We start from the raw sequence: 64025 nt of genomic DNA, 5'->3' as shown, positions 1-64025 counted from the left end.
TGCTCTCGATCGACCACTAATGGTGCTTCTTCCACTCACAAACCCTTTTCCCCCTTATAGGCCTTAATTTTATGTTTTTCAAAGTGATAAGAAAAACAATCTTTGATTCTTTCATTTTTGACGCGAGACTTTACATCCTTCAACAGAAACTCACCACCAATCGTTAATCGATCGTGGAAAAACAACTATACAATTTGCTTATGTGCATCATGGTACTATAGGAATAGGAAACAACTTGGTGGCAACTTGATAACAACTTGCAGTGTTATCTCAGGTGGTTTTATAGGGTTGGACTAAAATTAGAGTTGGTTACGAAGGTAAGGAAAACAACCCATGTGTCGTGAGCTTCACTTTGAATTAAGCTTCATACGCCTTCACACGTTTATTTTACAAATATCTTTATATATAAAAAATAAAAAAAAGCTTAAATGTCAAAATGGCTTTTGTGCTATAGTCATATGGCCAATTTTGTCCCGTGTTTCGATTTGGCTAATTGTGTTTGTCTCTGTTAGCCAATGAAAGGCATTTCATTCAATCCCTTTTAAAAATTTCTTAAGAAAAATTATATGAGATATAATTACCTTTTCTCTTTACGGAAAAAGTGAAATCAATGAGAAAAACACATATAAGAGATGAAACTTTCAATCTGGAAAATGATTAAGGTTGTGACATAGAAAAGAGAGGGGGTAATGTTAGGGACGACATCACGGAGTTGGGAGGAGAATAATTTATCTTTTAATTTTTAATTTTATTTCATTTTTAAATATTTTAAATCAAATAAATAATTTTATAAATAAGTTTATGATAATTTATAATTTTTTTTACAGAAGTTAGATGGAAATGTCCTTGATTGGCTAACGGAGATAAACACAAAGACCAAATTCGTCAAATTGAAAATACAGGGACTAAATTGACCCAATGACTAAAACACATAGACCATTTTAACATTTAATCCAAAAAAAAAATATTCATTCCTAAATCTAGTCTAATGTGTGATGGATGTAGACATGATTATAAAATTTTCTTATTTTACTAATTTATTAAGGAAATTGTTATTGTCGTTCCAAAAATTTCATTTTACACTCCAAAATTTTCTATAAGTAAAATGAAAAATACACTAGTGGAGAGTGCAAAATGAAATTTTTTAAGTGCTAATAACAGTTTACTTTATTAAAAAGTATATTAAAATACTAAATTAGGAAGAACGCATTTGCATTTTTGTTTTTGTCTTAAGGCTGCATTAATCAATGTTTTAGTTGGTGGATGAATACCCTGGGCCCCATGGGATAAGATTAACTTGACTTGATGACAGTAGTGAAGATGATAAGCATGCTATATAACTATTTGGTTGTGTAATTATTGTTTGTTTCTTTTTTCCTTTATGCGTTGAAATGTTAATTAAGAAGTGAGCATGATATATAACAAATGTCAGGAAACAACGAAATAAATGTGATTAATAATCTTAACAATATGCGAGATTTTTTTCATTCTATTGAGAATACTTTGTAACATCAAGTATCATAACATAAGTGGCTCGATATTTAAAAAATAAAATTTATCACTTGTATTATAATAGTTGATATCGGATCATGTTTTCGGTAACTAATTTATCATAATATGGATAGATTTAGAAAACTTTGAGAGAAAGAAATGGAGTTGGAGGGCTCACCTTTCGTAGACGACAAGCAAAACAAATTGAGCAACGGTGTGACACCTGAAAGTCTGAAACGCATTCTTCTTCTACAGACCGGCGGGGGCCACTTCAGATTTTGGTGTCCACCAGCTTGCTTTACACGTAACAAACAGTAGGCTCTTGGTGGTTGCTGCTATTCTAGCTTCTTGTCGACAAACTTATGCTTGGATTGATGCTGAGGTGATTCTGAAAAAAAGATGGTATAAAAAAAAGCTGGGAGCTATTTTTGTGTTTGATAAACATTTAGCTTCAGCTTTTTTTCACAGTTTTAGATAAAAAAAGCCAAAAAACAAGAAGGTGCAAAACCTAGCTTTGAAAAACTGGCTTTTTTTCACATCTGTTTTACATAAAAGTTTACTAAATATTATAATACTGCTTTTATTTTTCAAAAGCACTTTTACAAAAAAGTTTACCAAACACTCTGCTGCTTTATTTCACAGCTGTTTATTCTCACAGCACAGCAGAAGCAGCTTTTTTTCAAAGCACAGCAATACCAAACCAGCCCTTAGTACTAGTTTGGCATTGAGATACTTTTATAAAAAATGGATATAAAAAAAAAGTTGAACTCAAAAAGATATTTGATAAACACTTAAAAATAACTTATTTTCACAGTTTTGGGTGAAAAAAAAGCTGAAAATGTGAAGTAGCAAAAATGAGTTTATTCTCACAGCACAACAGAAACAGTTTTTTTTTCAAAGCACAACAATACCAAACCAGCCCTAAATTAATAGTGTAACGATTGCATCGTCACATACGTGCTGTAATGTGTATTGCTTACCATTTATACAATTTTTTTACACTTTAAGGTCTTTCACAATCGTTTAATTGATTTTGATTGTTGTGTATAAAAATCACACACTTTGAGTTTAATTTAGGAAATTGTCATTAGCATTCCAAAAATCTCATTCTACATTCCAAACTTTCTATATTATGAAAGAATATAATATAACTATTAAAATTATAATTAAACTTAATTTTCCGATCCACTGTGAAAGATCTAAGACTCTTAATGTCGTTGTTGTTAGATAATGAACGCTCATGCGTACATGGACATGGAGGTGGAGACTCCACCATCAAATTTAATGGGTTGAAAATCGAGGATTTTCACATTGGAATTATGCATGATATTCGTTTGCATGCCAACGAAAAATTTAAAGAGATGGTTGGATATCACGACATTATATTTCCTTTCCATTTATTTTCTTTGGTAGCTAGCAAAGTCACGTGATACTTGGTTTTTTCAAAGACATGACATGATCCTATGTAAACATCATGTGATGATTATCTTTCTTTTTTCCTTTTAATATTTTTTGACAAGAAAAAAAAATTAGGCTATTTCAATTCATATTTTACATGGCACAATCTTAATAGGTTATGAACATCTAAAATACGAGTTGAGATAAGGAAGGAGCTTTAATCGACTCCTATTCTAATCGGTATTAGTACCTGACACAATTTTAATAATAGGTTATCAACCATTAAAATATGAGTTGAGATAAATATAAAACCCTAATCGACGCACATTTCAATCGATCTATTACAAAATTGTCAGCATCTAAATCAGTTATCAAGCACTTATAATTCTTCTATTTTTTTACTATGAATAAGTGAATAATATCTTTTCACAACGAACTTACATACACTATTATTAGCTATATAATTTTTTTTGTTCAAGGAAAAAGAAGAGTCCAGATAACTTCTTTTGGATATCTCACCCAATTTTAGAGTCACTTTCTCAGCCAGTAATCAACGAAGAAAACAAAGAAAAAAAATGGGAAGTGTCACATCGGTGACAAGTGGAAGTGTGGAACATAAATAATTTTGCAGTCATGTCGATTTGGAAATGTTTTCCAACCTGGATTTACCCAAAAGAAAATGTTTTCAAATCCGTTTTAAAAGTTTCCGAGAAATCCTTTCACCAAATCAGAAACTTTCCGAGAAAAATCCTTGACCTGTTCTCGGGAAAATCAGGACCTCAGTATTTCTCCGATTTGTCGTCAGTTCGCCCTTTATATACGTCTTCTTGTTCAAGTGGAGAGAGAGAGAGAGAGAGAGAGAGAGAGAGAGAGAGAGAGAGAAACCGTTACACAGCCCTACACGCAAACATCACCAGATAAAAACTTTCAGAAGAGAAGTTTGGTTTTTTCGGCCTTCCAGTCGCAGCCCATCTCTGATTATCCGGTAAATTTAATTAAGGTCGAAGGATTTGGGTTAAATATTGATGAAAAATGAAGTTCTGCAAGACATACCAGGAGTACATGCAAGGCCAGAAGAAGAAGCTGCCCGGAGTCGGATTCAAGAAGCTTAAGAAGATCTTGAAGAAATGCCGCAGAGAAGATTTCCATGACGTCCGTACCTGCCCTGATCACTGCCCAGGTGTTTTTTTTTTTTTTTTTTTTTTTAAATCTGGTTCTGATGATTTTTATGATTAAGGTTTTAACTTTGGTTAATTTTCTGGCTGTTTCAATTCCATATATATTATGTATGCATGTATGTATTCTTGTTAATTTAATTGGAAATCATTGAGATGAAAAGCAAACATCTTGCATGGTTTCATGCAATTGTTTGAAAGCCAAAAATTGAAGGTGGAGTACAAGCCAAGTCCTCTATTAGGCCAGCTGGTGGCTAGGGCAGCGTTCCCATCCCAATCAAAGTTCCAGCTATCATTAAGTTTAGAGTAGTTTAGAATATCGTCTTTAAAAAAATAAAAAATAAAAAATTGCCGGATTTTAAAGATGTTCAAGCCTGAAGGCATATGGAATCTGTTTTAACTTGCAAATTTGAGAGTCAATGAATCCAGAATGATATTTGATTTTTTGTTTTTCAATTGTTTTATGCTAATTAGTTGAACTTTTGCAGTGTGTGACGGGAGCTTTTTCCCGGCCCTTCTCAATGAGATGTCTGCAGTGGTGGGTTTCTTCAATAAGCGCGCACAGAAATTGCTTGAACTCCATCTGTCTTCCGGCTTTCGTAAGTACATGTATTGGTTCAAAGGCAAAGGTCGAGGGGGCCATGGTGCCTTGATCGAAGAAGGCAAGGACCTCGTGACTTATGCTCTGATCAACGCCGTTGCCATTCGGAAAATACTAAAGAAATATGATAAGGTAAGTGAATCCAACTGCCTCAGACTTGATAGTTCGTTTATCCAAGTTTCGGTAATCCACTTAAATATGTATTTATAATTTTCGTTTGTGTTATGGGAACAGATTCATTACTCGACGCAAGGACAGGCCTTCAAGTCGCAAGCTCAAAGCATGCACATTGGACTCCTTCAGAGCCCGTGGCTTTTTGAGCTCATGGCTTTTCACATCAATTTAAGGGAAACCAAGACTAAGTCGAGTAAGACACCGGCTCTGTTTGAGGGATGCTCCCTCAAGATTAATGATGGGAAACCATCTCTGGCCTGTGAGCTCTTTGATTCCGTTAAGCTTGATATCGATTTGACTTGTTCTATATGCTTGGTAAGTATCAAGGTTTTCATATATTGGATTATTGACTGCTTATTTGTGTTGTTGATATATTGGTTTTCTTATCCTGCCTGTGAATTCAAGTCTTTCGAAAATTGATATGAAATGTTCTAGCACTCTCAAAATATCGCTCTCGCTCCTCAATAGTTCAGTTGTCTATTTTAAGCCTCATAGTTATGATATAGGAGTACATATGACTAGTTCGTAAAGCTTGACATTCCTTCCCGCAAACTGCAAACACTGATACGAGTTTGATTTGCTCAACTGAAACATAAACCTTCAGTAGCTGTAGCGCCGGAATACCAAGACATCAGTAGGAGTTGTAGGAAGAAAGCATGTTGCTGTTGTTGTGCTTCATTTAAGGTTATGTGACATATTTTTGTCTTTAACGTTACAGGACACGGTTTTTGATCCAGTTGCTCTCGCATGTGGTCACATATTCTGCTACATGTGTGCTTGCTCGGCCGCATCAGTGACTATTGTCGATGGATTGAAGTCCGCAGAGCCTAAAGAAAAATGCCCTCTATGCCGAGAGGTGAGGAAACATCTTCTTTCCAATTGGAGTTGTAAAATTGAAATCTTTTAGGACCTGCATCGCTACAATTCAAATTAAAATCGCTTACCGTTTTGTGATTGTTCATGTTGATTTCAGGCAAGAGTTTTCCAAGGCGCTGTACATTTAGAAGAGCTCAGCATGTTACTTAGCAGAAAGTACGTTTTTGTCCAGCATATACCGCTCACTTAGAATCCATATACGAGTGGATGATCATCCTATATATGCAAAATTTCTCATTGTTATCTGTTCATGTTTTGACAGCTGCCGTGAATACTGGGAGCAGAGACTCCAGACTGAGAGGGTAGAGAGGGTTCGGCAAGCAAAACAGCACTGGGAATTCCAGTGCCGGGCATTCGTTGGCGTTTAGTCGCTGCCCCACGGTTGGGGCTCTGTAAACCGCCAACGATTTTGTAGTTTGGAAAGCCATTAACGTTCTTGTTTCTGGATGTTTAGTTTCTTGTATGTAACTTTTGATTAACTCTGTACATATGGTCATGAATAAGGGAGGGTTCGCTGTTTTTTTCACCAAATTGGTTCAAGTACATTTGCATTTTGGATTATGGTCAAATGCATCCTGGCTCCTTGAACCTTGCTACAAAGTATCCGAGGATACGATTATATTTTGTAATGCTATTTGTACCATATTTATTGATTACTAAGATTAAAGGCGGATGAGGAGGAGGAGGGTTGGTTTGGGTTGCTGTTCTTGTTGTCACTGTCGTCGCCCGCACGGCCGCGGAAGTTTCTGGCTTTGCTCATAGTTGCCGATTGGTGGTTGGAGTTTGGTTCAACTCTTGATAGATAGCGTGGGTATTGGAGGTGGTATTCTGATATTTCCACTATAGGCTCTCACATAGGGGTGATTTTCGGATGGATCGGATCGGAAACAAAATTTCCAATTTCCATTCTAAAATTTGGATCTGATTGGATCGCAAGAAGTTCGGAACACTTTGAAGAATTTAGAATGGAAATTTGAAATTCTCGGAATCTCTAACTGCATTTCAATTTCCAATTCAATTTTTCGATCGGATTCCAAACATTTTAGGTTCGAATTCAGAAATATTAATGTCGGAAGTGGAAACTTCGTTCCATTTTGCATAATTAATCATTCATCAGCCAAGGTTTCTATTATAAGTCATCAATAACATACAACATATTGGAAAAGGAAAAGAGATGACATGAGTGCTGGAAGGATGCTGATGAGGTCGCCCGCCATGTAAGATCGAGCATATTCCTCAACGGGTCGATATCAAGGGATTTCGATCTTTATGCACACGATATCGTTTGCATAATTTCTCCAAAGTTGCAACGGAATGCTGCATTGCATTTAGTTTTGTGTCCATGAACATTCTCTGCAGAACGCAACAAGAACCCACGTTTAGGAGAAGGAAGCAACATTACAAACTTCTATTTCTAATATGACATGAGCTTGTAGCCCACCTGATAGTCATCGCCATACTTCTCAATGAGCCGACCAATATGAAGACGCTGCATGGCTGTTAATGGTTGTAGTGGTGCAGATTTTCCGTCCCTCCGTTTCTTCCCTAGACTAGTTTTCAAATCTGTATAGCCAAGGAAAGTCTCGTGACTAAAAAGGAAAAAAAGAAATGAACACCAGAAATGATCAACTACATCTCAATTTCCCAACTTGAAGAGAGAAAAACATGAAAGAACCAAGAAACTCCACAACAAATGCTATATGCAATCTACAAGTACTGGTTTTCTCAAACTAGCTGTCTATTTCTTAGAGCGGACAACAGAAAGTTTCTGTCGTCACTATCCACTTAAGCCTCTACATCATTGCATTCTATAGGTCTTTATATGCCACTCAAAGAAAGAAACTGAAGTACGTAAACGATGAAAACAACTCCATATGGTGATTTCCATCCCATCAAATATAACCATCTGATTAAGTAACAAGATTTTCAAGATCCAGCTTTCTCAAATACCGATAGCAAGATTTTTTTTGAAAACACAGCATAAACAGAAAATAGGCATGAGATTACAGGTTCATCTGAATCTTTTACCTTTGTTGTTAGTGTGTAATTCTAAAGTTCATTACAACCTCTTTTCTGGAATTTTTGGATTCTAATAACCCAGTAGTAAGTGGTTTAGATTATTTCCCAATTCCAAATTCGAAAGCTCAAATACTCATTGACATCAAGTAAAAAACTTTACCCTAAAAAACTAAACCTTCCAGTAAACCCAATTTGTACTTCAGTTTCAATCATTAATCCATCCAACGAGAAGAACCCTAATCCTCAAATTACTCATTTCAGCAAAAAATAAAAAAATACCAATTCCTAGTACGAAAATAGGCATGAGATTACAAGTTCCATGTGAATCTTTTACCTCTGTTGAGAGCCTGCAGTTCTAAAGTTTATTACAACCATTTTCTAGGAACTTTTGGATTCTAATAGCCCAGTAAAAGGTCTGGTAATTTCTCAATTTCTAATTCGGAAACTTGAATGCTGCTCGAAATATTTGTCCAAAAAATTCACTCTTTCAAATAAAAACATTTGCAATTCAATTTCAATCACAATTGGAAGAACCCTAATCCTCAAATTACTCATTTCAGCGAAAAATCATAAATTCCCAATTTCTAATTCAGAAAAACAGAGAGGGTAGAGAGAGAGAAAGAGAGAGCTGACCGTCCTCTTCAAGGTCGCTACCGTCGCCAAAATCGAGCTCGGCGGCGGCGTCGGGGTCATCGGAGGGAGGTGGGGGGACCTGGAGAGAATCGCTCTCGACCACGTGAGAGTTGCGAGCTCGGAGGCTGAGCAAGTTAGGGTTGGAGACGAAGCCGAAGGACTTGTAGTTTTGAATGACGGATCCCTCGGCGTCCCATTGGGGGGCGGAGGCCGGGCCTTGCTGCTCCAGCAAGGCGCGAAGCTTTGGAGGGAGGCAGAAGGCGGGCTTGAAGACGTTGGGCTTCTTCTTCGGCAGCCCCACGCGCACCTTCGTCCGCGACTGCTTGTACTTTCTTCGTGACCTTCCCATCTCTCTCTCTCTTTCTCTCCGCCGCTCTGCGACTCTGTGTTTTACGGCGGAATGAAGGGTTTATGTTTCCCGGGGTTTTAGAGCTTGCAAAGCTTACTCTGACCTAAAGCAAACAATACAATACCACGTTAAACGCTGCGTTTTGTATTTGACCTTTTGCTTAAATTTTAAATTTGGCTAAATTGTAACAAAAGTCCTTAAATTTACCAAAAGTTTAGTTTTGGTCCGTAAACTCTAGTAATAGTTACTCTCGTTCTCGAATTATGCCCCGTGTTGTTCCTTTGGTCTAGATAAGAGAATTTTGTTACACATTAGTCTTTTATAAAGAGTTAATTAATTAATTTCAAAAATGCATTTTGTGAGTGAAAAGTTTGCACTCAAATTACTTGTGATGTTTTTCCTAATGATTTCTTAAAAAAGTTATGAGTTATCACTCACGATTTTTAGTTAGTTTAAAAAATTCCTCCAAGACCCATCATAAAACCTAGTTACATATCATTCTTTGACCAAAAACAAAAAAAATTCTTTAGCTCTCGAAAGGCATTTCCGATACATGCTGGTATTTTTCTCTCTCTTGATTTTTTTTTTTCCAACTTAAAAAATCTTTAAAACTGCTTATAAGATTAAACATTTTCCTTCATTCGCGTGGTATGCAATAAATTATCAGCTATATTTTTTGCAAAACCGTAAACTTATGTTAACTCACAATTTTTAATCAAATTTTGTGAATTTTTACCAAACCCATTATAAAATCTATTTTCGTGTCATTTTCACTTTACGAAGACTCTTGCATAACTTGAATGGTCATGTTAATGTAGACTCATCCTAAGTAGAAATTGGAAACTGATGAGATTGCATCCATAAATTTTGAGTTTCTGAAATTTCCAGGAATAATATAACTGAATGTTTCAAGAAGCATCTTCATATTTCTTGTGCAGCAAGAAAGCTTAAATATGAGTTTTCTAATCTAAGTGCATTATACATTAGCTACTTCCTGCAGTGGCAGGCAAGACTTGTTCTCGGAAAAATGATTAGAGTCGACCCCCTTTACTCCGGCTTCGAGGACGGATGCCAGTGATTCTCGGAAAATTCGCAAGCGTAAATGGAGTCGCCACTCGAAGCAACGATGAGGAAACGAGAGATGCAGAATGCCGTTGTTGGTTATAGTCCTGATGATCGGTTGGCGTACTCCTGAACCAAGGCACCAAACAGTGACGGTCTTTCAAGCAAGCGGGATGGTGCCTCAAATTCCTTAGCTAGTCCTGTTAAAGACACAAACCGATGAGTGTCAGCTACAAATTTCAGGTGGTAAACGAATGCCGATTGTGACAAGATATTAAGTTAGAGGGAGCACTCACCTGCATCTACTACTAAAACTCGATTGCAGTCCATCACCGTTGGTATTCTGTGCGCAATGCTGATAATTGTACAGGCAGCGAAATCCTCTCGGATGATCCTTTGTATTACAGCATCGGTCTGTGAATCCACTGATGCAGTGGCCTCGTCCATGAACAAGAGTCGGCTGTGCTTTAACATAACTCGTCCCAAACAGAGGAGCTGTCTTTGTCCCACGCTCCAATTGTCTCCGTTATCAGCCACTGTCAAGTTAAAATTTCATGAGAGAAGTTCAGTACATAATCCTAGTGCTAAAATGTCGGTTTCAAGATGCAGAGAGTAAACAATGGGGAGATCCACATACCTAAAGAGTCAAGTTTTTCGGGTTTTGCAGCAACCACGTCTTTAAGTTGGCAGCGTTCGAGGCTCTACAAGAAAATTAAGATCATTGCAAATAAGCATACAGCATTGTTTCAACTAAGCGAAAGATGACATACAGACATTATGTATAATTCAATCTTATTACTTTCGACGTAGCTTTGTGTTTACCTTCCAAATCTCTTCATCTGAATACATTCCAACTGGGTCAATGTTGCTTCTCACAGTTCCTTCAAAAAGGACAGGTTCTTGAGGAATGATCCCAAAGCTAGACCTGAGATCGTGAAGCCCTATTGTGGTTATATCGATCCCATCGATGATAATTCTGCCTCCTGAAGGTTCTACCAGCCTAAAGAACACTTGGATTAAAGTGGATTTCCCACTTCCTGTTCGACCAACAACACCAATCTTCTCACCCCCGAAAATGTTTAGACTAATGCCTTTCAAAACCAAAGGTGTATTTGGGCGATATCTGACCTGCTCACCACGAAGTTTAAAATATCAACAGAAGGAACTGAGGCCTTTTAGCTTGAGACAATGTAATGGTGATGACAAACTAATGAAAACGTGCATTCAAACCGTGGAAGTTACAAATAGAATTGAAAACAAACTGACCTGCAAGTCTCTGAGCTCAACGTTGCCACGAGAAGGCCAATTTGGAGGAGGAACACGGTCTATAATCTTCCATGCTGCTTCTGATGGAATGTTTGTGAACTGTTTTATCCTCTCAACTGACACCATCCTATTTTCAACGAAGCAGCTCATATATATGGCCCAAAACAGCACACCATTAAGGGACAATCCGTAGGAGAGAGTTAAACCAACATTCTCTGCACCATAAAGGAAAAACCGGTTTAGTCAAATCCCAGCAACAGACACTCGTCTACTGTCACTCCCACACCTCAAATCTTGCTTATAACCAAGAATCAATCGGACATTGTAATTATTATGAACAAAAACAAGAGGGATCGGGAGTGTTTAAATACCGGGCTTTATAATACTGCTCGGTAACAAGATCATGAATATAGCGGAAACACAGAGAAGTAAACTCCCAAGCATCTCCAAACGGAAACCCAACCACTCATTGGACCCATTGTTGTGGAAATCCATACGTAAGTTGGCATTAACTCGTCTAACGTTTTCCTTGGAGAACAAGCTTTGCATTCTGAAAGAGCGGATCGTCATCACCCCAGATATGCTTTCTGAGAAATGATGGATTACAGGAGCTTTTGTGATTGAATCAAGTCGAGTTAACTCTCGAGATGATGCAAGATAGTAACCCTAAAAATATAAAAACAATCTTCAGTATATAATTAAGGCGGCGCCATTGCTGACAGTCTTAAAATGTTGGTTAAAATTAACACTGTAATGAAACGAACAAACATACCCGGTACCAGACATTAAGCCAAACAAGCGGAATCAGCAAGAATACAGTCGGCCATGAATATTGGCATACGATGATGAAGATACCAAGCACAGTAAAGTACATGGCAATGGTAATACCCATTATGAAGGGAAGAAATAGATCGATGTTCGTCTGATCAGTTGATGCCTGGTGAACAGAAAAACTCTCATCAGTTAACAAATCGGGCAAAACATACATAAGTTAGTAGAGTAAACAGATTATAGATATGTCATCATGTATGACCAAAACGTACCCTACTCAGAATTCTTCCAGAAGGTGTAGTATCGAAAAACGACATGGGGGCATGCAGGATGCTATGAAGAATTTGCTTGAAAAATGTCTGAGCTGTTTTAAGCCCCACAAACATCACGACAAGTGCTCTTATCAATACCACGATGAATGAGACACCAGCAATAATTGCATAGACGATAATAAACTCCGATGGTTTGAATGACGCTGCACGCTTTGCTGCAGTTTCATACGACAGCCAGTAATCACCCGACATTTGAGATGCTTGCCACATCAGAGTCAAGGACAACACTACCACCACACCACCCCATCCGTAAGCCTCCGTGCAGTAAACTTTGTAAATGTGCAAGCTTACTTTGCCGGTTTCTTTCTCCTCTTCTTTGATGAGCTTAGAACTCGCTTTATCAGACTTTGGCTGGTCCAAAGAGCTGTTTTCACCATTTGCTTCCCCACGTTTTGAAGAGAGTTGCCGAGATATTTGAGGTCCGGGGGAACTTTTGCTGGGATCAGCAGTACTCATTTCTACAAGTTCCATGGAGCTTTCATGGGCAGCAACAAGCTCTTTGAAATCCAGGCCGGAATTTAGCAAATCGTTATACTTTCCTGCTTGTACTATCATCCCGTCTCTCATGACCTGATATTTATAAACAGAAGGGATACATAAGCACATTGCATTTTTAAATTCTTCGAGAATCAACAAACAATTCTTAATTACTTACCAAAATAAGATCAACATTATGCAAGAAGTCCACTTGATGAGTTACGAGTAAAACTGTCTTGTTTTTAAGCGCTCCCCTCACACATTCCTGCAGAAAGCCAGACATTACAATCATAAGCGCCATTTTAGATTACAAAGATCTAAATAAGACCGTTGTTTTTCCGCTTTTCTTTCAATACTTTTAGATTACGAAGATCAAAAATACATCATCTAAGCACCAGTGAAGTATGAGCTAGACTATTCAATCACAGTGAAATCGAATGTAGAAGAAAATCTAAAGTTTTGTCACCTTAAATATTTCGGACCCTGTATGAGCATCAACAGCACTGAAGACGTCATCGAAAAGATATATGTCACAGTTTTGATACACAGCACGAGCAAGTTGTATCCTCTGTTTCTGGCCACCACTTAGGTTGATGCCACGCTCTCCTATCTCAGTTTGATCTCCAAACTCCATCATTTCCATGTCCTTTTCCAAGCAACAAACCCTGACAACTTCCCGGTATCTCTCTCTGTCCATTGGCATACCAAATAGGATGTTTTCTTCAATGGTTCCGTTTTGAATCCATGACGTTTGAGCCACGTAGGCAGTTTTCCCGCATACTCGTACCTGTTTTCAAAGATTTTGTTAATTTAACAAGTGATTGAGTTGAAGCTTCAGTGAAAGGATTTAACATCGTAAGAGACATCTGCTAAATGATCTAATGGTATCAAATCATACCGTTCCCGATAACTTGTGCATCTCACCAAGAATTGAGGCGAGAAGGGAAGACTTTCCGGATCCCACTGTCCCTACAATCGCCGTTAGCTCACCCTTATTAACATTTATATTTATGTTTTTCAAAGCCTCTTCATTGCTTTCATCGTCCCAGCTAAACGCGCCATCTTTAACTTCAACAGCAATCCTACTATTGCAGTCTTCTACCCTCTCCACCGAATCCGCCACCAATTCCCTACTCTTCATATATTGATCCAACCTCCCAAGCGATATAATAGCTTGAGAAATTGATATCATAGATTGCGGGAATGCCCTGATTGGCTCCTGAAGAATTTTGAAGATGGTTGTGGTTGTGAACACTGTCCCAGCATCGAGTTGTACACCCAACAAAAGTGCAGTCCCGAATGTGAGAGTTGATATAAGTACTGGGGTGCACCACATAACCACGACATTGGCATTGATTGAGTAAAAGAACTTGGTCAGCCAGCTAAACTCTGAGTCGCGGAAAGCTTGGATTCTTTTGCTAAAGTGATCCTCCCAAGCTTGGAACTTGATCACGCGCATATAATTAAGCATCTCGTTTGTTGCCTTCATCCTTGAATCCCGATTCTTCATCACATTAAAATTGAACCTGTTGTTTCGCCTTGCTCCCAGCACAACAAACACAAGAATACACAGGACTCCGATTACAGCTGTGATCACTGCTGCACCAAGGGTGTTATATAGAAGGGCCAACGCGATGGTGAGTTGCAGTGGCATCATCCATATAGCGTGCAGCTGCAGCATCATGTCTGAGAGCTGTTGGGCATCAACTGCCATGTAATTCACAATCTGTCCAACTCCATGAGCCTGCCGAGCTGAGCATGACAACCTCAACCCCTTCTTGTACAAAGAAGTAATAAGCGTGGAACGAATGAGCATCCCAAGCTTCTGGGAGTTGAAGTTAAATTGGTGAGTGGTTAAAACTTCAACAAATTTCGCGCATAGAAGGATCAATACGAGGTAGTATCCTTCAAATGGCGAGGTTCTTATTCCCGCGGTGTAATCTACAAAACTTTGGATAAGCACAGGCCCAACATACAGGACACAAAGCCTGATCACAGCAAGTAAAGCTGTGAAAGCAATTTCTTTCCAGAAGCACCGGAGTAATGTTGTTCGAACTGGGTGGTCTGATTTTTCTTGCGGTTTTGGCCACTTCGATTCAAAGAGAACTGACATTACTTCAGCTCTATGTTCCGGGGAAAGGGATGGGACTTCGTCAACCTTCAGCGGACTTTTGTACCCTTTACTTAGCAGAGGATTCATCCAAATCCAAAAGGTTTTAGAAATTATAGAAGCCGAAGCAAAGCCAGTCACATTGGATTTGCTCGAAAGGGGTTCGTATAATACTGCGTCTCCATTTGTAACTCCCTCAAATTCTCTGTTCACAGAAATCCCAGTTGATCCTCTAATGGCGATAACAAGAAGAACAATCGCTAAAGGGAAAGAAGCCATTGAAACTATATCATCCAATCTCAAACTAGGCTCCTGAATTCCTTGACCGTAAATCAAACGAAGTATCCCCGATGCTGTGAACAAGGAAATAACAACAGAGTTTGAAACCCAATAAATCCGAAGAGAAAGCGGGTGCTTAACCGCTTCAAATCTCTTCCCGTGCGCCACCAGAATTGTGATCACTGCATGAGTTACGGACTGAACCAACCAGAAAAACCCGTCCACGAGCTTCCATGGCAACTCAATGCTTCTAGTGAATGCAAGAATGCAAACAACTGCATAACATATTGTTAACAGAGTGCTCACCATCAGAGAAACCTTGAAGAGGAGAGTAGTTCTGAGATGAGCTCTGTTGCTCCTAATAAGGGGCTTGTTGAGGTCGGAGTTGCGGCCGCCATCCGCGGAGATGAAGCGGGAATAAAGCTTGTGTATCGAAAATGCCAAGAGCGAGAGCAAGAAGAGGAGGTCGACAGTGGACAGCAGAGCTCTCTGAGGACAGGGAGAGAGGAAAATGAATCTCAGCCATTGAAAGATTGGTGTCACGGCGGTGTCCTCCGAGGACTGAACCACGGATGGCGAACACGAAAGTGATGTGATCCAAGTCCCGGAAGACATGGCTACAAAAAACTTCGTAGCAGAGCTAAAATTGCAGACTTTTATGCTGAAATCAAATCAGCATCCTTCTTCCTTTTCCCTGAAAAAAATTAACAGAAAATTATACCACGCGTAAACGTAACCAAATTGTCTACAACAAAAATGTTATATATAAATTAATTTAAAGTAGAATATCGCTAAATTATTGCAATAAAAACAAGGAAAGAAGAAAAAACATGTTTTGAAACCACCTCTTTGTAGAAGTCACACAAACCTTAAAAAAAAATGGAAAATTGATTCTATCAATGTAGAAATAATTTAATGATAACCAACATCAAATATCATCAGCTAAACAACATAATTATTCATAATTTTCATATGATTTAGTGTAGGGTTCCCAAAAAAAGGTATAAAATATTTGAAATCCTTAAGGAAGTATGAGGAAAATCTTGAGGCGAAGACTTGGGCCGTATTTGGCTGAATCGTTGTATTGACTACTGGGAAGTTTCTTTGGTATTTTCTCGGAGAAAGCTAAGAAGACTTTACGTAGATTTTTCATCACCTCATGTTGGCACGTAAATTAATGTCAAACTATGAAGTGGCAGATAATTCATAAAAAGTCATATTTTAAAGATGTCTTCCAAGCATTTTTCCTTTCACAGATAGAGCACATGAACACAACCAACGTAGATTGTGCTTTGACTACAGTCCCACAAAACAATAATGCTCATACACTCTGATGCGGTTTTGATCCTCACCAATTCCCTAGTTACGTAACATTTAAAGATTTAGCACGCTAAGGCTATCATTTAATAAGGGAAGTGTTATTGTCACTTCAAAAATCTCATTTTACACTTCTCATAAATGTATTTTTTTTCCTAATATAGAAAGTTTGGAGTGTAGAATGAGATTTTTGAAGTGCTAATAACAATTCCCTTTAATAAAATAATTTTAAATTTTAAATTAATTAAACTAAATAAACCATTCTTGTCAAAGACGAAACCGATAGAAAACAAATGAACAAAATTACAAGAACGTTTGAATTAAATAACCAGTACAGTTGAAGAGGACAAGTCGGAGATCAATTGGTAGCAAATATTACGGGAATAATTAAGCTAAAGATAAACAGAATTATATTATAATAATCACAGTATTACAGTAGTTGGAGAATAATTAGAGCTATTCAATCAATTAAACCAAAATTCTAACATTAACCACAGAAACAATATATATCACAATTCAAAATTAATAAAATTTAAGGCAAAAAAGAAAAAGTTAAGAACAGTATCAAAAAATTGTTAGCTTCACCTATGCAGCAAGAAAAGGAAGAAGGTGAGAAAATTCGAACTCATTTTTCTCCATTTTCTCCCTTCCGTACATTTCTGGCCTTTCTCTAAATGTATTTTATGCCTTTGATTGAGTAAATTAAATAAAAACCAATTGGTAGCAAATGAGAAGTCAGATGAACGTGATGAATCAGAAAATGAGAAAATTCTTGCACAAAAATATTTTGAGCAAAATGCAAAAATGAAGGCTAAAGTTCGAAAAATACTTTCATGGAACATGTTGACTGGTAGGCATCCTCGGGAATTAATGCAAAGGGTATGTGTAGAGATCCTTACACATGACCTTAAATTAGTTTGAAATGCCACGGTAACTATGAACCTGTTTTGTGTAAATCTTTTCTCTTATAGCTGATGCATGCAAAAGCCAAACACCCCAATTGACAAAGCAGGAGAGAGAGAGAGACGTGCATGATTACCTGGGTTTTTTGGAAGCTATTTGAAGGTTGAGTTTGAAGAGGAAAAAGAGCGAGGGATCTTGAGAGAGAGAGAGAGAGAGACTCAGACAATTGAATATGGGTTCAGCTAACTAATTCAGAATCAAACTTGGAAGAATTGAAAGCTGCTGGACAATCCCAAGTCATAAAACACGGTTCCTAGAAACGTGTCCCTTATCAGCTCTCGACCTCTCAGACCTTCATACCCAATATATTGGCCTTGCATACATAACTAATGCACAGAGTAAGGGAGACAGCTTTAGAGAGAGAGAGAGAGAGAGAGAGAGTTGCTTTTCTGTGACTCAAGGGTCTGTCTGTGTCCGTCTATGTATGATTAGCTTCACGGTCTACAGAAAATTATTTATGGCTTGAGTGCAATTTGGAAGGACGTGGAGAAATGGGGTTCTGCAGGTGAGAGAGATACATTTTATTTATTTTATTTTATTTTTCTATTTTCTGGGGTTAGAGGCTAGGGATGGGACAGAAAACATACACACAGAGTTTGTTTCTAGGACTGGATTGTCTGCCCTCTCTATCCTATGAACATGGATCATCTTCCTTCCTCATCCTATATCTTTTTCATTCTCTTTTATATTATGTGATCACGGTTAAGTCATATTAATATTTTATATTAATTTTTTTATAAAAATAATAAAATAAAAAACAATAGAAATATAAAATGTTGACGTGGTTTAACTGTGACCATATAAATAGAAGGGACAATCCAGGTCCTTGTTTCTGACCTCTTAACCTAATTCGTTCTTTTTTGTTTTCTCATTTACATACTTGAGTGATATTTTTTAGTGTGATCATCACACGAAGTGGTACATCACGTGTCCTTATATAAATGGTGGGATGTATGTGTTAAAAGATTAACAACTTAAAAATTAAAAAATTTTACCACTTACACATAAAAATACGTAATGTACCATCTACCTATCACAACTAAACCAGGAGAAACCTCTATGCACGCTCCATGTAAGAGCGTGGGCGGCAACTTCAATTACACAAATTGTCCATTCTAATTAATTTATCATAATTTCAGTAGGTATCAAGTTAAAGGCCCGTTATGTGTAATTCTAAAAAAAATCATATTAGAACTTTATACAAAAATATATTCTCCCAATTCTTAGTAAAGTAATTATTGAAACAATGACTCATATTTATTTAGTTCACGTTTCTGGAAAAATCGGAATCTTAGTTAGAAAACAATTTCCATGAATTTGGGTCCTCTATATCAGTATATCTCTAGTTTTAGTAATAATAAAACTCTTATGTTCCTTAACATTTATATAAAATATTGATTTGGAAATTAAGAAAAGAAAATGGATAAAAGTAAAGCAGTTAATCAAAACTTAGAGCGCTTTAATAAAAACTAAAAACCAACTAATATGCGCTTCAATAAAAATTACAAACCAACTAATGTAAAGTACCTATTAACATAACTCTTTTGTCAGTCAAATTTCCATGATTAAAACACTCACCAAAACTGAACAACAATAAAAAAGAAATACACAACTTGTAATTACATGACAACATGAATTTTGCTGTTTTCATCTACCTCACAACCATCTAAACATAGCATTGCACAATTTAAAAATTAAATAAAAAATTGAGAAGGTTTTTTTAACCCCACGTCTCCCGCTTCAACCCTCTCCCCTTCTGCCACGCCCAATTTTTTCTAACTTTTTTTTTTAAGTTTTCTTTTAGAAAAATGAATATTTTTAATCAAAAATAAACAATTTAATTACATACGCATAGTATGTAAGCATATGACTAATGTTTAATTAATAAAATGTGAAGTTTGAGCGGTTTAATGTAATTATTGTTTTACAATTTCATGTTTGTTTCTTATACAATCAAAAGCAGAAATCCTCTCCTTTATTAACTTATATGCGATTCTTCAACACATTTCTATTTAATATCTCTCCAAAGTAGGTAAAATCATATCATGGGCATTGAAAACAAATAAATACATGATTCTTTGTAGCAATGCTATCCACACGACTACTTTTCACACTCTTTTTAATTTTCGATCGTCAAATTAACTAAATTAAAAAAAAATAATGAAATAATTTTTTTTTTTTTAAAAAGTGTGTAAAAGATAAAATGAATGTGTGAATCCAAGATAGTACTATCTTTTGTCCATACCAAGATTTTTCTTTTTGGATGGACTGGGGTATTAGGTCATAACTAATACTTTTCTCCACTAATGCACACGTAAGGTCATCTCTAATCGAATGGTCCAAAGTGCCAGATGGCCGAAAATAGACCGAAAACCGTCTCCAACCGAAGGTTAGGCCAAATAGCGTATGGGCCCCACTAGACAAAAAAGGGTCAAATGGCTAACCAGCTGGCCTAACCAAGCCAGCCAACCAGCCCCAGGCTAGGCCACAAATTTGAATGCAACATCAGCGTGACGTTAGATAGCCGTTATATTTGATTTTTTTTTTTTTTTTTACAAAATTCAAAAAAAAAAAATTAAAAATTCTATTTTTTTTTTTTGTAACATTCCACATCGCCCAGGGGAGTGATCCTTATATGTATATTCTCATTCCTACCTAGCACAAGGCCTTTTGGGAGCTCACTGGTATCGGAACTCAGAAGCCAGTGAGCTCCCAAAAGGCCTCGTGCTAGGTAGGAATGAGAATATACATATAAGGATCACTCCCCTGGGCGATGTGGGATGTTACAATCCATCCCCCTTAGGGGCCTGACGTCCTCGTCGGCACACCACGGCTAGGGTTAGGCTCTGATACCAAATTGTCACATCTCGGCCCGAGCGGATCACTTCCCGGGCCCGCTCCACCACCGTAGCACGATATTGTCTGCTTTGGGCCCCGACCACGCCCTCACGGTTTTGTTTTTGGGAACTCACGAGCAACTTCCCAATGTGTCACCTATCATGGGATTGCTCTAGCCCTCTTCTCACTTAACTTCGGAGTTCCTACGGAACCCGAAACCAGTGAGCTCCCAAAAGGCCTTGTGCTAGGTAGGAATGGGAATATACATATAAGGATCACTCCCCTGGGCGATGTGGGATGTTACATTTTTCCTATAACTTCCTAAGCCATTAAATAACATTAAGTAACAAGAAACATATTAAAAATTTCTCATTTTTTTTCCGTTGGATTTGAATTATTTTTTTCGGCCAATTTTTTTTTTTTTAATTCTCATTTTTTTTCTATAAATTTAAGTTGTTGTAGTTTTTAAATTTAAATAATAAATTATGTTTGGCCCTCGGTTGGAGATGGTAAGAAATATGGATATGCATTGTTCATTAAAATATTAGGCCATCTCCAACCGAACGAAGGCCAGAGGGCTCGTTTTAGCCCTCTGGCCCTCCAAGATATTAATATTTTAATGAACTGTACAGGGTCATATTTGCCTTTATCTCCAATCTATGGCCAAAGGGCCACATGGCTCATTTTAGCATTGTCACAAAAAATCGTCTCCAACCGAGTGTCAAAGGGTCATAGGGCCAAACATACTTTTTAATGTTATTTAATGTTGTATAATTTTTAATGAACATAATTTTTATGTTTGTTAATGTTATTTAATGTTGTTTCATATTGTTTAATGTTGTTTCATGTTACTTAATTTAATTTAATGTTGTATAATGGCTTAGGATGTTATAGGAAAAAAATAAACTTTAAAAAATATATGAAACAAATTTTGTAAAATAGAAGTTATAGGAAAAAAAATAGAATTTAGATATATAAAACAAATTTTGTAAAATAGAAGTTATAGGAAGTTATAGAAAAAATAGAAGTTATAGGAAAAAAAAATTTAAATAAAACTGTAAAAAAAAAAATCCAAAAATAATGGCTAGCTGACTTCAGCTAGCCGATGCATTTGAAATTTGGCCTAGAATTCTTGTCGGATATAACCGACATGAATATATTTAATATCCGATAAAAATGCTAAATTTTATGGCCCAGCCCGGGGCTGGCTGGTTGGCTCATTTGGGCCAGCCGATTGGCCCTTTGGCCATTTTAGATTCCATGGGGCCCACAAGCCCTTTGGCCTAACTCTTGATTGGAGACGGTTTTCGGGTTATTTTCGACTTTTTGACCCTCTGGACCCTTCCATCTCCAACCTAATGAGGGCCAGAGGGCTCGTTTTAGCCCTCTGGACCTCCAATAAATTAATATTTTAATGAACAGTACATGACCATATTTCTTACCATCTCCAACAGAGGGTCAAATGGCTATATGGCTCGTTTTAGCACTATCATGAAAAACCATCTCCAATCGAGGGCCAAAGGGTCATAGGGCCAAACATAATTGATTATTTAAATTTAAAAACTACAATCAAAATAAAATATAAAAAAAAACTACAACTTATATTTAAAAAATACAACAACTCAAATTTACAATCCATAATCAACATCATCTTCATCATTCGCCATTGTAGGAGTATGGTCGGAGGTAAACAACTGCTGGCGGGCCATAATTTCCCTATTTTTTTTTTATCAAAATAGGCCTTACTCATTAGACTGTAATTTGAAGTGTTCCTTTGCATATTCCTATCATCCATCTCTTCTTGTATTTGTTTGGCCCGTTCTCCATGCCTATGGTTCATTTCTTGCACGGCAAAGTCATTTTGCTCTGCCATTAATCGCGATGAGGCCGCCACTTCCAATTGAGCGGCGTAATCATCATTTACCTTGCCCTTTTCCTTCAACCTTCGGGCCTGGTTTCATCCCATAGCCCTAGGTGTAGAACATTCACCTGAAGACGCATTTTCTACCATTGTTTCTTGAATGATAGGAGATCCATCTTCATCCACATTTACAGCTGAGGATGCAGATCCGAACACCGGCGTAGGAACAACTCTATGTTGAGGTGGATCTTCAAATAACACACACCCTTTACAAATTTCCCAACAACCATGAAATTGAAAGGGTTTTGAGCTGCCATCCATATACAATTCCTCCGCTTGGCATACCTAGAAAATATAATTACAAAAATTAAAGGAAATTAATTTATGAAATTAAATGTAATATAATTAAATATTTAAAATAAATTGTGAAAACACTTATTTTGTCGTAGTAATTGGTGTCGGTTTCATGTCTACTTCTGGTTGCTAACAGTGCTTTATGCCATTTATTCAAACTTGGATGAAGATGTTTCTTCCATCTTGAAGAACAACTCTCGTGGTTTCGGGTATTCGGTGGAGTGGTGCCTTCTTAGAACTCATAGTATTTTTTGGACACACGAGTCCAAACACCTTCACTTGTTTGAGAACTCCCCCTCACACTATCTTCCGAGACCCATATATAAGCCCTGCAAAGAGTTTCATCTTCTTTTCAGGTCCAAGCCCTACCTTTCATTGCAGATGAGGCCAGTTGAAAATTATTGAAAAAAAATGAAGGAAAGATTATTGGAAGAGAAAAATATGAGAATTGAAATGGTGTAGGAAGACTTGGGTATTTATAGGAAAAAAAATGAGAATTTAAAAAAAAATTTAAAAAAAAATTTGGCCAAAAAAAAAATTTCACATCCAATTGTAACTAACAGCTAGCTGTTGGGATTCAAAATGTGGCCCAGCACTTTCTTGGTTTTAGCCCTCTGGCCCTCATTCGGTTAGAGATGGCCTAAGACACTAAACACGATGTCTGGGTGAAACTCATTGGTCTGCTTCACCTAACACTCATAGAAAAGTTGACACGTCTAATTACTTGTGATGGAAATAGGACTTGTTTGATAGGTATTTTTAAATGACTGAAAGTGCTAAATAACATGTTTCTGGGTTTCAAAAACATTTGAAGTGTTTTCTACAAGAAGCATTAGTTATGTGTTTGTTGCACGAAGCACTTCAAATGTTTTTCCATAATTAGCTTACATTTTCACTAGAAATTGATTTCAAAAATAATTTTTTTTCTAAAAACGCTTTCAGTTGTTTAAAATTATTTTTCAAATGAACCCATATACTTGAGGAGCAAGTGTGAGTCTAGACGTGTTAGAAATTGCGTGGACCTGAACCCAAACTTTTTATTTTTCTCTTGCTTTTTCGATTTCAGATTTGTTTTGTTGTACATGATATATTTACTCACCGCAACGCAAAAAGGCGTTCATCCAAAAAAAAAAAAAAAATTGTATATAAGGAAAGATTTGAGCGGCCAAACTAATTCCAAATCTAAACGACAATGAGTTCCATTGTCTATTAATTTTGGCTTATTTTTCCACTTGAGACGTTTTTGTTTGCGACTTTGCAACTTGCAACTTGCAACTTGCAACGATGCCAATCTATATGTTTTAATTTGGAAATTAATTTAATTTTCTCAAATTAATTAAAAAGTTGGAAATTTGTAATTATTAAAGAGCCCTACCTAATGGCACTTTTGCTGCAAATGGCCAAAAACGGATGAGGATCCCATCCGGATTCAAATGGTGGGGATCCTAAGAATCCTCAGTTCATTGTATATCGTGCAGTTAATTTTCATCAAATATTATTTGTGTTTAATTTTAAATAAAAAAAAATTCAAATGATTTCTGACCGCACGATATACGATGAACGGCTAGGATGTGAGGATCTCTAAGATCCCCACCATTTGGATCTAGATGGGATCCAAATCCGCCAAAAACAATGATGCATCTACTACTTATGTTTACCTGCATGTACCTTAAATTACGTGTTGGGTTGTCATCAGGTAACCCGTTAAAACTTCGTTAACGTGTCGGGTCAGTATCGGATCATTCATTAAGAACGTGATATGACATCGTTCGCCAGATCTAGATATGGCAATTTCTTGCATGATCTGTTAAATTCGACACGAAACGACACAACCTATTAACGAATTAAGTTGTTATTGGGTCACTTGTTAAGAGTCCATTATCTTAACAGGTTTGACATGACACGACCCGTTATGATAACTGGTATAACACAAAAATGACATAAACACGACAAACATGACCTGTTTGACAGGCCTACTATACACCATGATAGGGTTCGACTCTCACCGTTCTCTTCTCCTTTTAACTAACAATTTAGCCTACTAACGTCATTCTTTGTCAAAAGAAAAACTTCCAAATTAGAGCATATTTAGCACAGCTCGGTACATATAAAAAAGGAATGTACTATCCAAATATCTATTTTTACTTCTCCCACACTCTTTGTTAATTTCTATCATTTGATCTTCTTCAATTCATCCGATCTGACGACCGAAAATTAAAAAAGTATGAGAGAAGTAAAAAAAAGATGTATAAATATCACGCTCCTATAAAAAAAAAATATCTACAATAGCCGAAATACCCACCTAACAGTCAACAATTCATCCATTTTGGTAGGTAAGACCCATTAATTATATTTGATAATTAGGTTTGCAATATTTCATTATCTTATAGCCTCCATCGACCTCGTGACAACACGTGATACCTACCCTCGTATGCTTAATCATAGCAATACTCCTAGTCAAGTTATTATATATATGAGTCTACTTTGGTTCAGAATAATGATATATTTGTTCATTTATTTATTTTTAGTTAATTTCTTGACTCGGATATGTTATTTATTTGTTTATTTACTCGATAAGGATCGAGGGTCTTCATTGTAGCTCGCAGACAATTGTTGTGGGTAACTTGGTATGGATACAATACTTGTACCTTGTTGCAGGGAATTTATATATATATATATATATATATATGTATATGTATGTGTTGATAAATATTAAAGAGACTCTTTTGTAAGTGAGACTTTTCATAAATTCTTTATTATCTTATGTTTCGACATAATATTTTATAATGTTGATATGAAAATTAACGTTAAATTGTGAGGTGACATTTGTGAAGAATCTCATTTTAAGATAATCTCTTTAGTATTTCTCATGTTATATACATGAACGTATAAACAAAAGAGTAATGTTATTCTTATCACGTTTTTTATTAGACATTTATATTACTTTTCTAATATAAATAAAACTCATTTTATGAAAAAGGTGATACAAATATAGTATGAAAAATATAAAAAGTATCGTTTTCGTTTTATGTAAAATGTCGTTTTATGCCGTTCTCTGATTGGACATTTTGCCAGGGTTTAGCAAGAAAAAAACAGCTCGATCGATCATTGTCAATAATTAGCCACCTTTCATTTGCATTTCACTGTCATCGCATGCAAAATTGGCAAATAGTACAAGTCGACTTTCCCGAGAGCATCCTCGATTTTCTTTTAGAGTACAGATCCGCTCCGGAACTAAAAAGAGCTCAAGAATCAAATGAACTGAATCGTTAAAATTTGATTTAACGATTACAAATAAAAAACTCATTTTAAAGTAAAGATGTGCTGCAGAGGGCATGAATTAATTATGAATATCTATATAAAATATACATGTGCCACAGAAAGTAAAGCTGCACACGACATAAATTATGAATATGAGAAATGTTAAGAAGATTCTCTTAAAGTGTGTCTATGAATTATCTATTATTTTATAATTTATCATTAATTTTGTATCAACATTACAAATATTCTACTAAAAACATAAGTAGCTGAGGCCTGAGAGCCTATGAACTCTCACTTTTGACAGAGCTTCCTTAGCATTTCTCATATTCATAAGAAAAATGCTAGGAAGACTCTTTCAAAGTGAGATTCCTTGTAGACTCTCTATCACCTCACAATTTAATGTTAATTTCTTTGCTAGCATTATAAAAAGAGTGTTATTTCTCGTCATCTTATTTTTCTACCCACATCATAATTTCACCCACTATAAAAAATTAAAAAATATAAAATCTTATTTCCCAACCACTATTATTCCTAAAATAACCTTTAAATCACAACACCACACCTCCATTGTCCTGTTTCAACCACCAGTCCCTCCTGATCTTCCTTTAGCTGCAAAATGCGTTAATTGGTATTTTCAGCTTTAATTCTCCCTCGCTTTCACATCAACCAAACACAACTTAGATTGAACTTTTCTATTCAGTAGATGTTATTCACTGTAAATTGATGGTACTCACATCATCATAATTACTAATGCAGATTCAAGCTCTGTTCCACCATTGATTTATGCCATGATGGGGAGCTCAAGAGATTTGGCTCTGGGGACCGTGCCTGTGGCCTCACTTCTCACAGCTCCAATGCTGGGGGCTAACCTTCATCCATATGACATTTCTACCTTTTAACACAAGCTAAAATTTCTTCATATTCGTTATATATAGCATGTAATTTTGTCTGTATAAATTTATTTACGCTGTTAATCTTTAACCCAAATTAAAGGAAAAAAGAAAAGTGTGTCAAATATCGATAGCCGATATTTTATTCTTCGCGTCAAATTACCAATAATTAGTTAGATAGCATGTTCCCCAGCCAACAGAAGGATTTGGTGCAATAATTCAAGTATTCAACACGACACGTTCATTGTAATCGCTTAGCAACTTCGCATGTGAACTTTTCTTTCTCTCATATTTGAAATATTTATCTTGTGACCATATGCATGAATATTTATGTATAAATTATATGGTCTTATATATTTAGGTGGTGCTATTCACGCATTCTTTTTTACCTCTTAAATACCTCAGGTAAATTGTTGATCTTTGATCTTCTCTAATTTATTCAATTCAATGATCACAAATTAAGAAAGATGTGTGAAAAATAAAAAATTATATGTGATAGCACAACATGTAATTTACTCTAACAACATTTTTATCTAGGAATATGGTCCAGATTTCAGGTTCGCAGGTATCCTCCGTTCATTATTACAAATATTAATTACGTCACAGCTGACATTATCTGATGGAGAGAGTTGAGGAAACCCTAATATGGGCATATAGATAGACACCCTAGTTGAAAAGATGAACAATATTTTAATTTGTTAACATTTGATTGAAGCATCCAAGAAACTAAACAAGCAAAACGACGTACACGTAAATTTCTGTTGTGTTTTCTCTCAAGGACTGATGGAATAGTGGACTAATCTAGTCCCATCAGGGCCTCACTGTCTATTGTCCCTGCCTTTGACAGTCCTGCGTGTGGTTGGAGTTGAATGGATTGTTGCACAGACACAGTTCAGATGAATTTTCAAGCTAAACATGCAAATTACAAACATATAATAATAGAAGTCATACCGTAATCAAAGCCCCACATGTTGTATTATTGTCTTGAGTGTCTTTACGTTGGATTCACACATTGAGTTTTCCTTTTCTTTCAATTATCTCACACTGTTCTCATGCTAGTAAGTCAAGTAGGTATCCTTTGGTTTCGTTAAAATGAATAGTATCAGAATTGACTTTTAGTGTAAAAATATGATTTTTCGTTAAAGTGAACAGTACCGTGAACTTTTCATAAAAACTTTCTAGATTCAATGTATCTTGAATGAGCAGATGTTAACCTCTAGTTTGTGTCCTTGTCAAAAGTAGAAGATGGATTATGCATGACGAACACGTCTCCATTTTAGATGATCATCGCCCTCAAAATGGCATGATCGCAAAGAAGAAATTTTCTTCAAGGTTAATCCATTTTTAATTTACTTAACTAGGATATAAAATCGAAATTAAAATTCACTTCTCATTCAAGATATACATTGGATCTAAGAAGTCATTTAATCCATTCTAATCGTAGGCAACAAATGAGATCACATAGTCCTAATTCTCTAGATAGAAATTTATAAGTTTTAGTATGCTGACCAATTGTCCAATTTCACTCAGAATCTTGCATTTATAAGTTCATCAAAATTAAATAAAATACCGTCACAATAATTGGACCAATTTCACTCTAGATAAAAAGTTGTCATCGATCATGTGGTAGCATTCATTGTTGGACCAAAATTAAATGCATTGTTAGACCAAAATTAATGGCTTTGGTGAAAGCTACTTTTTAAGAACAAAAAATCAAAAGAGGTAGAGAAAACGGTACGATGATCTGCAGTCTGTACTTCTTCTTGATTGCAACTACCGTGCGATTTCATATTTTTCTTCGTAAATACTTGCATGTTAGCAGATTCTTTATTTTCTAAACAAGGAATAGGAACCCTAATATCCTACGTCCACGTGCTTTATCAGGGAATGGTCCTTACAATGACGTGGCCGAAGTTAAGCCGTCCAGTTTACTAAATACTTAAAAGGAGCTGACATATCTACCGTGCCTGGATTCTCTCCGCTATGATTTCATGCTGCCTTAAATTTCAAGAATATGGTATTATTCGGATTTTTTTGTGAGAATTTCGAAAATTATTTTAGAAAAAATTAGTATCCGGATTTTGGTTTGGTTGCCAGAATCATGAGTATTAATGAATTCTTATTAATAGTGGCATTCTTTGTGATTGTGTAAAGATTTGTGTTGAAGTCGTACTGGGACGACGTTGATTCTATTTGTGAGTTGAGGTACAATGTGGTCGAACTTGAGTTAACTCAATCTGATTATAGCTGAAATGTGAATGTGTTTGTGCATCACTATTTTCTTGAATTGTTGCATTCGTGGATAGTGATTTGATACAGGAAATTTCGAGAATGAAATTTTTTTTTAGGGGGAAAGAATGTGGAATCCCGTTTCTAGATTTCACTGTTATAATCTACGTAATTGTATTATTGAGATTTTATATTATTTTTCGAGAATTTATATTAATTTATTTGAAATTAGATTTCAATTAAACTAGTTATGAAGAGTGAAGTTTGAAAAATTATTATTTACTCGTTGACCTTTTGAGGTCACAAGTAACGTTTTCAAATAGGTCTCGAAGCCATGAGCGCATAGGCGAAAACTGTTTGTGAGTTCGAATTATAATGGTATAGTTACAGACATTTGAAGTTGTTATTCTAAACTATAATTTTTAAATTAGTTTAACCCCCACATGTGGGAATTTGGGCCGAGTAAAGATGAAGAAAAGAAAAAGAGGGATTTTCCCCCCTTCCATTTCATCAACCCGTGCACCCACAAACCCGACTTCAACCTGGCCGAATTCCGGCCAATCTCCACCATTTTTCAGGCCATTCTCACCTCTCCTCCACCTGCAACTTACTCCACAACCTTCATCTACCATATTTGCTCAAATTCAAGGGTTTTTAAGGCCAATTTCGAATAGAACCATACCGGCGTGGTTTCGGTGAGTTTCACCACCCACCACCACCTTTAATCAACTTCCCTTGGATCCAGGAATAAGACCCAATCATTTGTAGGGGCGTTGGAACATCGAGGAAGTCGAATTGAAGAACACCCATCTTAGGGTTCCGGCGGTTCATGGTCAGTTTGGGGTGTTTTCCGGTCAAATTGGCCTTGGCCGCAGGTATAAAGTTTACTCTACTTGTTGAGATCTTCATTCTTGTGAAATTTGAGAATTTTTGGAAAAAGTCGAATTTTCGATATGTAACATTTGATTTATGAAATACTGTTGGTTGAGTATATTTTCGATAAGGTCCGTCACTTGAATATTCTAATAATTGATGATCTTACCATTGAATTAACACCAAATTTTAGTATGCTATTGTAGATATGGTTTACGGACCTTAGGGTATTACCAGTGAAAATCTAGTGGGCCTATATTGGTTGGTAGTGACTTGAATATATGAAATATGACTATTATCTTAATTTCTTATATTAGTATCATTTATGAATATGAATTGGCCTTATAATTATGATTTCTATTGAAATGTGAATTTTATATATTTAGCCATAGACCTATGCTAATTAACTATGATTTGGCTTGTGTATTGATGATGTTTGTGATATATGTGTTTGATTAACTTTTTAATAATGTGAATAATAATTATGATGAATGTTATGACAATTATGGGAGCTAATTATTGTTTAATAATTATTTGGATATGCTTGCCAATTGGATACCTATTTGAACTTGGCACTATTACCTAGCATGAGATGGAGATGGAAGTTAGGAGACGAGTTAGGTATTTTATTAGATTTTTAGTAGAAATAGTAATTAAGGGAATTCCTTGTATTGTGCTCCATCTGACTTGATGCTGGTTGATATGTGGAATCGATAACATGTATGCGTATAATTATGTGTAATGTGTGATGATGAGATTGCACCACGTAGTTGTGGTACATGTATGGTCCTGCTTAGTATATCCGTGATGGGGGGGGCCATATGTATTCAGAGGTGATCATGCTATACCCGCGATGGGTGATCACTACCTGCATGATGAGTTTATGCCTATGGTCCTACTTGAAATATCCGCAATGAGGGACCATACGCATTCTAAAGGTGATGCGGATTAGTTGTACATGGTACATTTTTGGGCGATCATATTAGTTTGGTTCCGTTGAGTGGTCCGAGCCCGAGGTTGTTGAATTTCGTAGAGTGGCCTAAAGAAGTAGGCTTGATCTAACTGTGTCACTCTAGCCTTAGTTATATATATATTTGTGTCAATGGTTTCGAGAGTCTTGTGAATTGAGTTAGAAAAGATGTTGGACGTCTGAGTGACTCCTTCGGGATTTTCTATGATTCGATTATGATTTCATAATGTATGAATTTAGAAGATATGAGAATGATTGTTATTACTTTGAGCAAATTAATTAAATAATGCGGCTAGAGAATGATTTTGTGTTTCGTCGGTTCTTAAATATGATGTATGTTGTGAATTGCGACATCATGATGAGACATAATGATTTATATGTTGGATGGGAGAGAAATCATTTTTTCATGGGGGTTGGTTATGTAGCCTGAGTCCAGGAATTATATGTCAGGTTATAATAAATGATTAAGGAATGCTATGCTTTTCTGCTTGAACTTAGTGGAATAAACGTCTGATTTTGTGATAATGAACTACGAATGGCTTGATCCCTATTTAGGGTACGTAGGCAGTCTAACGAGGATGTTAGATGCAACCATAAAGTCTACGAAGAATTATTGCGTAGTTGGAACTTAGGTTATGTTTTGTTTTTTTTTTTTTCTTTTTCCGGAGGCGGGGTATGTTTAAGACGAGTATTTGGTGACGTCACATGTCGATCCTAGACGTATGTCGGGATTGGGGCGTGACAATGGGAATGCTCTCGCCCGAACTCGCTTAACTTCGGAGTTCCGATGAAACCCAAAGCCAGTGAGTTCCGAAAATGCCTCGTGCTATATGGAGATGGACATGTACATATAAGGCACATCACCCATCTCCGTTGATCGATGTGAGATTTTACACACGATAAAGTGATATCTGGGATCCTCAACCTAAATTTCATATACCTACCTCATTGCAAGAGAGCATTCTTAATTCCAATGAACAATGTGTGTATTTACGGTTATTTGTGCGAATTTTGTCTATTAGTATTTTGTTAATCTGAGCTCGTTTTTCTTTCTCTATTGACGTTAGTGCTTTTGTTGTCCCATACATGTTTTTGCTATGTTGTTGAAATTAATCTAATAAATTTGTTATTTTGAGAAAATTTATCTAAAGAGTTCAGATCTCACCGACCTAAACTGACGGACCGAGAAATCTAGACCGTCCAAAAAAGGGGTAGAGAGAGATTCGGTTTCTTGGTTTGCGTGAGCTGGGCTAGTGAAATAGATTAATGGGAGCCATATGATTCAAAATAAATGATCCAGATTTCTCGATCCGTCAGCACCAAACTGTGAGATCCACAAAGATTATCGATTCCTAAAAGTGTTCGTGAATACCATTTCGTCATTCAAAAGTCATTTTGACTCTCATCAGCCATGCCTACAAAATTTTCCATTCAAAATGCTATGTGATGGTGATATTTCTTTTCTTATGTCGATGCCATGCAGCCATTACGAGCGCAAAGAAAACTTAGCCCATGCATATACCCTCGTGTTATACACATACATACATACATATATATATATATATATATATTATTTATATAAGAATAGGATCAAGGGATAAATATTTTTACAAATACTTTTACACTCTTTTTAAGCATTTTGATTACATGACATCCAATAATTCTTATTTATTCATTAAATGACATGGATGCTTATGTGGATTTTAACTAATATTAAAGATAAAATAAAACTGAAAAAAAACATAAAATCTGAAAAATTAAAACTAAAATTAAAAAAAAATGAAACCCTAGTTGTACGCAGTCCTCCGTAACTAATATTTAGTGTAGAGGTTCTTAATTGAACGTAAACTATGCAGGTGCAGTCCTTGGGTTCATTTTCACTTGTACTAATATATACTTGTCGGTCTCCGTCGTGCACGTATATACTTATTGACCGAATAGAAAATGAGCGGCAAACCATGATCGAAGAATTTTTGGAAAACTACAGAGCTCTCAGGCCAACGAGGTACTCATATGCTGATATCAAGCGGATTACAAATAAATCTAGAGACAAGTTGGGACAAGGAACATTTGGAACAGTGTTCAAGGGAAAGCTCTCGAGTGAGATATTTGTTGCTGTAAAGATGCTCAACAATTCCAAAGGACATGGAGAAGAGTTTATCAAGGAAGTGTCAACATTAGGTCGGATCCACCATTTAACGTGGTTCGCTTGGTTGGCTATTGCGCTGATGATTTAGACGAGCCTTAGTTTATGAATTTGCACCAAATGGTTCACTGCAAAACTCATATCGTCAGCAAACAGCAAGAACCATTTTCTTGGTTGGGAGAAACTGCAACATTTTACTCTCAAAATAGCCAAAGGAATTGAGTAAGTTCACCACGGATGTGACCAACGAATCCTTCATTTCGATATCAAACCTCACAATGTACTATTAGATGACAATTTCAACCCAAAAATCTCAGATTTCGGTATTGCCAAGTTGTGCTCCAGGGAACAAAGTGCCGTTTCCATGACAACTACCGTTTCCAAGACATGAGTTGCAAAACCACATCTGCAAAGGGGGAGATGGAGGACTGCGTACAACTAGGGTCTCTTCCTTTTTTAATTTTAGTTTTAATTTTCTAGATTTTATGTTTTTTTTTCTGTTTTATTTTATCTTTAATATTAGTTAAAATCTACACAAGCATCCATGTCATTTAATGAATAAATAAGAACCATTGGATGTCATGTAATCAAAAGGCTTAAAAAGAGTGTATAAGTATTTGTAAAAATATTTGTCTCTTGATCCTATCTCATATATATTTATATTATGCATGTTTTAACAAATTTTGGGAGGGAGAGTTGCTTTGAATTCCTTCGTGTCGATGCCACGTAGGCGTCACATGTGCATAGAAATTTCATAACTTAGTACATATAGTACTGGTTTGGTATTGAGGTGCTTTTATAAAAAAGTGGGTATAAAAAAAAAAAGCTGATCTCAAAAAGGTGTTTGGTAAAAACTTAAAAAACAACTTATTTTCATAATTTTAGGTGAAAAAAACCTGAAAACGTGAAACAGCAAAAATAAGTTTATTCTCACAGCACAATAGAAGCTGTTTTTTTTTTCAAAGCATAACAATACCAAACCAGCTCTATACACCCTCATGTTATGATGCATGTTTTAGCAAATTTTAGGAGGCATCAGATGTGCAGAAAAATGTCGTAACTTGAGCTATAAGCCCCTCCCAACATGAGGGTATATGTGCAAAGCAAAAATTAAAGTGATGCCTACGTGCCGTTCCGCTGGGGGTTATTAAAACATACTTGATAACATGAAATATTTATTTACTTATGCACTCGAGATCCTATGTTCAACTCACTCGTTTCTCTAAACATCGTTTTGTATTAAAAAAAAAACACACATAATGGGCCTCGGCAAAATGAGTTAATGGGCCACTTCATTTTACTGTGTGATTTCACGGAGTTTGGGCCTTGTACGAAAGCCCAGAAAGCCTATAAGTCTAGAAGCATCGCGTAATCTCTATTACTCTCTTGTTATTGCGTAAGCTTCCCGCAAGGCCGTACAACTCAAGCTCTGCTTTCTCTGCTTTCTTTCCAGCTTCTAGGGTTTTACACACACACACACTCACACACACTCTATCTATCTCTCTCTCTCTCTCTCTCTCTCTCTCTCTCCCCCTCTCCCCCCCCTTACCTGCAAAAACATGAGGTAAAAATCTCTTCTTTCTCTTCAATGTTATTCAATTCTTCTGCTTTCGCCCTCTGATTTCTTCGTCTTTACATTCCTGCCATTGTTTTCTTTGGTATGCAATTTTTGTATGTTTTTTCTGATACCGATTGCTTTCTGTAGACTTGTAAACTCTGTAATTTATAGTTAAATACAATTTTATTCATGTTTCTCTGTTTAATATGGTTCGAGAAATTGAATTAATATATGGGAATCTTTATGCTTTATTGGGTATTTTTTATCTGTTGGATTGAACCCTGTGATTAATCCCTGTTATAATGATTCAAGTATAATTATTTGTCCTTAATTCGCTGTTGATATTTGGTTTCGAAATTTATAGAAAACAGATAGAAATCACTGAGAGAATTTGAGTTTAGTTTTTTTATGGGTGATATTCACTTGATTTTGATGCATATTTGGGGCTTGTTTTTGGCTAAACGTGCTGCGAATTTTGCAGTCGTCATCCGGAGGTGAAGTGGGCTCAAAGGGTGGATAAGGTTTTCATTACTGTGCTTTTGCCTGATGCAAAGGACGCCAAGGTTAAGCTTGAACCCGAGGGAGTGTTCAGCTTCTCGGCTAGTGCTGGTGCGGAGAATCACCAATATGAACTCAAACTGGATCTTTTTGATAAGGTTAATGTGGAGGTGAGGATTTGTATATGCAATCACAAATGCTCTTGCGTTATTATGAGATGTTATTATTTATGCTGGTTCTTATTTTGTTGTATGACATTTATGTTGCGTTGTGTTATAGGAAAGCAAAATTAATGTTGGCGTGAGGAGTATCTTTTGTATTGTGGAGAAGGCGGAGCCAGCATGGTGGAATAAGCTATTGCGTGGAGATGGAAAGATGCCGCATTATGTCAAAGTAGATTGGGACAAATGGGTAGATGAGGATGATGACACTGCTGGTATGCAGCTCCCATATTCTGTTGCATTTCCTCAGACTGTTTAATTTGATGAAAACAGCGTGTTTGTTGTACTTTGTGATTAAACTGCCACTTCTTGTTTTCAGCAGGATCAGGTCCTGGTGACATGGATTTGGGAGGAATGGATTTCTCGGTTAGTAAATATTAAGTTATGGTGTTTTCCCTTGCCTGGATTGTTTTGATGTTTCTATATTTTGTTCTGACTCTAATTTTACCATGCAGAAATTTGGTGGCATGGGAGGTGATGATATGGGAGGAATGGGTGACTTTGATGACAGTGACGAAGGTAAGAAGACTATTAGCTTAATCTTTAGTGGCATGCCGAGTAAGGATAAACATCTTATTAGGAAGTGTAGGTCTAGAATTCAAAACACCACGATATAGGCTTAAACGTTCCACAATATTAAAAGTTATTTTCACATTTTTAAATGTACGAATGGTGCTGGGACATAACTCTACCTAGACAGTCTCAGTCCTGAGGTTTCGGGTGCCTAGGAGTTTACGGTGTGGTTTTTGATGTGGACCATTGCATTGGGAGAATGCTCCAGCTTCCTAATCTTAGAGTTAAATTCTCTGTCTTAAATATTTCTACCTCGAATAAGCTCTTGCTTTGGATTTTTGGCCTGCTTATCGCTGCATGTAAAATTACTTTAATCTGTTCATTTGTTGGATGATAAGTAATATAAAGATTGCTAAAGCAATCGTTGCATGTTCTGTCTTGGTTACCAATAATGTTTGCTTTTTAATGTAGACCTAGAACTGTCAAAGCCAGAAGATGAGGCCACCGACAAGAAGGAAGCCGAAGAGCAGGACGCTGGTAAGGCCGGAGCTGGTACTTCGGAAGAGAAAAAGGAAGCTACTACGAACGCATAATTTTGTGTTACTGACCCTTGCCGATAGGGTCAGCCAAGCTCTTGCATGGCCATGGAGTGTTTTCTTCTCTTTTTTTTCACCTTAGTTACTAAGAGTGTGTTTTTATCTAACCGTGCGAATCAATCCTTATCCGTCATTCATGTTAGCTGAATGATGAGTTCTTCTGGGTTTAGAGAAGTTGCGGTACGCAGCGTGTTGTACTTTTACTTATTTGTTTCATGGATCTGGATTTTAAGGATTTTAATCCTCCTAGTAGTGTCCTTTTTTAGGCACCCAGGCCCTCTGAGTGATGGATATTTGATTTGTTTGCCTGCTTATGAGTAAACCCTCTTACACTATGAGTTACATTGCGTTTGTTATAGACATAATTAAAAATTGATAAAAATAAAAATTGTGGGTTCAAAGCCTGGACAGAATGTTGTTTTTGATGAATTTTTAGTTATGTAAGTTGTTTATTCAATATTTAAGCCAAAAAATATAAAAATTCAATAGTACCACTACATATGCTCAAGTTCTAAAAGGCGCTAGTTGGACGGACTGTAGGAGTCTAGTGTATGGCGTTCGGGCTAGGCGGGGCTAAGGTGACTTTTTATTTGAATGAAATTTATTTATATTATACTAACATTTGCCCACATATTTTATGTATATGAAGATATTTTTTAAGAAAATGAGAGAGAGAGAGAGAACCACCTGGGGAGGGGGGTAGGTGTTTTTTTTTTTTTTTTTCCCTTTAATATTAGAGGTATTTTAATATCACATGTAGGTGAAATTTTGAAAAAAAAAGAAAAAAAAAATTTGGTTATGTGAAATTACATTTCTACCCTATATTTATTATTCATGTTTTGTTTTAATTAGAGGGTTAAAATAGTATTTTCATGAAATTTTGGTTGACAATAAGTGTTTTATTAGTTAGTAGAGATAAACAAGTGTTTATTAAAACTTTAAAACTATAGAATTATTGTGACATCCCGTCCCGGGATTATTAGATCGTACGTGTGAAATTACAATTTTACCCCTAATTGGTTTTCGTGATGTTTTGGTAGTCTTGTGTGGTGTTGGCAAGTGTAGGGCCACACACACACACTGACTCACTCTCCCTCTCCCTCTGTCCCTGTCCCGTGTCTCTCTCTCTCCCTTCTCTCTTCTTCTTCCTTCTGTAAGTGTACGGACACACACCAAGGACCCTCAAACCCTTGCAGATCGAGGAAACCAAGGACACATTTGAGCTCGTGAGGTCGAGGCAAGCTCAGCCATACCCTTTTCAGGTGAGAAATCCTTCGTTTTCACGTCGTTTCGACGATGGCTGATTCGAGTACTGTTCATGCAAAAGTTATACATTGAGTTTTTGGGATTTCTGAGATTGTAGTTGTCTTTGTGAGGTTCCCAGGAGCTTGGGAGTAGCTCGTTGGGTGAATTTGGACGTCAGGATCGTTGGATGTGGAGTTGGCCGAGTTTTGGAGATTTGGACAGGTATAATCTCTTAATTTTAGGCCTTAAAACTTGTTGGGACATGTTCTACTAGCTCTAGGGTTGATTTTGGTGCAAGAAACGTGAAAAAAAGGTGGAAAAACGAGCGAGAAATAGTGATTTGCAGGTTTTCCGGCGACGGTGCCGGCGACGGCGACGGCGCCGACGTCGGGGACTGATCGGAGAAGAAGCAGGAATATTCCGTTAAGTTTAACGGAATATTCCTAACGGCAGGGGTTAAGTTTAACGGAATATTCCGTCAGTTTAACGGAATATTCCTGACGGCGTCTGTTGACACCGTCAGTGTGCCTGGCACGTGGCCGCGCGTGGGTCCGTGCCTGTGCTGGCGCGTGGGGGCGCGTGTGAGGTCCAAAAATTATTTTAAAAATATGGTTGTGATCCTGAGGTTGTGTAGAGCACGTTGGTATATTCATTTGTCCATTTTGAGCAACGTATGAGAAGTTATTACGAGAAATGGGTTATGTGCTTTAAAGTTAACGTTTTTATAGTTGTTTCGCATTTAGGTGACACGTACCCCGAGGACGAGCGTGCACACGCGAGACAGGGGGGCTACGACCCTTCTACATACCAGTGAGTGGGCTTTTGTTTTCCGTATATACCTATATACATTTATATTCCCAGAAATTGATTAAAAAGGGTTATTTGTCTTATGCCATGCATGTTATTATTATCGTTTATGCATCATTGCACACATTAGTAGTGGCATACATACATATGCATATTGGGTGCTGTAGACGCACAGGTAAGTGCCAGGTAAGTGATATTCATATTTACATTCAGCAGTAGTTTGAGATGCTTAGAGAGCTCATAACCTGCACCCCCGGTGTTAGTGCTCCCGCCAGAGTAGGGCACAGTCCTTCACGTGATGTTCACCTCCCGCACCACACGCTCAGCTTGGATCTAAGTTAGGTGCATAGGCCTGTCGTACAGACCACATTAGGTGGTTCCAACTCGTAGGTGACCCGCGATTATTCGCACAGCCTTCACGTGATCGTAGCACTAGAGCGTATATATATGTTACACACAGGCCTGTCGTACAGGCCACTTTAGGTGGTTCCGACTCGTGGGCAGGTTCAGTTATTGAGTTTGAGATTTGAGCTCTATATGCAGCCGTACATGTCACGTTAGGTGACTCCGGCTGCCAGATGTTATGTTATTGATGTGATTCATACCTGAGCACTTGCATTCATTATGAGGTTTTGACATGGCATATTCTTGAGCATGATTGGCATACCCTTGAGCATGTTTGGCATGTTATACATACGTATATATGTTTATTTTTCTGGGAAGTATACAGGTTTTACGGCGAGGGGTTAGAACGTATTTTGTTAAATGGTTTTCAAAGAGCTTTGTTTTTGCCCACTCACGCTTTTGTTTTGCGCCCCTCCAGGTTCTAGTTGCTTAGCCGTTACGGTGGTTTCCCTTGAGGGCTTTCCGGTGTTCTGACAGACACTCACCATTGTAGGGTCGCCTTCGGGCGTACTACTGTTGTTGTTTTATTTGGGCTGCTATGAACCTGCTCTGAAATTGTATCTCACTTTCTAGCACTTATTCTAGTACTTTGTATGCTAGTTTTTAATTATTCGTACTTTTATATTACTACTTTATTAGCTTCCGCACGTGCACATGGCTACGTCACCTTTGTGTGACGGCCAGCACGCTCCGATCTCGGTCGGGGTGTGTCAATTATTTTGAGATATATAAATTTTATGGGAATTGTTATTAGCTCTTCAAAAATCTTATTTGGCACTCCAAACTTTCTATAATTAGAAAGAAAAATATACTTCTAAGGAGTGTAGAATGAGATTTTTGGAGTGCTAATAACAATTCCCAGTTTTATTATATAATTATAAATTTATGAAATACTAGAACATATTGAAAATGTAGGGGAACTAGCATATAATGGATGTTCCTCTAAGTATCTTACAAGTCTCTTAGAACTTTTTGAAAAAAGAAGAAGTGAAAAGTTACTAATTTTTTGTCTAAGAGAAAGTCACGTAGTAAGTTATTTTCTTAAATAAAAACAAACAAAGTAAAAGGTCACTAAATTTCAATAAAATGTGAAACGGAAGTTACTATTTTTTTTGTCTAAGCGAGAGTCACGAAATAAGTCATTTTCTTAAATGAAAACAAATAAAGCGAAAAGTCACTAAACCGCCTAGCTCGCCTAAACCGTCTAGGCGTTGCCTAGGCAGGTCTAGGTGAGTTGGGTGGGAGGTTAGGTAGGTATAGGTTTCATTCCTTATTTTTTAAATGCCTAGAGATTAATCGGGGCAGTGACTCGCTTCCAGCGTTTATGCATGATCTTTTAGAATACTGCTTATGCCTAAAACGTTGCATACGAAGTTTTGTGTGTTTGTACATTTTTTGAACACAATGCATGAATTTTAAGGTTACAATGTGGCGAAAATGACACATAAGTTTATGATAGATTGGTTGCATATGACGCTTTTATTGTAGTTGAGTGCTTATGCATATTAGTGCAGGTTTGATTCCATTTGATTTTTTTTCTCTCTTAACAATTAAGTATCTAACAATCTAATGTTATCGCTTTACAAACCAACTAAAAATTAGGAGATTTTTTTTTTAATGTATTTTTTAACAAACAATAGTTTCTGCACTAAGGCGTCCGGAAGTGGAAAATCTCACAATGAATTAGTCATAATAACATGGTTCAAATTTCTGATTGACGATAATCAAACCTAAAACTTCACTTATAATTTGAAAAGAATATCATTTATAAATGAATAGAAACAGGGTAGTAGTACCAAGTGGCTAAAAACTACGAGAGTTAGCTGACCTCTACCGTAGCGGAACTAAAACCCCAAAACCCCAAATTACATTCATTTGTCCAGCCGGACTGCCGGAAAGAGAGAGACAGCGATGGAAGCTACGGACATGGAGGTGGAGGAACGACCACCGTCCAATCCTGATCCTTTCAAGCGTATCTCCCTCAAAAACTCCATCCAAACAAACTTCGGCGACGACTATGTCTTCCAAATCGTCCCCAAGTACGTCCCTTTTCTAACTTTTACTCTGTTTCGCAGGAAAATTCTGAGATTTGAACAACTCCACCTTTGACTTGCGTTCTTCAGCTCGCAGTTTACCTCAATCTCTTCCTTTTTGTAAATTTGATCTGAAACCAGAAGGATTGTGCTTAATTGGGTTTTATGATTATTCATTGGGTGTTGAATTTTTGTGGGGTTTTGGTGGAAGGGATGATTGGACGGCAGTGGCAGTTTCACTTTCGACCAACGCCGTGAAGGTGTACTCGCCCGTGACGGGCCAGTACTACGGAGAGTGCAAGGGCCACTCTGCAACTATCAACCAAATTGCATTCTCAGGTCCATCAACTCCACATGTCCTGCACTCTTGCTCTTCTGATGGAACTATTCGAGCTTGGGACACGCGCACATTCCAACAGGTTCGCCTCTCAAGTTGCAGACATAAACAAACAATGTTTTGCATACATAAACATATGTAATGCTGCAGGTTTCATCTTTCCATTCCGGCTCTTCTCAAGAGATATTCAGCTTTTCGTTCGGAGGATCAGGGAACAATCTTCTAGCCGCGGGGTGTGATACTCAGGTGCTGCATTTATTTTAACGGCTTTAATTGTGTTTTGTTAATCATGATTGTCATGTAGCTCGTTATTCTTCTAGTTTTATGTGTGTGTTATCAATAACTCAATGTTCCACATTAGTGAAGATCGTGTCAGTTATAGGCTAAAATTTCAGAGGATAGCGCGCTCAACATTCCACATATACTCTTTAGTCTGCTAAAACTCATTGGATGCAAAACTAGTTTAAGTTTCTATGCTTATGATTCTTCACTTATTTCGACAGATAATATCTCATTTGTTTTCCCCCTTCTTGCTTTTTGACTTGTTATACTCAGATACTATTCTGGGATTGGAGGAATGATAAACAAGTAGCATGTCTCGAGGACTCTCATGTAGAAGATGTTACCCAGGTTCGTTCTAATCCATCTTTTTCTTTAACATATGGATTTGACAGTTTAGGTTAGCTATGTGAAAAAAATTCTTCTGCCAAATTGCATTATGAAGGTTGTGCAACTTGATAGAACTAGGCGGCATATCTAACTTCATGTTTTCAATAGGTTCACTTCATCCCTGATCATCAAAACAAGCTTCTTTCTGCTTCCGTTGATGGATTGATGTGTATATTTGATACCGAAGGAGATATCAATGAAGACGATCATCTAGATTCAGTAAGTTCAAGTTGAAGAGGTTTAAAGTTTATAGTGTTACATAGTCACGACAATTTACCTTCTAAAATATATAGGTACTAAATGTTGGCACTTCGATTGGGAAGGTTGGGTTTTTTGGAGAGACATATCAAAAGCTTTGGTGTTTAACCCATATTGAGACCTTAAGGTATCTCTTTCTATCAATTGATCATGAATTTACCCGTCACACTATGCACGACATTTATTCTTTAGTCTCATAAACATATATTGGGTTGGTTAGTGATTTGCATCTTCTACCCCAAGTGGAGTAACTCGGGAAACAAGATCGAAGTTAAGACAGATGTCTTGGCTTTTGAGTACAAACATGTATTTGTGCTGCGTATATTTTCCCTGACTTGTAACCTGGCAACCGCTCATGTAGTGTCTGGGACTGGAAAGATGCAACCGAAACGAGTTTCCAGGATGCTCGTTCTCTGGCTTCTAAAGGCTGGACACTCGACGATGTAAGGCGTTCTCTCTTAACAGATTCTGCTCTTTTAGTCAACTACTTATGTGATTAGCCTTATTTGAAAATTTCATATTATTCGTTTGATATGTATCTTGTATGCTGTTAAATTGGAGGATATTGATAAACTTTGTTTGCGTGCCATCATTTTAGCGTAGAAAAGTGCTTTTCTTTTTAGCCAAGCCAAGTAAACTCCGTTTGGCAGGTCGGTTATTTTGTTGATTGCCACTACTCAAGGGAAGCAGAAAAGTTATGGGTAATTGGTGGCACTGATACTGGCACTTTAGGTTACTTCCCCGTAAGTTATGAAGGAAACAATGCTATAGGGTCCGCTGAAGCAGTTCTTGGAGGTGGACATACAGGCGTTGTTCGAAGCGTGTTGCCAATGTCAAGCACGCCCAGCGGATCCAGCCAAGGTCACGGCATTTTTGGATGGACTGGCGGTGAAGATGGCCGGTTATGTTGCTGGTTATCAGATAATGCACCCGAGATAAACCGATCATGGATTTCAAGCACACTGGTTTCAAGATCATCTAGGACCCGAAACACAACACGGCACCAACCCTACTAGAAAAAAGATGTTTTGAACTCTTTGATTTTCTGTTTCGGTAAGGATAGTGGTCGCCTGTACCATATTTGTATGATTTATTCACCATTTACAATGTTTTAAAGTTTCAATGGAAACAGGTGAGAGATTGATCCGAAGAAAATCGAATTCATGTCACTTGTTTAATTTTCCAACTATTTACCACCTTGACCGATCGAGAGGTGGAGTTGTAAACCTCCTCGTACTGCTAATTAAAGTTTATCATCTTGCACTGGAGATAATGCCACCAAGACAGATTGTAATAAGAGTGAAAAGATGAATATATATCGTCAACGTCAAATTTTCAAACTCGCCAAACGGATACCAAACAACATTTCTTACAGAACAGAAACACATCGGCTACGTTTTTACTGAAAGAACCATTCCATATAAATCGCATTACCATGATAAGAAGCCTTCCTTACAACGACAAAAACCCAGCAGTTGACACAGGCGTTGGGCTAAATAAATGCCTTTAAAAGTAACAAATTGCCCATCTAGCTGTTTGTTTCACTCTCTAAAGCTGAATCAAGCTCGGCCTCGACCCCCACCTGACAGAAAAACAAAGATAACAAACCTTGAGTCCAGTATATGGATTCATAATGATATGACTTACAAGCTATGAACTTATCAGGGTCTCTGTAGAAAGGGGCGGATGAGAAACAAGTGTTTACCTCTGCTTCCACCGGCCTTCCCACCAGGTCCTCTGCCTCGGCCTCCACCAGCTCCTTTAGCACCATCATCCAAGCCACGTCCAATGCCTTTAGCCTGTCGTCCACCAGGACCATCCTCCCTACCTCTTCCTCTTCCACGCCCTACTCCAGGTGGTTTCCTATCTGGGGAAGTTTATCAAAGCATGCAAAGTTAGAGAGTAATTTTCTCAATGGATAAAGCTATATCCTGTAGATAATGTAGATAGTTGTCCAATGTCGAGGGCATTCATATAAAGAATGGTCCAAGAAGCCTACTTTACCCATTCTAGATGCAGGGACAGAGAATAAAAAGGTCTACACTACCAAATGAGATAAAATTATTGTACCTGAACGATTCTTGGTTTCTTCCTGGACTTTGTCAATCACCTGAAATACAAAAGGCAACAGCACTAGATCAGTCCAATAAGCTTCTATAGTATTCGAACAAAATCAGAGCAAATAAAGCACGATGAAATCAAAACTCCTAATGCACGTGCTATCATTGTACACTATACATAAGTAATTGATCAAAACGTAACAAGTTAGTGTCAGTATTTTTATAAAGTTACACATAGCTCCCCCACAAACCATAATCAAACTTTTGTTCAGACTTTTTGTCCATAACCAGCATTTACTATATTTCAGGTCTGATGACAGAAATTGAATTCTGGGAATAGTAAAGACAAAAAGTTTATAGCAAGCACAAAGCATACCTCATCGGGAACTCTAAGATACTTAATAGTATTCCCACGGATGTAGCATTCAGGCATTCTCCAAAACCTATCTCCATCCTACACAGTATTCCAACAAAAATTTAAAGCAATTCTTTGTAACATCATAATATAACAATTCAAGTTTACCAAAACTTAACAATATGAGTGAAACGACCCTTACTTTGGAGGTACAAATAACTTCTCGAAGATGGATGTTCATCCAAGTATCACAGTTGACCAAATGCCCATTGTAAGTCTCCCCATTTTTCAGTTCTACCAACTGGTACAGCACACGAAAACCCGCAAATTACAATTCAGTAGACAACAAATTGAAAAAATGGGGTTATGTCAAATTGTCACAAACAATAAAGGCACAATACAAGATCTTACCATAGGGTGCCCTTGGGCAGTCTTGAGCAAAGAAAGAGGAAGCTGCAATAGTGAAAATCAAAAAAGTGAAGCAAAACTATCCAAAATTTCAAGCTCAAAAGGGGAAAAAGCCCTAAGATTTGTGTGGGTTCATACAATTTCAGCTCAATTCCCTCCGTTTTCCGAGAAACCAAACAAAAATCACAAAACAAGAAATCAGGGAGAGTAGCGTACCATTTTTTAGGGCTCAGAAATCGAACCAAGGAAAATCAAGAGGCCTGCAAAAAAACTAGGCAGAGAAATTAAGCAAAAAAGCAATAAAATAAAACCCTAAGAAAAAAAAAGAAATTGAAAATTATGAAAAAGGAAGAGTTCTTAGGTAGAAGACGATGATGCGGTACAAAACCCTAGCTGAAGAATGTAGAAGATTACCAGTACACAGGCTTGGATCGCGAAGAAGGACCGAGCCTTTCGCGGCAGGCTTCAGCTTCCACTTGCCCTCTCTCTCTCTCTGAGCTGAATGGGTATCGAGCGGGTTTTTAACGAGTCAAAACGAAAGAGTTGGCCTATTTCACCCCTTCAGCCCTCGTCATCAAACGCAACTCTTCAAACACAAATACAAATTTGTTAACTTACCTAACAATTTGAAGACTAATAGCCTCGTCTAGATATTCTTTTAAAATGACTGAAAACGGTTTTATTGGAAATATTTTTAGAATCAATTTTTAGTAAAAATGTAAGTAAATTCTAAAAAATCACTTAAAATGATTCCTGAAAGAAGCACATAATTGGTGCTTCTTGCATAAAACACTTAAAGTGCTTTTAAAATTCAAAAATATTTTCTTTAAAAGCGCTTTCAGTTATTTTAAAAGAAAAACTAATGAAAATGGCTTGAAAACTTTAAGTTTTAACGATAAGAACAAAATAAATGATAAAATAAATAGTACCAGGTTTGACTTTTTAGTATAAAAATATGATTTTTCGTTAAAATGAACAGTATCGCGAACTTTTCATTAAAACTCCTTATTTTAAAACCACATTAAAATGAATCTCAAATTTTACTACTTTAAAATTACGCTCCAACCGACTCTACAAAATTTTTAGTATTTTATTATTTTTCATCGTTTAATAATAAGAATTGAGTTGAATATTTTATTATTTTTCATCGTTTAATAATAAGAATTGAGTTGACGAAAATAATTTTGTTTAGGACAAGTTGACATGGCGTCTTTTAATAACTGAAAAAAAAAAATCTTCGTCAGATAGTGAGTCTCAAAATTTAGAGAGTGGGCAAAAACTTTAAACTTCTAGAGTGTCTCAATTCTATTAGAGCAGGAAAAATCTTACGTGGCACTTCAGATCTAACAAACCATTACATTTATAGTTATTAGAATAAAGGAAATTGTAGTAATGATTTTTTAACTTTTAACTCAATTAATGTAATGATCCCTCAACTAAAAATATTTGACCATTGATCCCTTAACTTATCAAAACGCGCAACTATGGACTTTTTCGTCAACTCCGTTAAAATTTTCGTGAAAACCTTAGCCCCAGGTGTCTACGCCCAATTTTAGACTTTTTGTCAATGTTGGTGCCACTGGGGACAACAAGAAAAGGAAATGTGACAACAAAATCTAAGCCGAAATTGAGAACAGAACACAAATTTGCAAAAGATTGTCTGCAGAAGGACTCCAACATCTTCTTCTACATAGTAAATATGACTTTTATTTAGAATAATTACAAAAATACAATATGATATGGATGGAGTTTAAACAACGTTACAGAATTCAAGAGGGGAGCGAAAACATGATGCAATGTTCTTCGTATAAGGATCGCCAAAAACCAATGAAAATTGAACCCGAAAACCTACTTACACAGCCAAGTGAAAGAAACCCTGGAAACGGAAGAAATAGATTGTGGGTTCCGCAGCTGTGCCCACCTCATCTCTAAATGCACTACATCTTTTTAATGCTTATAGTCCAAAGAAGATCTGAATCTGACTGCACTGTTATTTTCTCTCCCTTGACGATATTTGATGTACTTACCAGACCACCAAACCTCATCTCCGTTTCAGCTGGAAAAGAAAAGTAAGAGCGAGTTAGGCTCCGGTAATAAATTGCACAGCTACGAACAGATAACAAGTTTTCACCATATGTCATCCCAATGATACCACTGTAAAAGAAAGCCCTCAACCCAAGTCTCAATACAGTTCCCACCAACAAACCACATGTGACTTGCACATACAGTTCCCACTCGAATTAGGTTATCTGACCACAATCTTGCCATACATGGGCTGTTAGATAACTCAAACATGATCAATGAAACCAATACTAGGCACGCCTTTTCCCTTTTTTGTCACATTTAAGCAGGTCAGAATAGGAAGAGGTCACTAGAAAAGTATATGAAAAGCGAACCCCTAAAGTAAGCATTAACTAGCCTTACGCCCTTAAGAGATACTCACCGAGATCCCATTGAAGCCCAGTGGTTGTAGTACTTCCCGATGGCATCCCAATGGGTATGAGTCCACAATGAGGGCCCTCAACAGAAGACTGAATATGGATCTCATGGCGGTGTGTTCTTGGAAGAAGATGGATGAGGCAATCATCAGATATGAGAGTTATTCGAATGTTTGAGAATCGACATAACACATTGATGTTTCCAATCTCGTGGTCAAACCGTCCACCAAGTGCCCCAGCAACCAGAATGCATAGCTGGCAAGACATCAGGAAGAAACTCAGTTCATGTATAGAGGTGAAAAACAAACCAGCAGTCTATTTATCAAAGTGTCAATATCTGTAATCAACATATTTGACTACCCAACTCACAATAAGTTGCAAGGATACACAGTTTTAGTTACCGAAAGTAATACTAAAGCACCTACAAAATCAGACTAAATTCCAAAGCAGAAAAACAAAACGAATGTTGGAACGATAATAATACACAACATACATTAGACTTATCTAGGTTTGGTGCCGAGTCACATATGTATGCTATACACTTGTGCAAATCAGTCGTGTCCTGATCCTCAGATTCATTAATAATTTGAGTTCCCTGCATCCAAATAGCAAAAGACATCCTGAGAAAACTCCAGAGCACCGCATGTATGCAAATCAATTAGCAACAGTACCACCGCGACATCAAATGCGACATAATTCCAAGGATGACAACATTAACAAACAATTCGACAAGTTTGCTAGATATGACAAGGAATGACAGCTGAACATACTAAGAATTACGCAGAAGATTCTTGTTCAAACAAGCTCACTTACCATCCTAGCATAAAATTCCAAGACATCCCTTCGGATTGAATCCATGTCGCCTTTAATAACATCGGGCTTGTACCTGGCACAAACATCAGCACTTAGTATCAAAAAGCGGAAATTCGTCGTCCTAAACACAAGGGAAAATTACACTCCACCATATGCCTTCCAAACAGCACCCCACTAAAGATTCAAAACTTCAACAGATAGCTAAAGAATTATAAAATTTCGAGAAAAATTAAGCAACTAAGCAGAAATTGCTTCAAACAACAAAAAGCGGTCTGGAAAAAGCAAAAACAACGGATTTAAACAGCTTCAAAAAGCAATCAACTTTTACAATTAAGCTAACACAGTTGAAGAATCGAATCAATCAAAAGCCATACTTTACACAATTTACTTACAGTAAAATTCCCCCAAAAAAAAATAATTTAAAAATCAAGAAAAAAATAAAAAAATAAACCTTTTCCTAACATCTACGGCATTTTCGTGCGGGAGCAGAAGGGGCATGTCGTCGTAAACGCGATTGGCACCGCCGTCGGCACACATACGTAGTTGTGCTGCTCTACACCAACACGCACCACAAAAAAGCTCAGAGAAACAAAATCGAAAGCTGAAAATTTGAAAAAGGAAGAGGAAAAAGGAGAGGTGGAGGATAAGTACCGTGGTCCCAGAGCAGTGGAGCGAATCTCGGGAGGCTCTGGTTGAGAAAGACGAGTGCGTAGGTGGGAGACGGCGTTTGGTTGGGCGGGATCGTAGGGAGGAGGAAGGCGGAGGAATGAGACATGAGGTCCATGGATTCGGAGGTCCTTCGGCGGCGACGTCGCGCTTTGGTTGCGTGATTTGTTTTTTCAGGAAGTTTGGATTTGCGCGGTGGACTAAATGCAAATGCGAATCGTCACGTTACGCAGTCTGAGTCAGCTATCTGCACAACCGTACACCATTCGTCAATTTATCAGGGATGTGGATTGTCTGCCTCCCATTTCTATCCTCTTTTCATGCGGTATGATGTGTAGTCACGGTTAAGTCACGTTAATATTTTATATTAATTGTTTATAGAAATAATAAAACAAAAAGTAATAGGAATATAAAATATTGACGTGTCTTAACCGTGACCACACAAACAGAAAGCATGGGAAGAGTATGAAAATAGGAGGGCAAACAATCCACCTCCCCATTTATCAGTGCTACATGCAGAGGTGGATTTTTTCGTTTGTTTTTTTTATTCACATTAACATATGGGCATGCGCAAAATGTGTGAAATATTTTTTTTTTTTTTTAATTAAAGATATGTTAGGATTACATGTAAATGAGGCTTTGAAAAAAAAAAACAACAAATTTAGTTGTGTGAAATTACATTTATGTCTCATATTTCTTATTCATGTTCTATTTTAATTAGAGGGTTAAACTGGTAATTTCATAAGATTTTGGTTGACAATGAATATTTTATTAATTAGTAAAAATATAAGTGAAATATCTTATATGAATATAAAGTCCGATGCTAACTTATACATCTGAGGGATGGAGACCAACACACTGCTCGTGCCAACTTTAACTCACGGCATAATCACGTTGATGTTAGGAACTTAGTTTCGCTTGGTTTCAACTTTGTTTTGTTTGTTTGGATTCTGTTGATTGAACACAAAATTGAAATTCGAATCCTCTTCAAACCTTAGTGTCCGGAGCTGAAAAACAGAAAATCCGAACCCTCGACTCATGTAAATGAGAAATGGGTCGAAACCCTTAGTTTGTGTAAAGTTGGAACCCAACTAAAGCTTCCATGCAAATTGTATAGAGCAAAAAGAGCAAGTGAAGGCTATTCACCCACCCAACTTGCCGGTTTCTTCAGTCGCCGATTCAAGCGTTCAGATTGTTAATAATTCTCCCTACATTTGGTTAACAAAAGCAGGACCTATTCAAGCAATCTAAACATCACTGTTCCGTACACCGACCGACACAAATAAGCAAATATTAGAACATTGCAAAATGTTTTCCACTTATCAGTTAGTACGTACAGGCAAAAGGAGGACCCATAACAAAGAGAAAAGTCATTTGGAACGACATTCCTAACTGATAAGTTAAAATATAAATCGAAACGGGCGAAAATGAAGAAGAGAAAACCTATATATATCATACAAATGGGGGCGTGACCTTCGCCGGGATTTTCCATGGATATCTCTTGCCACGCCTTATAAGCTCGATAAGGAAGAATAAACAGAACAAAGAACTTCTGTACACCGAAAAAAATACCTATTCTACATAAAATAACTGAGAGACGTCTTCTTTCTTGATCCCCCTTCGCCATATAGGTCATTCCATTGGAGGAGCTCGTTCATATTTGTCGACTCTGATGACACACTTGCACATACCTGCATTGAGTTTGATATTAGACCGGCAAAGCCCTGAAACACAACTGAACGCTTCCGACCACCACAGAATACTACAACAAATAGTAATACTAGATCGCAAATTACCTGCTCATGCGCATGTTTAAAGTCCTCCATCTTCAAAGGACGAATGTCGGTACTACAGTACAAATCAGGTACAGGTCTGTTCTCCGCCAAAGCTAAACTTCTCTCCTGCGATATGCGGAGAAAGAACTACTTAGTTGTAGCACACCACTTCGAATTCAAAAACCAAAAATACACTGCAAACCAACCTTTTTCTCTTTCTCTAAAATTTCCCTAATGGGGAGGTGAGCTGCAGCAACACACAGATTCTGCAAGCACAACAAAATGGGGACACAACCGATTACACAAATATTCAAAACTACATTGAATATAACCATTAAAATAAAACTACGTTCGTAAGCAGCATGGATAGGTTTCAGAAAAATTAGTCGGCAACCTTTAAGTCACTTCCTGAATACCCATCCGTAAGATTTGCAACTGCTTCCAAATCAACGTCAGGTTCCAAATCTTCTTTGGCTAATATAACTCTCAGTATTTTCTCTCTGTTCTGGGCATCTGGCAAGTTCACCATCAATCTGCACATCAGATTAATTTTGTACACAGGAAGTCAATGATACTTGCACTGACATATAACAGATGCAGTAGCAGCAGAACAATCAAACCAGCGATTTTACCTCCTTGGAAGCCGCCTAATAACGGCCTCATCAAGGTCAAAAGGCCTATTAGTAGCAGCAAGTACCAATACACGTTCTTTATCCTTTGTACGCAAACCATCCCAGTTCACCATGAACTCATTTTTCATTTTACGCATAGCTTCATGTTCCCCAGGATTTTCACGTCTTCCTAACATGCTGTCAACCTACAATGGTAACCATAAAAAATTAATTTGCACGGGAATAAAATTGAGTGAAACCGCATGAACAAAGGATTCTATAAAAACTCTCATAAACTGACATGGTCTCTTGCATAGCCCATCATGTGAGCTTGTAAAACAGTTCCAGAAAACTCCTTGTATAAATATCATTTTCCAATTCGAGAAAACTCAAGGGAAGAGAAGAAATAAGAAGTTCCCTGAACATAGCGCAAATATATGGATGTATTGAACCAACCTCATCAACAAAAATGACGCTAGGGGCAATTTTACTAGCTAAGGAGAACACTGCTTTAACGTACTTCTCTCCTTCCCCAAACCACTGCAAAAAATATGTTAAAAGGTGTCATATGGATTCAAGAGATGTCACAAAATAAACATCCAACCACCACGATAATATGCAAAAATACCTTTGAAGTAATACTTGACATTGATATGTTAATAAAGTTTGCACCAGCTTCAGTTGCAACAGCCTTTGCAAGCATAGTTTTTCCAGTACCCGGAGGACCAAATAGCAAGATTCCTTTGCAAGGCTGTAGAAGAACGGTAATCAGAAGAGAAATATGAAAGAGAAGCACCAACGTAGTACTGTTTCACTCTCCACAGGGGAGAATGAAAGACAGAGAAGCGAAAAGTATGTCATGTTTGTACCTTAGTCAACTGTCCTTTGCTAAACAATTCAGGCCTCTGAAGAGGAAGCATCACCAACTCCTTTAGGGTGTCCTTCACATTTTCCAAGGCCCCAATGTCATCAAAACTAACCCCAATATCGCTCGGTGGAATAACATCAACAAGAAGTTTTTTCTCAAATTCGTTTCCGGTAACCACATCCTGAAAAATCAGGGAGTTAAATCCAATACAATATACACTTAAATTCTTGATCATAGAAAAACTAGTTTATGTTTCATCTTCAGAAAGTCGGAAGCAAGGCATTTATGGTATGCGCCCAGAATAATCAACATACCTTGAGTGATTTCCTTATGCTCTTGTTTTCATTTTGAACGCCCTGTAGAATGTTTAGTCCATCCTTAAGGCTGTAAGCATAGAATCATAAAATATGATTAGAAAACATAATAGACCGTATGTTTAAACTACTGTCCTAAGAAATAGTACAACCTTTCAGTAGAAATAACAAGTTTGTCATCTTTAACTAAAGCGTCCGAACAATGCATAAGATGGTGACTAATAGCCCAGCCTACTACTTTCTCAACACCTGTTAAAGAAAAGATTATACAATGAACCGCATAAGTGAATATTTAAGTCAGCATTCCCTCCAAAATGTTATGCACTACAAAATTTGAGTTCAAGAAAACACACTCTCAGTTGTAAGCGCTAGATCATTCATGCACAGACTTTCAAGGTCAGGGCAATCCACAGCAACTCGGTTAAGAACCTGAAAGCATCAGCCTTATGTAAATATACAGGAATAGCATCGAAAGCAGTAAACACTACATTAGCCACTAAGATGCAGATGTGATCACGCTGCATATGCTGTTAGCAAGCACAAATGCATCAATCTTCAATTCCTTGAGAGTTCGCAAGAGGGTGTAAGAACAGTATACATGAGAAACATATTTAAGAGAAAGAACAATAGGAACAAATAGCAGATGTGATCAGATGTACTTACTGAGCGAATGGTAACAATATTTGACTGGGCTTTCAAAGTTTCAACATCACGCTCCAACTGCTGCTTCCAGTCCGAAAGTAAAGTTTCATCCTGCCAGGATAGCCGACAAATATTACCTCCTTCAAGCAATAACAAGTAGCACAATGACCATACAAGAAAAAAAGGCTGATTACCTGGGGCAGCTGTATGGTCACTTTGTTGGGGAAAATCCGAGAGAGTTGCTTCATAGTTTTAGGAGTTTCTTTGCTCCTATCATGCAGCCTACCACCAAGGTTATCCTGAACACAACCAATAAATGTGTCATTTTAAGAAGGAAAGTACCATCTATGAACAAGAGGGTAACAACTAGTGATAAACATTGACGACAAATTCCAGACTCCCTGCTGGAAAAAAAATTGCACTGATACAGATGTGATCCTAACTGATGAGAAAATATGGTTGAATTTATATTTCAATGTGAACAAAGCCCCCTCATCACCGTTTCAATTGACCTTGGGGAATTTGTGTACAGTTGCAAGAGAAAGGGCGAGACAGAATTCAATATAAATCAAACAGGAAACAGATTTAAGAATTAAATTAATCAGATAAGAATACAGTTACAGAATCAGCATGATTATAGATGCAGGTATGAGTGGTTAAAACTTGAATTAGCATTATATGCCACGAAGAAAAACAAAATGGAAAATATAATGGCAACTCACATACCGGAAAAGCAAGATCAAGCAAAGCCGTTTGGTTGAAGCCGAATTTCGTGAACAAAAGGCTACCAGGATGGGACTGCAAACATAAAATAATGCTTTAATGTCGAACTAAAAGAGTGAGTTCAAAATCAGCTAACTGATAAAATCCTCAGCCTTTTACCTTCTCCTTGCGAGTGTCCAACTGGGTATGAGAGCCAATCACAACAACATTCTCTGGCAAGTTTTCAAGCTTACACTTCAAGACACTATATGCATCTGGGTTACCTGCCATAACCTTTTCTATATCTTTCAAAAACACTATCAAGGGAAGACTTTTACTCTCATGGGATGCCACCTGCACAAGTTTGGTGCAGATATTAATACCAGATTAACTGCAACTATATTGGTATAGTAAAGGGCAAACTTGCTATAGTATAGGCGATCGTACCTCAAGAAGTTCACCAATAGCAAGCTTGTCAATATCATCACCTCCAGAAACATCCAAGGGAAGTAAATGACTAGCTGCATAGTAAATATTAATTATTAACAGAAAAATACAGAATGTAAAATAAAGCAAAATCATGCACTAACAGGAAGAACTCATGACATCAGAAATCACCAGAACAAAAAAAGCCACGATCTTCTTCACATAGACCACCAAGATCATTGCCATCTGGTATTGATTTATCAAATCTAACCCCAATTTTTGCAGCCTCATTTTCTTCAAAAGCAAGAACAACTTTGCCTCGACAACCATATGATGGTCCCCTGCAAAATTTAGAACCAAAATCACTTTCCAATCAATGATCCATGAAATTCATACAGCATGCTAACTGTTGTTTTTCCCATGCACTATTTTTCCTCTTCCATTTCAAACTCATTAGAAAGTTTATATAGTGGCAACCATATTAAAGAAATTTGTAAAAATTTCCAAATAAAAGAAAGAAACCCTTCATCCAACAATTTCAAAATTCTGAAGTGCAAGGAGTTTTGTGGAAGACATACTTTTATAAATCCAAGTAAAACAACTGTTAAAGGACTATTTGAACAAGGATTGCTACGAAAACTTGCCACAAACTGGCATGGGAGCTGAGAATCAATTTCATATGAACCAACTTATCACATATCAAGTGCCTTTGGCAGCTCGTAATTACTTGCCAAGGCATTGCCATGGAAGAATATTTTTTAACTGTTTGTTCCACCAGCATCATTTCTCTCAACTTAGGTGCCACAATGAACTAGTAATTAATTCTGCAGTTACACAATTAAGTAAAGACGAAATAAAAGGAAGAGAAAAGATGGAAGTTACAAAGAGATGCCACATCAAACATTGAGGCACCAAACCCTCTTCTTAATTCAGAAAATGATATATACAAATGCCACTTACGAATATCAAATTACTCAGACATGTAACATTTTATACCATCGTGCAAATCGAGTACCTTAGAAGAGGACAACTCTGCAACTGCAGAGGACCAGAAGATATGGCACCCACAAATTTGACCTTGTCACCTGGATAGATCGATAAGGGTCAGCACATCAAAGAAAGATAGTGTTAAGTTATAATTCTGGATCAATAAACCAATAAGAAATCCACTGAACGTTCGACACTCTAAGAACAAATATCATGCCTTGTTTAAATGTAATGCCTCTGGATGATGCAGTAGAAGTCTCCTGCTTTGGCAGTGCCTGAGAACTCACAGTGGATCCACCAGTAATTTCAGCCTCAACGCTAGAGGTTGGTTTCTTGTGCTTGAACCCAGCAGCATGAGCTGCTCGTTTCGCAAAAATGGAAACTCTTTCAGGCCTTGGTACTTCTTTAACAGAATCAGAATCCTTGGGCGGTGGTGCCTGAACCTATTAAGAAGTATATTTCAAGAAATATTTAAAAGAAAAATCCACAATTCTAAACTTGAACTCCTGAAATGACAAAGAAAATCTGCTAGAGAAACGAAGACCAGAAACAACAGAAGGAGAATATATGCTTGTAAGCAAAGAAGATTAAAGTTAAAAAAGGATCAAATGGGGAAACTAAGGAACATACACCAGGCAGGAGAAGAGAATCTACAATTAGTAATCTAGCACCAAAATGTTTCGCAAGTGCCTTTGCCAAGGTCTCCTGATATATCTCAGAACCTACAAAAGAATTATTAAAATAAAAACATAATGAATTAACGAGGAAAAGCAAATATAAAATTTCAAAATTTACAAGCATCATCAACCACAGAATTATAAGCATCACCAACCATAACATGGTAGACGTACCTGCTGGACCAGATAATAATACGCGCGGGCTCCCAGTAGGTAGTGATGAAAAGTACTTTCCAAACTTACTACATTTCAAATTTGGGTGGGTGGATGCAATCAAAACCTTCTTTGTTGTTTCACTGTAAAAATGCAAAATGAGTAAAGGTCTGAGTGAAGAATTTACCAATAAGAGTCCAACTAAATATGGACAAATAACAATTAGGGAAGTTAATTCAGTATTATATGAAGATCTAATCAACATAATAGGCAAATGCTGCACCTTAGGTAATATGGGAAACTTTCAAAGGAGACATCAATATCATCAGGACTTAGAATTCCTTGTTGTAGTTTTTCTTTAAATGCTTGTCGCCTAGTTGATATCAACATTGGAGGGCCAAGATTGTGGAGAAGCTCTCCGATTTCCCTTTGCTCGTCAAGTATTTTAGAAATGCTGCCAGTTAAGTCAAAATCGGTACTAGAAGAACCGCCAAACATACGGAGGAGTGGCCTTAGTTCATGAGTTGCCCCAGAGACCTTCCTGGTTTCAATATTCATATCCAATGCAACACTATCAAGATTGGGGTTTTCTTTTGCAGTGTCAGGGTACTGAACAATATCTTTATCACCTGAAACCTGATCATTAACGTTAGTACTCTCCTTCATCACAATGTCTGGAGTACAGTCATCTGAACCTCGACTGGCAGAAGGAAGAGAAGTCATCTCTGCATCTTGTTGCAGCTCGTCACCAGCTTTAGCAGGTTCTGGAAGTAGTGACAAGTCATTTGGCACATTTGACATTGACGCTAATATTGATGCCCCATCAACAGCAGAGGGGTCCCCTGATCTTGCCTCCATATGCATCCCATTAACTGGAGCATTCTGGGTTTCTATAATGCTAATTGAAGGAATGCCCTGAGCAGCTATATTATTGTCATTTGTCAGCGGCTGGAAAATCTGATTCAAGGTTATGGAATCAATCGAACAATACAAGACATAGCATTAGGTTGAGGGAAGGGCTGAAGTGCAACAGAGAACATTATATGTCATAATTACTATACTCTAGATGGTACTACAGCGAAAAGGATACATATGCATGTCTTCCAGACAAGCTGAATACAACCTCATCACCTCCATTAAGAATTACCTTCGTATCCTTTTGATAAGTCTTCTCATTCACCTGAACATCACTGTCACCGCCTATAATTTCTAGTTCTGCAGTGGACAAACCTTCACGCTATTCAAAAACAAATTATTTGAAAAGAAAATAATATCAGTCAAGAGCAGCTTTTCACAAACCCCAGTTCAACAAATATAACCAGTCAAGATTTATGTAGAAGCTATATGAAAGAAATACCTTAACATGTTTCAGTTTACACAAAGTAGTACTAATGGATGGGTCTTTAATACATAAATGGCACTCACGACTTTGACCAACAGCGAAAACAGTATCACAAATGAACAGGTGCGGGTTCTGGAAAAGGCATTAGAAACAAACATATAATTAGATTAAAATAACAAGAGGACACCTTGACCAAGTAAGAATCATTCCTCAATAAAAATATATATAAAAAAATCAGTAACTTGCTAATTGATAACATTCAAAGCACACAATGAGCCACAGAAAATGCAAAAGAAACAGTTCTTTGGCACCTAGCTATTTTATACGATGTTTTTCTATAAATAAAAAGGCATAGAGATGAAAGATATGGGAGAAATGAGGGATGACAAAGGGTGGTAGAAAAGAGATGGAAGAAATGAATGTATATTGAATGGTACATTCTCTTTCATATTTCCTCCTCCCTCACACCATCCCCATTCACCCTTCTCCCCCTTTCTCCCGCACATTGTTCCTCTACTGGTAACAAAGTAAAAAGGTGCTGAAAAACTAAAAACATAAAGATCACCAGGCATGCCCTAAATAATCCAATATAATCATTGACTATTTTTACTGAATGCACTCCAACAACAATGTTAATGAGATCCTCACAACTAGAAAGTTACCTATAAGGAACCACTGAAGAGTACTATGGTCCACGTTGAAGGCATGAAAAAGCAATGTATGATATCATCATATTGACAAATGGAGACTGGTACTTCATATTCTTTCCTACAATCGTACTTCATATTGAACTTAGGTATGCTAAACTGCCTTCGTTCACAAAAGTATAAAAGAGAGATATCTAAGCTCAAATATGAAGTAGGGAAGAATAAGAGAGATATCTTGAACCATCAATATCTACCCTAACAGTGAATATAACAACCGGATTTCTATTGTGAGGACTGATGGACGCAATATCACTGCTTGTAGGTGTTGACGGAGGCATAGTACTCAATGAATTACACATTCTTGGTTGTCATACAATTACAAGCCACCCTAAACACTGTTTTGGCCCTCTCCTAAGACAATTTAATCCATCATTCCATCACTCTTGAGGAAAACTTGCCCACTCACCCAGCTACTCTGTGTCACGTTGTACTGCATGTAACAAAACCTAACACTAGCTAAGATATCTGTCCAACTGATTGAAAGGATATACCCGAAATAAGATCTTTATTGAGTGCTATCATTACCTAGATATAAGAATGTGATAAAGTCATCTCTTTTAGCAAAACAAAGAGTATCAAGCATAACATAATCAAATTTTATATCTTCTACAGGCTTTATATTTAACATAACCAACAAATTTAGTTTTGTGGATCAAAGAAACCAATGATAACAAATGACATGGAGAAAATAAGCAACAAAACACACCCTTGAGCACTGCGAAATAAGCATTCCCCAAGCAGATTTCGAATTCGACTTTGCAGTCTTCTTTGGAAGCTTCTTAGCCCGCTTCAAACCCGCACGGACTGCAGTTTCCCCTGAGAACCCCCAACAACCGAAATTCGAAATCAAACCCAAAACCCCAACATAAACCAAAATTCAAACCCTAAACCCAACGTATCCATGCAATTAAAACCCACATACAAATACAAAAAAAAAAAAAAAAAGACATTCAAGGAGATAGAGAGCAAAGATTGGTACCCAAAGGCTGCGGCGAAACCAAGGCCTCGCCTTCCGGTACGGCATCGGGGGATCTCTCCAGCGCGGTGGCATCAGAGCCGTTACTTGCCTTCAACGAATCAGTGGTCGGCGGATCAGAGGGTCGGAGCTCAAGTTCCGGTGATTGGGACCCAGATTCCTTAATCGGACCCAAAGGCTCCGCCGGCGGCCCACTCCTAACTCCGTTGTTCGACGACGAAGCATCAGACGCCTAGGATTTCAATATTAACCGATCAATCAAGCAATTGGGAATCCCCAAATGAAACAAAAAGATCAAATCTTTCAACCCGAAATCCCACATGCAACGCAAAATTCAAATACCCAGAAAACCCATTTCTGCAAAAAGGAATTGAATTGAATTGAAATGGAAAAGAACGAACCTTTGAGCGTTTGGGGTTGGGAGGAGGGGAGGCCGATAGGGCGCGTTTGGAAGAGGAGCTGCGCCTGGTTTCAACCATGGTAAAGTTGGCGCTTTTCGTTCGAGTTGGAGCTGGGTCTTCGTCTCTGATCCAAACAAGGTAGAGAGAAGATGTAGAAAGGATGAATGATTGAAGGGATTATTATTATTAGTTATCAGAAAAGAAGTTTGAGCTTTTTAATTTGTTTATTTTTCGATTCTCTTTCCCTGGTTTTATAGGGTTTCTAGAGAGAGAGAGAAAGAGAGAGAGGAGGACAAATGGGGGAAAGTAATGAAAGCGGTGGTGGAAGCGATGAAGCCTTTTTGTGTTTTGGTTCCGGTTTGAAAATGTTTGTAATTTTATTTGTATTTAGAAAGCTTAACTAGCTAGAGAGAGAGAGAGAGAGAGAGAGAGAGTGACAGAGAGAGCCGCTAACACAAGTTTCTGACTCTCGATTTCGAAACGTTTCATAATTATTCAAGATATCGGCTTTTGGAGTTAGGAGACATTTTTTCGGATTATGTATATGCACGTGCTCACGTGCGTGCAGAAGATATTTTTTGAATTACGGTATGTTATACATAATTTACACATTTTAAATGTATTTATATGCGTGAATTGATAAAATGAAAATCAAATATTTGAAGTAAATAATAATATTAGATCATGCGAGAAAAAACCTCTCACAAACCAATCAAAACAATTGAATTCACATAATAAAATCGGTCTTTTAATTCTATCTACATTCTATTGAATTTTCAATAAAAATAGAGAAAATAATATTTAATAATCTGATTGAATCACATTATTGCTAGCTCATTATGAGGCTAAATTCACTCCCTCCTCTTAGTGTAGATAATATCGTTTGTTAAAGAAAAAAACAATCACTTGACAACTAATTTAATTACATTATTATGCACGTGCGAAAGATTTTTTTATAACCGGCATTACATGCTTCTTAAGATGTTTTGAACGTGTTTAAAAATAGATAAAATAATATTTAATGAACAACTGATTGAATCACATTATTAATAGCCAATTGTGAGGTACTAATTAAAAAAATTGTACAAAAAGAATTAATTATTAAAATAACAAAAATTATTACATCCCACATCGCCCAGGGAAGTAGATCCTGTAAGCTTTATATGTAGCATGAGGCCTTTTGGGAGCTCACTGGTTTCAGATTTCATCGGAACTCCGAAGTTAAGCGAGTAGCGCGCGAGAGCACTCCCATGATGGGTGACCCACTGGGAAATTCTCGTGTGAGTTCCCAGAAACAAAGTCATGATGGCGTGGTTGGGGCCCAAAACGGACAATATCGTGCTATGGTAGAGTCGAGGCCCAGATGTGGTGGGAGCCCGGGCTGGGATGTGACAAAAATACCCCTACATTATGTGCATTATTTTGGGTTGCTTTTGAAATTTTTTACTTTGGGAGCATTTTTGTTCAAAAAATTTTAGTGAAGCTAATGACCCCAAAAGAGGTTTTTGGCTTTATTTATAAAGATGAAAATTCCAATTACCCAAAAAAATTAAAAAATGAAAATTCCATAACAATTTGCATGGGATTTTCAAGTGAAAGATTTTCCATTCATCGGTAAGATGAATTACCATTTACTACTTCGAATTGGAAGCCTAATTATTCACAATTCAACCACCATAGATTGTTCAGTGATCGTGAACAAATTTCGGACTCGTACTTTACAAGTTACATTATGAGTTTGATTTCTGGTACTTATGAATTACACAATAAATTTATTGATGACCTTTTACTGTTGTTTTGTTGATGCAAAATTGGTGTAATTTTGTACTTGCCAAATTGCAGTTTATGTGGACAAGATCACATGCAGAATGGCGAATACTCATAGTATTTTAACTATTAAATTTTTATATACAAATTCAAAATCTAAATTTAACAATTAAAAGACCGAAAATACTGAATACTCCAAAGTATCCAAATATTTTTACCATAAAAAATCTCCAAGTGATAAGTTATGTGCTGCAACTAGCTCCAACCATGTACAATCCAACATGCCAAACCAAACACCAACTGATTAAATTGATCAACCAAACTTCATGAATTTTGCACGGATCGACAGTGTTTGTATATGATTCGGATAGCCTTCCATTTAATTTCTCACCTTCTTTTTGTACATGATTCGGAAGACCTTCCCATTTAATTTCTCCCCTTCTTTTTTAAGATTGTTTTATTTGGTTTGGTTAGTGGGTTTTAGGGGGACGAGGGGAGTTTCATGTGGAAAATTTGGGTCATGTTTAGTTACAAGAAATATGAATTGAAATAATTTGGTTCTTTAGTTTCTTGCGTTTACTAAAATATAGATATGAGAATCATTTCAATTCTTAATTTTTCCATGTGTTTACTTACAAGTAAGAAATTGAAAAAGCGTAAGTTTCTCTCCTTTGTAGTTTTCCGATTCCTTTATTTTTTTATTTTATTTTATTTTAAGTAAACATGCATTCGGTTCCTTCCAACTGCTATGAGTGGAAGGAAGGGAGACTACATGGTAGCTTAACTACTAAAACCCGCATGTATAGTCTTACTCGCCTAATTCTTGATTGCCTTGAACCCAACTCTCTTTAGTTTTAGGAATCCTTTCATAGTTTTATTTCTTGTGTATTAAGTTATTGTCTCTTGTACGTCAAGTATACACGTGTATATAATCGCACTTTGTGCTATCAATAATATTATTCATTCAGTTTTACAAATCTTCATGAAGAAAATTGAAGTTCAACCGTAAAACCAATTGACAATATAAGAAGTAGCTCAATTACTTATAAGTCCATGCAAGGTCCATTCCTTTTCCAATGTGGGATCAATACTCTCAACATGCCCCCTTACGTGTCGCGAATTGTCAAGCCTAACACATAGATAATACAAATCAGATGACATGAAGTACGATGGTCATTGGGCTTCACACAGAAGTAACTTGCTCTAATACCATGAAAAAAAATTGAGGAAGTTCCACAAATAAAAATATGCAGGCAACTTGATTTCTTGTCATACCAAGTTACCAACTAGTGCAAGGCTGTAAATACTAAATAGAAGAAGAATATGTGAACTCGCCCGCAAGAGTTTAAGGTTATATGGCCACGATTCTAAGTCTTTGTCTCCTTGTCTGTTAGGCTAGTTCATGAATTTCGAACGAAATTTCTTCTTTATGTGCTTTTAATTCATCGACTCCATGTACATATCAGTTATTTAATTATAAGGAGTCGAGTAGTGTTCCATATGCATTCACGATGTTGATGGAAATGTGGAAGTATTCAAGGTTGATCTAGTTATTATGATCTGTGAATTACATATTCATGTGTTGAGTTTATAATCATGTATTTTGAGTTCAAAACTCTCTCACTTTTAAATTATTATAATAATTTCGAATTCTTCCGCTCTTAATAGTAATAATTAGCATAAAATGCATGGACCTTAGAAAGTGGGTAAGGATCACGTAGAATTGATCATGAATTTAGGGTTTTGTTTTTTATGATTAGCTTTAATCATTTGTAAAAGCCATTCTCATGTGCCTCACCAAATATCTAATTGTTAATTGTCTCCACACTAGTCGAATCTTACTCTCCATTTTCAAGCTTTTTCGGACATAATCGAACTACGTCGTAAAATGTAAGACTCGTTTGATAATTATTTTTATCAAAAAAAAGTATACGACTAAAAGGGTTAATGAAAGAGTAAATGATAACAAAATATTGAATGAAGTGATATTAAACTGGATCCTACCATATTCATATTCCATATCCCTCGTTTCTCACATGTACATCCCTTCCATTTCTAACACAAGAACAAAATCCAAAAATTATAAACGATATATTTATTAAATGAAACTTAATGAGTTAGTTTGTATTACGATGTGCAGTTGGAACAAGCATAGCCAATTAACAGATAAGTCATAATTGTGTTTTATATAACAATATTATATTTTATGGTGTCTATGGCTGACATACAATTGACCAACAATAATAGATTGCATATCAAACTCGTTATCCGTATGATTCGGACTCAAAACTTTTCAACTTATAAGCGTAGAGAAATATACTAGACTGTACTTTGTCACTAGTGGCAATAAGTTAGGTGAACTTTTGAGTCGAACTAATAGTATATACTGTCGGCGAATAGATTTTACTTTGATACACAAATACACATAATTTTAGTATGTTCGTTATATTGTCACACAATGTTACTAGCGTGTTTAGTAAAAGTGTTTTTGAGTTCCAAAAGCACTTCAAGTGTTTTTCTAAGATTTACTTTTATTCTTGTTAAGGATTGATTCTAAAAGTACTATCATAAAAAACGCTTGCGGTTATTTGAAAAGCACTTTCAAATAAAACTTTTGTCGTTTGGATGCATGACCTGCTCTTAAGATGGGTTCAGGAGATTGGGCCGGTGAATACCATCATGCCTAACAACTCAAGCCTAGTTGTTCTTGTCCGTCCACACTCAACCAATGTCGGCCACCAACATTGCACCCTAACCCAATCAACTCACGGACTCACATGGCCCGTCCCTGTAACTGAAAATGAAATGGTTCTCTAGCTGGTACATTGAATATTTGAATTCAACTCGATATAACGAGTAATTTTTTGATATGAATATCACTCTAATATCATCTTGTTAATTTTACATAGACGCATTAATGGTTGATGTTTGGGCAACAATCATCTGATAATACTGTTACGTCATGTTACATACGATATTGACTTGAGCTTTGGTGGTATATAAACTAAGCATCGGATCAATGTAGAAGGTGGAATAGACCTTTGGTGGATAAATCAAAACCCTAACCCTAAACCTAGAAGGA

At 36.9% G+C, this 64025-nt stretch overlaps 8 protein-coding genes across 14 annotated transcripts; 3 read left to right on the top strand and 5 right to left on the bottom strand.

Annotated features, from left to right (window-relative positions):
* Positions 1-3549: 3549 nt before the first annotated feature.
* Positions 3550-6371, top strand: LOC137714892 (probable E3 ubiquitin-protein ligase BAH1-like 1). Of its 2 annotated transcripts, none has more exons than XM_068454048.1 (6): positions 3550-4069; positions 4553-4797; positions 4900-5154; positions 5558-5695; positions 5813-5871; positions 5978-6371. In XM_068454048.1, exons 1-6 carry the CDS (start codon positions 3922-3924, stop codon positions 6081-6083), a joined length of 951 nt encoding a protein of 316 aa, XP_068310149.1. In that variant the 5' UTR covers positions 3550-3921; the 3' UTR covers positions 6084-6371. The 2 variants fall into 2 exon arrangements, with proteins under 2 accessions (XP_068310149.1, XP_068310150.1); XM_068454049.1 differs by lacking the exon at positions 3550-4069 and adding an exon at positions 4389-4479.
* Positions 6372-6782: 411 nt separating this feature from the next.
* On the bottom strand, positions 6783-8802 carry LOC137714894 (nucleolar protein 16-like). Its single transcript, XM_068454050.1, has 3 exons — positions 8368-8802; positions 7157-7278; positions 6783-7068 (listed from the first exon to the last, which is right to left on the bottom strand). Exons 1-3 carry the CDS (start codon positions 8714-8716, stop codon positions 6952-6954), a joined length of 588 nt encoding a protein of 195 aa, XP_068310151.1. The 5' UTR covers positions 8717-8802; the 3' UTR covers positions 6783-6951.
* Positions 8803-9542: 740 nt separating this feature from the next.
* Positions 9543-17784, bottom strand: LOC137715262 (ABC transporter C family member 14-like). Of its 2 annotated transcripts, none has more exons than XM_068454519.1 (12): positions 17370-17784; positions 13523-15707; positions 13091-13411; positions 12803-12889; positions 12088-12717; positions 11817-11981; positions 11416-11710; positions 11045-11259; positions 10601-10906; positions 10416-10479; positions 10075-10314; positions 9543-9978 (listed from the first exon to the last, which is right to left on the bottom strand). In XM_068454519.1, the coding sequence occupies exons 2-12, from the start codon at positions 15626-15628 to the stop codon at positions 9878-9880; spliced, it is 4530 nt and encodes a 1509-aa protein (XP_068310620.1). In that variant the 5' UTR covers positions 15629-15707; positions 17370-17784; the 3' UTR covers positions 9543-9877. The 2 variants fall into 2 exon arrangements, with proteins under 2 accessions (XP_068310620.1, XP_068310621.1); XM_068454520.1 differs by lacking the exon at positions 17370-17784 and adding an exon at positions 15882-16498.
* A 16357-nt stretch (positions 17785-34141) lies between these two features.
* LOC137715482 (uncharacterized protein OsI_027940-like) lies at positions 34142-36436 on the top strand. Of its 2 annotated transcripts, none has more exons than XM_068454827.1 (6): positions 34142-34279; positions 34755-34941; positions 35051-35207; positions 35315-35358; positions 35448-35511; positions 35977-36436. In XM_068454827.1, exons 1-6 carry the CDS (start codon positions 34275-34277, stop codon positions 36096-36098), a joined length of 579 nt encoding a protein of 192 aa, XP_068310928.1. In that variant the 5' UTR covers positions 34142-34274; the 3' UTR covers positions 36099-36436. The 2 variants fall into 2 exon arrangements, with proteins under 2 accessions (XP_068310928.1, XP_068310927.1); XM_068454826.1 differs by having other exon boundaries at positions 35312-35358.
* Positions 36437-40409: 3973 nt separating this feature from the next.
* Positions 40410-43030, top strand: LOC137715101 (WD repeat-containing protein GTS1-like). Its single transcript, XM_068454325.1, has 8 exons — positions 40410-40597; positions 40803-41010; positions 41079-41174; positions 41484-41558; positions 41706-41816; positions 41891-41982; positions 42217-42298; positions 42506-43030. The coding sequence occupies exons 1-8, from the start codon at positions 40470-40472 to the stop codon at positions 42869-42871; spliced, it is 1158 nt and encodes a 385-aa protein (XP_068310426.1). The 5' UTR covers positions 40410-40469; the 3' UTR covers positions 42872-43030.
* Positions 43031-43149: 119 nt separating this feature from the next.
* Positions 43150-45226, bottom strand: LOC137715102 (sm-like protein LSM4). Of its 2 annotated transcripts, none has more exons than XM_068454327.1 (8): positions 45093-45226; positions 44895-44938; positions 44682-44723; positions 44473-44571; positions 44292-44369; positions 43926-43965; positions 43561-43722; positions 43150-43437 (listed from the first exon to the last, which is right to left on the bottom strand). In XM_068454327.1, exons 2-8 carry the CDS (start codon positions 44895-44897, stop codon positions 43415-43417), a joined length of 447 nt encoding a protein of 148 aa, XP_068310428.1. In that variant the 5' UTR covers positions 44898-44938; positions 45093-45226; the 3' UTR covers positions 43150-43414. The 2 variants fall into 2 exon arrangements, with proteins under 2 accessions (XP_068310428.1, XP_068310427.1); XM_068454326.1 differs by having other exon boundaries at positions 43207-43439; positions 43560-43722; positions 44895-44949; positions 45093-45190.
* A 1097-nt stretch (positions 45227-46323) lies between these two features.
* On the bottom strand, positions 46324-48839 carry LOC137715978 (thiamine pyrophosphokinase 1). 2 transcript variants are annotated; one of them, XM_068455356.1, is made up of 6 exons: positions 48581-48839; positions 48381-48477; positions 47930-48002; positions 47610-47711; positions 47122-47371; positions 46324-46734 (listed from the first exon to the last, which is right to left on the bottom strand). In XM_068455356.1, the coding sequence occupies exons 1-6, from the start codon at positions 48711-48713 to the stop codon at positions 46616-46618; spliced, it is 774 nt and encodes a 257-aa protein (XP_068311457.1). In that variant the 5' UTR covers positions 48714-48839; the 3' UTR covers positions 46324-46615. The 2 variants fall into 2 exon arrangements, with proteins under 2 accessions (XP_068311457.1, XP_068311458.1); XM_068455357.1 differs by having other exon boundaries at positions 48381-48482; positions 48581-48709.
* A 1033-nt stretch (positions 48840-49872) lies between these two features.
* On the bottom strand, positions 49873-59536 carry LOC137715075 (uncharacterized). 2 transcript variants are annotated; one of them, XM_068454296.1, is made up of 27 exons: positions 59177-59536; positions 58779-59007; positions 58506-58615; positions 57108-57224; positions 56841-56987; positions 56034-56707; positions 55772-55893; positions 55551-55642; positions 55138-55363; positions 54949-55018; positions 54126-54274; positions 53955-54028; positions 53688-53861; positions 53532-53603; positions 53000-53104; positions 52827-52916; positions 52517-52592; positions 52316-52412; positions 52164-52233; positions 51851-52030; positions 51610-51732; positions 51438-51521; positions 51003-51187; positions 50765-50903; positions 50577-50636; positions 50392-50496; positions 49873-50286 (listed from the first exon to the last, which is right to left on the bottom strand). In XM_068454296.1, exons 1-27 carry the CDS (start codon positions 59252-59254, stop codon positions 50173-50175), a joined length of 3762 nt encoding a protein of 1253 aa, XP_068310397.1. In that variant the 5' UTR covers positions 59255-59536; the 3' UTR covers positions 49873-50172. The 2 variants fall into 2 exon arrangements, with proteins under 2 accessions (XP_068310397.1, XP_068310398.1); XM_068454297.1 differs by lacking the exon at positions 57108-57224.
* Positions 59537-64025: the final 4489 nt, after the last annotated feature.

This window comes from Pyrus communis, chromosome 14, assembly GCF_963583255.1.
Source record: "Pyrus communis chromosome 14, drPyrComm1.1, whole genome shotgun sequence".
In the NCBI taxonomy this organism is placed as follows: domain Eukaryota; kingdom Viridiplantae; phylum Streptophyta; class Magnoliopsida; order Rosales; family Rosaceae; genus Pyrus; species Pyrus communis.
The sequence above is the reverse complement of the archived record's forward strand: the minus strand, read 5'-3'. Positions and strand labels throughout refer to the sequence as shown.

Coding starts and splice junctions, on each gene's coding strand:
- LOC137715262 (XM_068454519.1), bottom strand. CDS start 15,628: ATGTCTTCCGGGACTTGGATCACATCACTTTCGTGTTCGCCATCCGTG. Junction 11,711..11,816: donor GGCTTAATGTCTGGTACCGG/GTATGTTTGTTC, acceptor TTATATTTTTAG/GGTTACTATCTTGCATCATC. Junction 11,260..11,415: donor GAGCAGTATTATAAAGCCCG/GTATTTAAACAC, acceptor TTTATGGTGCAG/AGAATGTTGGTTTAACTCTC.
- LOC137715482 (XM_068454826.1), top strand. Junction 35,208..35,311: donor TGAGGATGATGACACTGCTG/GTATGCAGCTCC, acceptor TCTTGTTTTCAG/CAGGATCAGGTCCTGGTGAC. Junction 35,359..35,447: donor TGGGAGGAATGGATTTCTCG/GTTAGTAAATAT, acceptor TTTACCATGCAG/AAATTTGGTGGCATGGGAGG.
- LOC137714894 (XM_068454050.1), bottom strand. CDS start 8,716: ATGGGAAGGTCACGAAGAAAGTACAAGCAGTCGCGGACGAAGGTGCGC. Junction 7,279..8,367: donor TAGCGACCTTGAAGAGGACG/GTCAGCTCTCTC, acceptor TTGGCTATACAG/ATTTGAAAACTAGTCTAGGG. Junction 7,069..7,156: donor AGTATGGCGATGACTATCAG/GTGGGCTACAAG, acceptor TGCGTTCTGCAG/AGAATGTTCATGGACACAAA.
- LOC137715102 (XM_068454326.1), bottom strand. Junction 43,966..44,291: donor ATCTTAGAGTTCCCGATGAG/GTATGCTTTGTG, acceptor TTTGTATTTCAG/GTGATTGACAAAGTCCAGGA. Junction 43,440..43,559: donor AAGGCCGGTGGAAGCAGAGG/TAAACACTTGTT, acceptor TGTTTTTCTGTC/AGGTGGGGGTCGAGGCCGAG.
- LOC137715978 (XM_068455356.1), bottom strand. CDS start 48,713: ATGGACCTCATGTCTCATTCCTCCGCCTTCCTCCTCCCTACGATCCCG. Junction 48,478..48,580: donor TCCACTGCTCTGGGACCACG/GTACTTATCCTC, acceptor GGTGTAGAGCAG/CACAACTACGTATGTGTGCC. Junction 47,712..47,929: donor TGGAATTTTATGCTAGGATG/GTAAGTGAGCTT, acceptor ATTTGGATGCAG/GGAACTCAAATTATTAATGA.
- LOC137714892 (XM_068454048.1), top strand. CDS start 3,922: ATGAAGTTCTGCAAGACATACCAGGAGTACATGCAAGGCCAGAAGAAG. Junction 4,070..4,552: donor CTGCCCTGATCACTGCCCAG/GTGTTTTTTTTT, acceptor GAACTTTTGCAG/TGTGTGACGGGAGCTTTTTC. Junction 5,872..5,977: donor AGCATGTTACTTAGCAGAAA/GTACGTTTTTGT, acceptor ATGTTTTGACAG/CTGCCGTGAATACTGGGAGC.
- LOC137715101 (XM_068454325.1), top strand. CDS start 40,470: ATGGAAGCTACGGACATGGAGGTGGAGGAACGACCACCGTCCAATCCT. Junction 41,817..41,890: donor AAGACGATCATCTAGATTCA/GTAAGTTCAAGT, acceptor TAAAATATATAG/GTACTAAATGTTGGCACTTC. Junction 42,299..42,505: donor AAGGCTGGACACTCGACGAT/GTAAGGCGTTCT, acceptor TCCGTTTGGCAG/GTCGGTTATTTTGTTGATTG.
- LOC137715075 (XM_068454296.1), bottom strand. CDS start 59,254: ATGGTTGAAACCAGGCGCAGCTCCTCTTCCAAACGCGCCCTATCGGCC. Junction 50,637..50,764: donor ATTCAGGAAGTGACTTAAAG/GTTGCCGACTAA, acceptor TTGTGCTTGCAG/AATCTGTGTGTTGCTGCAGC. Junction 50,497..50,576: donor TTTTAGAGAAAGAGAAAAAG/GTTGGTTTGCAG, acceptor CGCATATCGCAG/GAGAGAAGTTTAGCTTTGGC.